Raw genomic sequence first — 69030 nt, forward strand, 5'->3', positions numbered from 1 at the left:
TTCAGCAAAGCAATGGCTTAGAGGAGGAAATAGTGATATTTTTATACAGAATAGGATACCTCAGATTAAAACTATTGGTGTCAGAGTACACAAGTTTCAGGAGACTGTTTGAAAAATGAGTGTTTTATAATTTAATTTTTTTAGTTTATTTAAATTTTAGCTATAAGTGAATTCTCCAAAGAGAACTTTAAAAGCCCCATGGAAGTTTCTCTCTAAACTCAATGGGTCTTGAACATTTGGGGTAAATGTGTCATTTTATTAGACTATGACCTTGGATGTACAAACCTGTGTTTCTTGCCTCCCATTCATTTGCACGTGTTCAGAACCACAAGGCTGTTCTGAAATAAATCCACAAGAATGACATTGGAAACTGCTCAGCCTCTGTTGTGAATCACAGTGTGAGCAAACATAGGCTGTACCACAAGCCTATCATTAATTTAAGAGGATGAAATTTAGGGCATCAGCCCCCAAGATCTTAGACTGGGATTTAGGCGACGTGCTATTTATTTACCGATACGTCCTTAGTACTGGTGCATGTATCACTAGTTGAGACCAACTGCTTTACGTAACTATTCTTATAGACTTTCTGCATGCCTATTGCTGAGGGGTGTCTGTTACCTAAAGGAACTACAGTATCATTCCCTTAAGCTACTGATCTATGTTGGGGTGCACCACTCCAGCTAGAGCTCTGGGAGGACATTATGCTTTTGGGAGGCAATACCTCTCAACTCACTGGCACACAGGAGCAGCGTAGCCACTGCTAAGTGGCTCTTCAGGTTGCAGCCAGCTGCTGTGCAAAGACAGTATCCAGGAGCAGGGTTTGCCTTCAGGGGAGCACAAAGACTGCAGTTTGTCTGCCTAGATATTCTGTAATGCTATACTAACCCACAGTTCTGCAAACAGCACTGCACAGAGAGCATGGGGGAGTAGTCTACTTGTACTTCCTCATTCTCACTCCCATCTCACATGCACATCCTGTTCAGGATCAGGGAACAAGCTGCCCCAAAGTCATTAGTATTTGACCAGCTCCTACTCACAGCTGGATAAAGGTCTTCGAAATAGCAGGAATGCTGGTTTCAGGCCAAATAAACAGTTTCTGTATAAACTTGCTCTTGAGTGACATCATACTTTTATGCCCTACTCCAGAGACAGTAAATCATCTAAAAATAATCAGAGGAATTCCAAGACAGTGGATGTATGAAGACAGCAGATATATAGGGAATAAGACTCATGTTTTGGACCATGTGAAGGCTTGCTTGTTTTTTGTTTTAAATAAACTGGCCTTATAGCAGGCACCACATTGCTCTTGAGCATCAGTACTGGTGTTAATAATATAGGGCCAGAATGTCAGCTGGCGATTTCAATGGAGCTACACCAATTTACACCACCGGAGGATGTAGCCTACAGATTGCAACCACTGCGGATTGAAATCCTGGGCTGCAGCTATCTTTGGGGTGTTGCCATCTCCTATTAATACAGTGAACTACCTTCCGCTAAATATGCTTTGTCTGCACATTTTATGCCACACAAGTTTCTTGCATAAAACCATCCCTTAGAGCAGATGTCTCCAAAACTTTTTTGATCGCGCACCCCTATCAGTAAAAATTTTTTGAGCATGCATCCCCTGCCGCGCCAAAGCAAAAAAAAAAGCGCTCCTCCTGCCACGCACCCCCAAGGATCATGCATGCACCCCACTTTGGAGACCACTGCCTTAGAGTATCATTGTAAACACGGCCAACATACAGCTGTTTGAAGAACAAAAAACATTAGAAGTTCCATTAAGAACAAATTGTCAAAAAATATTATTACACAGCCTGTGTAGGTGTATGGGCACTAAGTGTCTTTGTGTTTTTCTTATTGCAGTGGTGCTGTGTAAGCTTTCTATCCTGCAGTAATGGCATGGTGTGTTCTCTTTCCCATCATGTTTACAGACCTGGGCATCATCTCAGGAGGACTACCCCACACCACCTGCCTCGAGTTTGAGGGAGAGGTGGCCATAGGAGCAGTCCAGTGTCTCAGAATATTCATGAATGACATTTAGGCCTATTCCCTGTCCCCTTTACTTTGAGGGAAGAAGCAACTCTGAGGTGAACGTTGAGGTTTCCTGAACACTGACACTCCTGTCTCGACTCCCCGATCTCTTTCATAAATAAGTACACATGCTCATGGCTCTTTCTGCTGCATGTGTGTGTTGTAGGCAGTTAAATGCACACAGAGCAGTCCATGATCCTCTGCTTTTAAAGCTATATGTTAACTGCAATAAACTAGTCACTTCTCCCCTGAGAGGAAAGGAATCTCCCTGCTTCAGGACTCTTCCCTCCTCTGGCCATATCCTAGATTTGCCTTGCAACAGGTAAGATTTTGATTAAAATTTAATATTACAGAGCATGACTTGCTGCATAAGATAATGAGAGTTTCCAGGAAGCCAGGATATAGTGCCATTGGACTGGATCTGCACTCTAACTCAACTTTATGATACAGTGAAGATTCTGTAGTATGGAATCCCTGGAGTCCCAGCAGAGCTCTTGCCCGACAGAGCTCTGCTGGGACTCAAAAAAAAAAAAAAAAAAAACACTTTCGGCTGTAGTAGGAAGAGAGCCTGAAACATAAGACCATGTAGCAGAGGCCTGAGCTAAAGTAGTGGTCAAAACTTGCTGCCATAAAGCAAGGTTAAGTTGTGAGCAAGAGGGAGGCCGTGCTCACAGAATCTGGCAAAAACAGGGCTGATATTGCAGAAACACATTCTTAAGAGGTACTAGGCACAAAAGCATACATGTAAACACATTCCAGGACGGTGCCAGAAGACCCCAATACCAGCACATTCTTCAAAAGTAACAAACACACTGACCAATCCTAAAGATAAGGTCAGGATGACAGCATGATGGTTAGAGATGTTTTGATCGAACCAACAGGGACAAGGTAATGGGTGGTGGTTAGCCATGTCAGAGGAGTAATACGTAACTTGTTTGTATCTGTGTATAAAGATGCATCTCAGAGGCAATGTCTTTGTCTGGCCGAGTGGAGAATGGAAAGTCCCGCCATTCACTGAACCGGTCCATTGTCACGGGCATACATGCGTTTGTGTACCTGTAACCATTGAGCCGGGGCATTAGCACCGTGCCTCGTCGGCAATAAACCTGACCAGATTCCTTCGTTGAAAACCAAGTCTGTGGATTTATTGGGCGGTTCACTCGAGGTCTGCCATGCCAGCTGTCTACAGAGCTGGAACAGCACACATGGAGAACATACACACGCAGCCGAACATCTCACCACATGGGCTTCTTAAAGCTAATGAATGGATCAGTCAACAGAAGAGTTGCAGTCATAGACAATGGGCCAGGAACCTGATGTAAGTGTTATACTTCCATTAAAGTCAGAGGAGCTACAATAATTTACACCACCTGAGTCTCAGACTCAAGATGTCCTTAACTAAGGCAAAGGATAACTGCTGACAGCCTGAAAATGATTATTTCAGAACTAGTGGGATTACTAATGCTGCAGTCTGGAGCTCTGCTACATCAACAGAAAAACCTTCAAGTCATTCAGCTGATATCTTAACCATTCACAGGGCTCCGGAGAGGAGTGAATCCATTCATGCCATTTATAAGGCTAACAATATCTTCATTAACGACTTAGATATTGGCATAGAAAGTACGCTTATTAAGTTTGCGGATGATACCAAACTGGGAGGGATTGCAACTGCTTTGGAGGACAGGGTCATAATTCAAAATGATCTGGACAAATTGGAGAAATGGTCTGAGGTAAACAGGATGAAGTTTAACACAGACAAATGCAAAGTGCTCCACTTAGGAAGGAAAAATCACACATACAGAATGGGAAGAGACTGTCTAGGAAGGAGCACAGCAGAAAGGGATCTAGGGGTTATAGTGGACCACAAGCTAAATAGGAGTCAACAGTGTGATGCTGTTGCAAAAAAAGCAAACGTGATTCTGGGATGTATTAACAGGTGTGTTGTGAGCAAGACACGAGAAGTCATTCTTCCGCTCTACTCTGCTCTGGTTAGGCCTCAGCTGGAGTATTGTGTCCAGTTCTGGGCACTGCATTTCAAGAAAGATGTGGAGAAATTGGAGAGGGTCCAGAGAAGAGCAACAAGAATGATTAAAGGTCTTGAGAACATGACCTATGAAGGAAGGCTGAAAGAATTGGGTTTGTTTAGTTTGGAAAAGAGAAGACTGAGAGGGGACATGATAGCAGTTTTCAGGGATCTAAAAGGGTGTCATAAGGAGGAGGGAGAAAACTCGTTCACCTTAGCCTCTAAGGATAGAACAAGAAGCAATGGGCTTAAACTGCAGCAAGGGAGGTCTAGGTTGGACATTAGGAAAAAGTTCCTAACTGTCAGGGTGGTTAAACACTGGAATAAATTGCCTAGGGAGGTTGTGGAATCTCCATCTCTGGAGATATTTAAGAGTAGGTTAGATAAATGTCTATCAGGGATGGTCTAGACAGTATTTGGTCCTGCCATGCGGGCAGGGGACTGGACTCTATGACCTCTCGAGGTCCCTTCCAGTCCTAGAATCTATGAATCTAAAAAACAAGCAGTCTACTACTTTCATCCCAGAAAGACATAACCGAGTGCTCCACCCACTGCTTTCTCAGCATCTGGATACAGGCTGGAGCATATCAGAGATAAAGATAAAAGAATAAAATAAGTATGTTGCTCTGGCTGAAAAGAATTCATACAAACTTTACTTGCACAGATGAAAATAAATTTCCAGCTGAATGTGGTTTTGGAGGGGGTTTGGCAGAGTCCTTCCCAAACTTCTGCATCCTTTTCATTTCTTTGCCTCTTTATTTTATTTATTTCTATAAGACCTGCTTTTGATTAACATATATTCCATCTATAAAATAAAACAGGGGGGAGCTAAAAATTCACACTTGAGATGAGGTCAGCGCTTCCACATTATTGAAAACCTATCATTTCCCTTTGTGTTTAGCTCTTATTCCTGTCAACTCATGGCAGCAACAGAAGAAAATGAAGTGAGTGACAAGCCTATGCTACAATAGATTGTGGCTTTAATGAGGGCTACATATGTTTTTTGTTTTGTTACAAAAAAGTCAATTGATATACTGAGTGTTATCCAGTACTTGGTCCAAAAGTAGTGCTGGAGGGTCACAGTGGCTCCCACACCAGTGAAGTGGATGAAACATACTCAGACTTGTCATTTTGTTAAAAAGTAATTACAAATTGCCCTCTCTCCCATCACTCCTACCACTGAATCTAGAATTCATGTCTGGTTTATTAGTGAAGAACTAGGCTTGAACGTAGGCAACACCAATCAGATAATCTGCAAACGTCTCATCTACTGCAGTTAAAGAGTCCACCTTTATGTCCTTGTACTCCTAGTGTCTTATGAATACTGCCAGAGGTTAGGCTGCATTTTCTCCAAGTTACTTATCTTGTGTCTCAGTTCTGTAGTCTGGTATTAGGAGGGTCAGACATCTCTCTCAAGGTTTGCTTTACAGTATTACTGGTGAAAATTCAATTCAAATGAGCTAGTTTACTAACAATACATTAAAGCTTACTAAAACATATCTAAATTCATTGTTAAGACCAAATATTTGTGCATTTTAGATTTTAATACCCATTGGAATTTGCCTATTCTTCCAATATTTGGTCAATGCAGAGAAGTGAATGAGTGCTCTGTCTCAACATTGTAACATTCCTATGAGCCTGAAAGAGATTTAGTAACCCCTATGGTTGGTTAATAAGGTAAGGACTCTAGTAATGCGAGTCTGAACGAGGTAAATGTGTCTAGCTCATTGAAAGAGCTCACAGCTGAAAGAGTAAATGAATGAAAATCTAGAAGTTTAATAATCCAAGTCTTCAAACAAATAAGAATCAAAACAGAGTAAATCAGTGAAACAAAATCTAGAATGTAGAAGCAAAAATTATGCAGAATGATCTCCAAAAATCTCATCCCTTGTCCTGTTTTCAAGTATCTCTTTATAAAGAAAGCTTTATTACACTGACCTATGTTAAACTGACCCAGTCTGTTTTCCATGCCATCCTAACAGACCATAGGCAAACACAGAAAAAAGGTGGTTAACAAAGGCAGCTTTCATGCCGTAGAGTCCTGAAGGTTTTCTGAATTTTATCATTTGCCTAAGTGCAGTCTACACCCAGTCAAAGCAGCTTACTCAGGCAAAGGTATCTGCAAAATTGGAATTTATTCATGTCAGGAAACTCAATGTGCTGGTGCATTTCTGAAATCTGTAAGCATCTGCTTGAAATGGAGAAAAATTAAGAATATAAATATGGGAAACGACAACTCAGAAAAAAATAAACTCGTCTTAAAACCACTCAGACCGACATACAGTACTGGTAGTGAATTCTCTTCAATACAGCATCAGTCAGTATACTGGGGAAAAGGTTGCTGCTTCGATCACCACAATACTCTGCTTGCCAAAAAGGATTATTAGAACAGGCAGCAAACACACACACTGCTGCTGAAGCTCTTAAAACTTTGCCCACCTTGATAATGATTGAGACTCCAATTAATGACAGACATTATTCAATAGCAACAGGTAGCTAGCGGTGACTACTCAGAATATTTAAAAAAAATTTTTTGCCAACATAAATTTGATCATGCTCACCATGATACACAATTGTTCCTTTTAAAATTGTTAAATACACTACATTTTAAAGATAACAGTTTGGGATATATTGCCATCTTCACTAAGACAAACAATAAAAACTGTTGCATTAATTTTAAATTACCTTTTATTTTTCACAAGTTTTTAAATACGTTCATTCTGGCATCTTAGGTTCCTTGGTTTAGCGTTTGCTTCAAGTTTCTTTAAATTACAAACAGTAGATACAGTAGGAATATTTAAAACTGATTCCTTTAAAATAAATGGTAAGTCAAACCTCTTAGGTTTAAAAGAAAGGACTTCACCAATTTCATTTTCCTGATACAAAATTCAAGTAATTTTAAATAACAGAAAATTGTGTTTACAAAACATCCTGATCTTAAAATTTACCAGTGTTCTGAAAATAGGATTTAATTTCCAGTATCAACCTGGTGCAACTATACATTACAAAAATAGCTCATTTTAATTGAAGAACACTTGGTAAAGAGAAGTAACCTTAATGGGACAAGTTCTTCTTTAAAACACATACTTGTAGTTCTTGATAAAGCCTTTTTTTTTTTTTTTAAATCTAACTTATTCAATCTATTCCTCAAACTCTGCAATGCATATTTTCTTTATGAGGATATAGATGTTGATATTTAATATAAACTAAACATTTTTAAAAAGTTTTACTGGGGTGTTGCTGAAGTGCACATCAGCACACAAAATATGCTTTTGCTTAAAGCCAAAATTTGTGTGCAATTCTGCTAGGCTATGGGATTCACTTGATGCTAATTCTAGGTGTGGTTCTTCTATTGGTAGTTATAAAATATGCACAACACACAACTTTATCTGCATAATTTTACTGAATAAAAACCACAAGATTTGGAGATAATTTTGTATCTAGGAATTTTTCATAACAGAACAAAAATGATTCATTTTAAAATGCATTTCTATTTTCCCTCCCCACCCCACCCTTCAAGACAGCAGAGTACAAAAATAAGAACATTTTTACTTTGACTTAAGGCTCAGAGCAGACATTTGGAAGTGTCGAACATTTTTTAAAGTTGTTTTTTCAATCTCTTAGCTCAAAGTAAAGCTGCTGCCTAGAGGAAGTAATTTAAAGTTTCTTTTATCACCATCTTCTGGGAGGAAAACTATAAATAAGAGTTTATGTCAAAGAACCAACCACTGGTTTTGAAGAAGCAGGAAAATAAAGTTAGGGATCGATAAACGATACTGCAATGTATCTTGTTCCATTTAAAATGGGAAGTCCTTCATGTAAATGAGTGAGTCTTCCTGGATGCATGAAGCTCCATCCTTTCCTGGGTGACTCAATGGAACAGTTGTACCTAATAAATTTACATCCACCTCCCTGTTGCAAAAATCAGAAGACAGATGTCTTAGTTTGGGTTATAATTGCATTTACAAACAAGAGCTTTTCCTTACTAGTAAGGAGTACTTCTTAAGTAATGTTTCCTTTGCAGCAGTACATGTGGCAACACCACATGGTAGTAGGGATTTCAGTCCCTTTTATTTTGGTAAACACTGCAGAGCAGCTCCTTTGAACAGTCTTAGTGGTATATTTGTTTTCAACCAATCAGCCATTCAGTAACATTACTGCAGATGAAAGACTAGCTAATCATCTTTTCTAGGCTTTGATTCAGGACAGCTGCTCTCTTTAGGACAGCATGTTAGCCCATGATCAAGTGCTTTCCTTTATCGGGGTCTAGAGCCGAAGCATCATTCGGCAAGGTAGCAGTTTTGAAAATAATCTAAATAATTTAGTATAGGAATGGCGAATGCACTGCATGGTGGGCAGTGCACAGGTGGGCAAAACAGAACAAGTTGTTCTACTTGTGGATGAGTTAATATGATCCAGGCCAGATTCTACCACCATTAAGTTGATTACCACCATCCTCCACGGGTCGTTCCACTGACATCAATTAATAGGGCAGCAGCAAACGGTTTATCTCAGCAACACATTGCTATGTGTGCTGCATGTCTTTTCCTCTTACACAGGGTCCTAACCATGTCTATTTGGACCCAAGCATGGAAATGATTTAGATAAATTGAAGAGCAGCAATATTTAGTGAAATGACTATTGCGTACCTGAAAATCTTTTCCTACTTTGTTGAGAGCAATGTTGATGGTAAACGTAGAGGAGTCATGATGAGGTCTGAGGGAACGCTGTCTGTCTGTAGTGTATTTTACGACAAAATTCAGCATGGCATGTCCCTGAAATAAAGGTGTAGTAATCCAAAGGATTTCTCATCAGTGTGCGAATTTCGAAATCAAATATGTTCTTATTCACAGGAGCTGAATTTTAAAAACTACTCACTGGCAAATGTTTGTGCTTCAAGTCCGAAACAGTTACAACAACATAGGATTTATCTTACCTATCACAACTGAAGCAACACAGCTCAAGTCTGGAATACTTTCAATCAACACACAAAGCAACACATTTTTAAAAATATATAATAAATAAAACTGAGAAAAGTGTAGCCTCCTCTAAAATATGCCATGAGCAAGAAGATTCTGGGATTAATCTAATAAATCATTCCCTGCAAATTAACCACTCAGCTCAACTATTCACCAATAATAATTTTAAAAGTTTACCTTTGTATAATAGCCAGCAAAGACTTTTAGTGTTACTGGTGCAATGAACTCTCTAATGAAATGTAGCCATTCACCATCCAGCCCGATTTGCTTCATGTGAATATCATCAGTTGGGACATTTTCATAACCTCCAGATATACGACTATCCTAAAAACCAGAAGGGCCTCAAAATGTGGGTTTTTTCAGTACTTATATAATACAGGTTTTAATTTATTTGAAAACTGCAGACATACAGAATTAAAACAAAGGCAATAAAAGTATCATTTTTAACTAAGTTTTCAGTAGTTGCAGACTACGCCTTCCAGTGCACTTTCTAATGAGGCATTTATTTAAAACATTAAAGTACATGAAGGCCTGCTAGAAAACAAGTATCAGTTTTGTTTACAAGAGATGACACTTACACGATGTTTTCCTCCAGACCATTGTCCATAATGTTCCATTTCCTCTACCAGTTCATCACAGGCAGTCTCCGAAAATATGGGAAACCAATACACATCGGGGCATGGCTATAAAAGAACATAACAGTCATACTGGGTCAGACGAAAGGTCCATCCAGCCCAGTATCCTGTCTACTGACAGTGGCCAATGCCAGGTGCCCCAGAGGGAGTGAACCTAACAGGTAATGATCAAATGATCTCTCTCCTGCCATCCATCTCCACCCTCTGACAAACAGAGGCTAGGGACACCATTCCTTACCCATCCTGGCTAATATACTTCTTGTGTCTTGCTTACAACACTCCTGATTATACATCCCACAATGATGTTTGCAAAAACAAACAAACAAAAACGCAACAGTGTTACATTGTTGACTCATATTTAGCCTGTGATCCACTATAACCCCCTAGATCCTTTTCTGCAGTACTCCTTTCTAGGCAGTCATTTCCTGTTTTGTGTGTATGGAATTGATTGTTCCTTCCTAAGTGGAGCTACTTTGCATTTGCCCTTATTGAATTTCATCCTATTTACTTCACACCATTTCTCCAGTTTGTCCAAATCATTTTGAAGTTTAATCCTGTCCTCCAAAGCACTTGCAACCCCCCACCCCACCCCCCCGCTTGGTATCATATGAAAAACTTTACAAGTGTACTCTCTATGCCATTATCTAAATCACTGATAAAGATATTGAACTGAACCAGACCCAGAACTGATCCCTGCGGGACCCCACTTGATATGCCTTTCCATCTTGACTGTGCACCACGGATAACTACTCTCTGAGAATGGTTTTCCAACCAGTTATGCACCCACCTTATAACTCCATCCAGGTTGTATTTACCTAGTTTGTTTAGGAGGTCATGCGAGACCATACCAAAAGCCTTACTAAAGTCAAGATATACCACATCTACTGCTTCCCTCTACTCAGAAGGCTTGATACCCTGTCAAAGAAAGCTATTAGGTTAGTTTGACAGGATTTGTGCTTGACAAATCCATGCTGACTGTAATTTACCAGCTTATTATCTTCTGGGTGTTTGCAAATTGATTGCTTAATTATTTGCTCCATTATCTTTCCAGGTACTAAAGTTAAGCTGACTGGTGTGTAATTCCCCAGGTTGTCCTTATTTCTCTTTTATAGATTGGCACTGTATTTGCCCCTTTTCCAGTCCTCTGGAATCTCTCCCATCTTCCATGACTTTTTGAAGATAACTGCTAATGGCTCAGATCTCTTCTCAATGATATTGAGTATTCTAGGATGTATTTCATCAGGCCCTGGTGACCTGAAGCCATTTAACTTGTCTAAATAATTTTTAATTTGTTCTTTCTCTATTTCAGCCTCCGATCAGGGGAGCAGAGCAGGTGGGGGCAGGGTCACTTCACTTCCCACAGGAAGTGGCCAGCCCCCCATGCGGAGGCCTGGGGCCCCCACAGGGGGGCTGTGTAGGGCACCAAAATAGCTAGGCATGGCACTGCTAGCTCTTTACAATTTGCAAGTGTATATTGAGGGTGGACTTGTCGAAAGCACTCAGTACTAACTCCCACTGACTTCAATTAGTCTAGAGCTAGGCCAATGCTGAGCACTTTTGAAAAGCCTGCCCTATCTACCCATGCACTCATAAAAACCCTCTGACACATAGTCATTAAATAGAATTCCATGTGCCAAACATCTGCAATGCAGAAAATCAACCCAAACATTGCCCATTATCAACTTCTATGGTAAAATCCTGGCCTCACTGAAATTAATGGGAGTTTTGCTATTGACATCAATAGGGCCAAGATTTCATCTCCAGCACCAACCTAGTGATTAGTGTCAACTTCTCAGGGAATAAAAGACAAAGTGTACATCATAATCAGTTCTGCCACCATAGAAGCTACTTGGACATTTTCACTGTTGTCTGGTAAAGTAATCTTTATTTTAAAAATAATGTGTATAAGGTCACTACAAGTGCATGTGAAACAACTTGACATTTATACAGCCCTAAGAAATCTACAGGGTTTCTGTTTTGTTTTTTTAAGCAGACTAAATACAAGGATCAAACAATTCTGAGATGCAAATGCTAAGCATTTGGCACTAAAATCACTGCACAGTGGGATCTATTTGTTACAAAAAAGGGAATAAAGAATACATTTTCCAATTGAAACAACTGGGGGAATTTAAATAAAGGGGTGGAACAGAAAGTGAAATTTCATCAGAACATTGGGATTGACACTCTTCCTCTTGCAGAAAGTTCCATGGGAATCTCTCTTGATCTCAAGTGCTCTTCACATCAGTTGTAAGTCTCACTCAGAAAACAGTCCTTCCAACAGCACTTAGCATCATGTGGGTACTGACTCAGTAGCCACTCAGAGGAAGGAGTGCCTCCTACCTAATGAATTCTGACCACTTCTTGATGCACCTCAGTTTTCCTTGGACATCTCCCATCCAACTATTGAAAAGGATGAACCTTCTGAAGCTTAGCAGTAGAGAAAGTTCCACAATGCAAAATTCAGTTCTGTGGCCATTCCTCAAAATCTCTAATTTTGTGAGGTGCTCACTTCCATTTTGTTTTAGGTGCATATAAACGCGGAGATCTAACACGATCACAGCTCAATGTGATATGACAGTTGAAGCATTTATTCTATGCCAGCTCACTGAAGCAAAAACTTAGATAAACATTTGTTTGTGTCTCTCTCATTTTAATAGTATTAATACTAACCTGTTCCACTAGATTTTCAGTGAAGATCTTTGAGTAGTTGGGATTTATATAGGTTTCCTTCCAGTCCTGAAAAGAATGATTTGAACAGATTAAACAGCTCATTTGTTTCATTTTTTAAAATGTACAACAAAAAATATAGAAATTAAAAATGAATTTTACTACTCAGCAAATTCCTTTAATGTCTTTCATTCAAATCATTAGAAACAATTAAATATGTTCTGCTCTCTGTAAATTAACTCTTGATTCTATTACCTCAGGAAACATTTTGGGATTTATAGGCCCATTTTTGACTCAGGCATGCATTTCTTTTTCCAGATTATGAGCCATATTTTATATAAAATGCTGACACTGAATTTATTATGATGTGTGTGCCTCTTCGTATATTTTAATATTTTCCAATATATATTAACCATAAGTTAGAAATCATTATATGACCATATGGAAAATTATAAACCTGTTAACAGTTTCATGCATAATGTGATATATACCACAGGATTTTCAAAAATCTGCCAGAGATCATTGTTGTAGTGGGAGGTATTGTAGTTGGCAGTTGAAATAAGTCTCCCAAAGTCATGTCTGTTGGTAATGTACATAAAGACACCCTGTATCAAACAAAGAAGAAAAATTATGTTAGCAACACTGATTAACAGTAAGGATGATATTCGGCTTTTAAAATTTTATATAGCTACATATATTTCAGCTACGTGTCTGTCTGTCTGTCTTATATATATATATATATATATCCCCAAAACACAGACACGTAGCTAAAATATGGTATATATAATTTATATTTTATCTATATATTTATCTCACACACACACACATTTTAACTACCTCTGGATTTGTTTTTTAAGGAAATCTTTAAACTTTCACGGGACTGTTTCTGATCACAGCCTGTATTACTGATTCCTAAACATGTATTTTTACTATGAGCCACATTAAAAATGACACATTTGGTATCATTTGTTTTCTAATCAAATTAAGGCAACAAATGTTTTGTAATGGTGCAAACATTCAGTTGGAAAAGAAAAACAAATTTAATATTTTTTGTTTTTTTCTTCAGTAAGCCTAGAAAGACCATATATTAAAATGTTCAACCCTCTTGAAATACCTGTTTTCAAACAGAACCCTCTCATACAAATTAAACTGACAACAAAGTCTGGGGCTGGGGATTCTATCTGAAATAAATGAACCATTAGAAAAAAAGTTTAAGTACTGTCAGAACACCAAACATGTAAGTTCTGCACTGCTTCAGAACATTTACTATTAAGTAATCCTTTTGGTGAATTGACCTGAAATAAAAATATATCTGAAAATACAATGCATGTTAGAATTATGATGAGGAATAAGGAATCTCTCAGTGAGATAAAGACCAAAAATTAAATGTGCTGCTATATTGCTTCATAACTAAAAGCTAGGATATTAACAGGGCTCCCTTGATCAGAATTAGTAGCAGAAAATATTTTTGTTTAAAAGAAATTGGGTTTTCTTTTAGTTTAACTGTTTTTCAGACCCAACCCACATTTTACAAAGTTTTCCCCATTTGAGATTTGCACAACACAGAGCCATTCCCACTTGTTTGCTTGTATCTGGACCTCAGTTTTAGGTCTGAAAAAGTGTTAAATTGCCAGCATGGTTAAACGTGCTAAACATGTGCTCAGTTCTTGGCTCTTATCAACACACTAAATAGCTGCAGCAGGGAAAATAAGGAGGGTCTGGCAAAAGTGGCTAACCAATGCTTATCACAACACTTTCCTACAATATACCCTGGGCCTGATTCACCATGTTGTTGCTCCAGTTTTATTCGGTGTAACTCTAATTTCAATAGACTTACATCAGCATAAATATGGAGAAACACAAATGTCAATCAAGCCCTTTGAGTGAGGGGGTAAACACGTTTATTCTGGCTTTAGAATGATTCTGTATTTTTGAAATGAGGAAATACTGCTAGTATCTCTAGAACCAGAAGGAACTTTTTAAGTGCGTCCACCACCCATGTGATTGTAACACACTATTGTAACATGTGCTTGCTTCCTTTTCCTGAAACATGACCTTGATGTAATGGACACGTTGAGACCAGTTCTGCAGCCCTTCTCACATGTGGGGCTAGCAATAGAACTATTCATGGGAGTAAGCACTGCAGCATTTTGCCCAATGACCGCACAAACACAAGCTATAGCAAAACTGAACGAAGACTTTACAAATAAGACAGGCTAGACAGGCCAGAGAAACTTTGCACTTTATCTTTTTTTGTGATTTTGAGTAGTATTCAGAGAGATTTTGAATTGTTTAACCAATTTTATTGCACTAATAATGCCAATAATTAACCTGTAATGGCCTAAATCCTCAAAAAATGACTAGTGATATTGGTTGTCTTGATTTTTGGGTGCCCAAATTCAGACATCTTAAAAGGAACCTGATTTTCAGAGCATTAAGAGCCCTCACTGTGAAAAATCAAGGCTCCTTAAGATGTCTTGATTGGGCACCCAACATTAGCAGTTGCTTTTGAAAATGTAACTTAAGACTAAAGAGAAAGGTATAGCAACATTTTACAAGGTAAGTGGAGAAAGGGGAAGGATTTTCCTGTGATAGAATGATACTGCATAATAGTAACAACTAATGAATAAAAAAAAAGCAACACCTTTGGGGGTCTGAGCATATGGAATGTTTCCGAAGAAGGGGAGCCTTTTTCCCTTTGTAAACTCTAAAATGAAGGAGAAGCATCACATCAGTTGACCGATACATGGTCTCTCTCTCTCTGTCAGAGATGTATTAGGTTTTAGGTTTCCACAGTTACATTAGGTAAATAACAGCCTTCAGTCAAAAGCTGATATTCCAAAATAGCTTTTACGGGCAGCATGCATCTCCAAGCAAAGCTCCTACGTACATGTTATAGCTGTATCCACCAGCCCCTTCTTATCTGCTGCAATACAAAAACAAGCACGTACCAGACGGTCTCATAGCACAGGTTGAGAAAGAGAAAGAGAGAAGGCAATTCTCTGATGAGCCACAGAGTCAGATTAGTTTAACACGAGCACATGGTAAGCACAGATTGCAATAACTGCTGCTTAGAAGGTTGAAAACAAGAGTATGTTGATTGGGCTGTTCTGTAGAATGAGTACAAACAAATGAAATCATGCCTTGTTATGGAGGGAATAAAAAAAATTATACTTGCCAACTTTTCTTGTTCAATTCAGCAAGTTTTTTTTCAATGCTATACTGTCTGGAAATAGCTGTAGTTTACCTCTTATTTGTTTCTGTTCTGAAACTAGTGTAAATATCAGTACAAATATGGTTTTGCATATTTATACTCCTAATATAAATCAGTCTTCATATTACCGACAGCATAATACAAATAGCACTAAATAGTATAACACCCTTTAATAAGAGTATCACCATTCTGAAAACGGCTTAAAATAAGATTTGTATATTGACAGCTTCAATCATCAACTTTAAGTATTCTCATTTAAATACAAAACAAAGTGTTCCACCTAACTTGTTATAAGTTCCAAATTGTGTAGATTAATTAAAGACATTTCAAGACAAATGGAGATATTCAATGATAGCGGATATATTAACAAGGCGGCCACTGAGTCCTCCTTCATGTTAAACAATTGTGGCAACAAGCAAGGTAATTTGCAGTACCTATGAATTTTAACTGTATTTAAATAGAAAGCAATGTGCTGTCAGTGCACCAGTCCACTGGTCTTGAGCAAAGCCGAATGCTTCCACTGTATTCTTTTCAATTATTATAAAAAAAAAAAAAAAAAAAAAAAATGCCAGTGTCCCACAAAAAATTGGCTAGTACTTTTAATTAGAAAGAAGTGAACACAATTCAATCTTACATACATACATATGTAGCAGGCATGTTAAAAAAAACCCTGCATGTGCTATTTAAAAGCAAGCCATCCATCCATCCACCTTACCATTTCCCTGGCATTCCTGCAGAGTGCCATATCAGGATCCAACTTATCACGAACAAAATAGTTTCTCTCTCTCATCTCTGATCTGAGAGTCTGTCCTTTAATTAAGTATATATTAGCCATATAAGGGATATTCCAGACTCCTCTGTAAAAGAAGTCCAGGGGGAAAGATTTAAGACTATGAAAACTGGAATGTGTTGCATATTTTACAATTTGAACATCATGAGTTTATTATTTACTGAAAAGACCAGGCAAAGTTCAAGGCAATGATGTAAGGTTCCCAAGATAGCTGAAAAACTACAGCTGGACTTGAAGGGAGTATAAGCAGTAATACAAATTTTATGAGCTTTTATCATGAAGAATGTAATTCCACCAAATTCTCTAAAGTGGGTTTTAAATATATAAACACATCCTTTTTCAGACTAGGTCAAGGCTATCAACGAAATTCCTTTATATTATAGCATTAAGCTACTCAGTGAGATAGTTTAAACATAAAATCTGTTTAATAGTTTTCTCCAACACCCAACCGTAGCTTCTCATAGACCAACTGACCTATTTACACTGATACCAGTGAACGCAACAGGCCACAAGTTTAATTCAGTTGAGCCAATATCAACAAATAGGCCTCTCCATAGGACAATGCACTACTCTCTAAGTTTTCTGTTTCCCAGAGGCAGATCTATAAAATCAGTACATAAGCCTAAAGGAGTATCAGGCCAATAAGACCTTTTTGAATTGTCTGGGCCAAGTAAAGGGGCATTGGCACACATGAGACTCAGGCCTCAAGTAGTTTAAAGTACATTCATTTGGGGGAAAAGTTACTGTATGTGAAATGAAAGTATTTCTCATCTGCTTGGACTTCAGTCTAACATTTTTGGGCTGTTCTAAGGATGGAAAGCAGACAGCATATAATGGAACAAATATTGCTGTAACAAAAATGGTTATTAATCTTAATTTCAGCTGCTGATTAAATACTATGCTTGTCCAGAAGAGATGGGAAAATACTTTACTTGTTACACATTTGATGAAGTGTCACTAGATTATTTTTTGGCATAAATTCACAGTGGCAGATTAACAGTATAACTCCTTCAGTTTTTGCAATTAATTACAGTTCATTTTCATAGCATAATCATAGTCAGTACGGATGAACATCACTTATTAAATGTGTGTGCTGGGATAGTACCTAGGACCTCATTGTGCTGGGCACTGTGCCTTTCTATTCCAGGTTGCAGAAACAGAAAGTAATCCCAGATTATTGAAGAAATTCATCAACGTAACCGACATTAACTGTTCAGAAATTCTCTCTCTTTTCATGGAAAATATAGGTATTTGCTGGGCAAGGAAAGAATATGTCACTAACTACTGTACAATGACATCTGTTGTTCGTGATTATCTTAAGGTAACTTACACTCTGTTCCCTTGGACAATATCCACATAATCTTCTGAGCGAGCATAATAGCCATCAGGGCTCAAAGCACCCCAAAAGTTGGACCATAGCTTCCCATGGCGAGTTACAAGTGGGGCAATTATCTTTCTGTAAAAACAAAATATTCAGTAAGAAAATAAACATGAACTTTGATTCTGCTAGCATTAAAACAGTTGTAAGGCTGCATGTGAACGTCTGCTGGGTATCGATGGCGCCTCTCACTTCTGCACTTTGACAGAGCATCAGAATTGAAGGACCATCAAATCATCAAATCTAGAAGCAGCCGTTCTACACTTGAGCTGACGGGAAATATTTTCCATTAACTGCCAGTTTCCAAACCTCCACCCACCCAAAGGTGAGAGCAACAGACAGGAATTCAGCTGCCATGCCCAGGATCCCTATAAATCATGGAGTTTTCAGGCAAAGGAAAATACTCTTGTCCTCTTTCTGCAGGCAGAAGTAGCACAAATGGTAATCTTTTAACTAAACTTAGCTAAGGATTTGTAGCAGAGGCAACAACAACAATACAAAAGTCGAGGACTTTGATTATGGAAATTATTCCAAATGGAAAAATAACTCAGCAGACATTGAAAACAGAGGTGAGAAGGGAAATATGAGGTGGCTAGAAATGGTAGCAAAATAAATGGAACTTCTTTTATAAGTGCTGTCCCAGGTAGGCCTGTTTTGTGAAACTTGTGCTACTTCTGTCTGCAGTATACTGGGTCCTAAACTTCTCTTTTACAAAAACAAGCGATTTCAGCAAAGAAATAATATAATCAAAATGACATGCCAGCTAGGCCTTTATCTACAACTCAGTCCTTGTCATTAGGTAAATACAAGTTTCCAACATATGCTGATGAAATTAATACTCTGCCTCTTTGTCTGACCCACCTGAAAAGCCTGGCATTACCACTCAGAGCCAAATCCTGCCTACTTTACTCACATGGGAATTCATGGATTTTCATGAGTAAAGCAAGAGAAGTAGGAAAAAAACCAATATGAGCCGCGAATAGTAGTCAATATTGGATCTTTTCTGGAAATTGTGAAAAGCTAACAAGTTTTATTTCTATAAGTATCAGATGTCAAAGTTTAGTTTGTCTTGTATCTTGAGAAATTATTTAACAATGAGAAACAGCTCATGAGAGCAAAAACAATGATGTTCCATCATCTCCAAGAATAAATCTCTTTTTTAAAACTCCAAATACTAAGACTGAAACAAGTGGGCTTTTTTTAATGCTTGAATCATACAATTTCTGATCAATCAGTCTTGGAAATCCTGCTTCCTGTAACAGAAAGCAATGACACCACACAGCTGTCTTCAGAATGATTTAGATTCTTGGATGTTCAGATTGGGAATTGCTGTTTGTGCATATTCTTCTATGCAAAACATTTTGCGAATGATTAGCTGCCATGCTTAGTATAAAGAGTGATAATCAGTATATCTTCCTGGTCGACATGGGCTAGATTCACAACAGGACTTTCCTAAAATTCCTAAAATTTCAGAATCAGGCCCCACTGGGATTCAGAAAACCCCCATCTAGTTGCTGCTGAACCTTGTAGGTGCCAAAACTTGCTTGACACCTACATTTTTTGTAGTAAAAGTTGCCTAGGTGCCCATGTTTCTGCCTCTGTACATGCACATTGCATCCTCACTCTGGGCATGCAGACCCCTAAGCCCCAGAGTGATTCCTCCACCTAATTGGCCTGCAGGGCCCAATCCAGCGAGCATGCTCAGTTCATCTACCTTTTTCACTTCAACATTTTCAAGTGAGAAAGCATTTCCATTAACCAAATAATTAGGTCTGATTATTTCCCTCCCAGAACTCAGCATTTCTTTAAAGCGGGTTTTTTACAAACAAGCAGCCAAGATTAATTACAGAGTTAAAAATGTTTGCCATTGGAATGGCTTAGTGGTCTATTGGCAGCACAGTTTGCAGTAACATGATCACCTGATGCTTCCTCAAGTAGAGTAGAATGCTGATAAGCTCCAGATGGAACTGTGCCAAACTTCTCTTACAATAATGCAATGCCATAGAAGGGACAAGTAAAAGGGGATCCTGGAGAGTACTTCCAGACTAGGAAAAATGAAGATCCTCAGTCTGTAAGACAAAGATATACTGAACCTGTTTTGCTCTATCAGAAGTCTTAAAGTCTTCGGGTTTGTCAGCACAACATCCGCATCTATGCTGAAGTAATAGTCACATGCTTTATTCTGGCGACAAAGGTCCCTGCAAAGAGAGGAAGCAGCTCTTAGCACAATCAGTACATCCTTGTGTGATGTTAAAAATAAGTTTATGTGAAAAACTCAAGCACATTTAATAAATACTTGATAAAACTTTTCCAACTTAGGTGCCTAAAATCATGTACTTAAATCCACATTTGGATTCTTAAATAAAAGGGGGCTAATTTTTTAAGGTGCTGAGCAATCTCCAGCTTCTGTTGTCTTCAGTGGGAATTGCAAGCGCGCAACATCTCTGAAAATCTCCAGATTTCATTTAGGTGACTAAATATGGATTTAGGTACTGAAGTTTGGGCAGCCAAGTTTGCAAGTGTTGGGTTCTGTATTAACAATCGTTTAACTGGGTGTCTAATATATTCTCAACCCATGAGCTTTGCTTGAACAAAGGAGCTACAGATGTGATCTGCTGATTTGAATGGTGATAGAACTCCCTTCCAGAAAGCTGTTAACTGAAACCATTAGCAACATGGGGAGGGGAGGGGGAAAATCAACTGAACTTTTTATACCCAGTTGATTAAGCAAAACTTTTTATCTAAAAGAATAAGAATGTAATTGGTGTATATAGTATTTTAACAAAATCCCAACTGAGGTGACCACTGATCAGTGTAAAAAAGGGAACTCATGTCTACACTGCTGTGCAGTTTGGACTACAGGGTACGAACTGCAGTGAGTACAAAAGGGATGCGCTGTAACGCCCCTGAATAGATGTTTCAGGTGCAAACTTAAAAGTCGCTAGTTCACACTAAGGTAGTCCTGTCTGAGAGTTTACATTCATGTCTGCAGCTTCCACACAGGGGAGTTACAGTGCAGCACTTTGGTGCATGCTGCAATTCAGACCCCTGTAGTCCAAACTGCAGGGCAGCATAGACGTGCCCATAGATTGCTTCATAGATTACATCCTATCACCTATGTTTCTGATACCAGAAAAGGAGGAAATAGTAATTTCTGAATGTCCCTGTTTTCAAGAGAAGTTTCACTGAAAGGAGGAGGTATAGTGTATTATCCTTTAATATAAATGTGACAAATTATAAGTGCAGAAGAATTTTCTTTTTGTAGCCTGAACTCAAGGCCAAGTTCAGGTATCAGTGAACACAGCTCTATTGAAATCAGTGGAACTGCAACAATTTACATCACCAATGAATTTGGCCCTAATGTCTCTATGGGAATATGTTATTTTAAACGATGGAATATCACTCTGAGGCAATATCTTCCCTATATACCTTACATTTATTGTGCTGGCTTGTACGGTCTCACTACAGATTCCATTTTACCTGCATACATTTTATTTCACCTATTCTATATTCTGTAAAAATTCTAATAAATGCTACTTTTGTTTAATCTAAATTGAATTGAGTTTTGATTGGTATCTGGGGAAATTAATGGTGGTTTTTCATAAAGCCAACAGATCTCACAAGAAGAGTCACTGAAAAGTGACTACAAACAAGTCAAAGTATGGAGGTCTTTTTTTCAGTGCAGAACCACAAGACTATATCCTGTTCGGTTTACCACGGAATTCAGCCTGCAGTATTTCTCCTGCAAGCGTTCTTTATCAAGGACTGTAACTCTTGATTATCAGGTCCTCGTGCTCAAACTGGTACCTCAAGATCCTTTTGTGGAACTTGCACTGGAAGGTAAAGGACATCCTTCTCCATTCCATTGACTTAAAATCAAGCTATTCACTCAGTCACAGATGCAATAATCATTTGAGCTGAATTCCTAAAATAATACTGAGTTAACAGGAAGGATAGTCAATACAATGAAGAATTCATTGAAGAAGAGGTTTTTATGCATGGGTTCATGGTTAACAGTCTCGGGTGAAAGTACAGGCTATTACTTAACCAACACGTCCTTCATAGCCAATTTTCATACATGTTTGGATCAGATTGTGAACTATGATTCCTGAATTTCCAGTAATTCTTTACACTCAATACTTCCATTTGACACTGGCAGAGTTTATTTCAGTCTATTAATTTTCTCTGTCCAAAGCTTTGTAACTCTGCCATAAAATTCATTTGGCTTTATTATTAGAAAATAAAGCCTCAGCTAAATAGCATAGGGATTTTTTCTTTTAACCAATATTTGAAAATAATGCATATAGATTGTTTTTAATTATATGCTACATAAAATAAAACCAAAAGTAGCAGCTTTAGATTCATTTTTGAGCAGACATAATTGGAAAAATTAATTAAGTCTCGTCACATAAAATTTTGCAGGCAATTTGTGGGACTTCAAATTTTTTATTTTTACAAAATAAATTGCCAAAGTATTCTGTTAAAACTGGCTCTGTGTGTCTAGATTTAAGAATCCTTCTTACTGTATTCAAATATATTCATCTAAATGACAAGCTATTAGACGTTTGAAAAGCTTCCAAGTTAAAAAGTTGAAAAGCTTCCATATACCCAAGGTACTAGTGATCTATTTGGAAGCCTTCAGAAATATTATATTACCTTAAATATAAGGGAATTCATTTGTAATAAACAAAGTTATAGGAATATTTTTAACCAACAAAAAACCCCACAAGAATTTTCAAAATTAAGGCAGCAGTTTGGATTTCCTGACCTTAGTCTGAATCCTTTCATTTTTTAATTCCTTCCTTTCATTCTCACTATAATACAACAGGCTGGATCGTTAGGGTAGAGCTTCTCTTTTAATTAAGAGTTTCCTGCATTTCTGGATTTTTTTGTAGGAAACATGGTTCTTACCTATGCTCTTGCAAACACCACTAACAAAACTTCTAGGGAATTTTATAGCTTTGGATTATACATAACATGGAGTTATAAAAATTTCTCAATACTAATAAAGGAAACCTGCTCATAATAATGAAATTCAGATTTACTTTTCTGGTACTTTCATCGCAGCCTAGTAGCTTTCCCTAGGAAATACAAATAATCTTTGATAGTCTTTCTGCTTCAGAATATTACATTTTGATAATAGCTTAGTCTTTAAGGACACAGATATGCTACGATAACACATGACCTTACTCCAAGTAGGAGATCGGGATAGCAGTGACAAATGTGCCACTTGCTTTTCAGAGGTGCTTAATACCTCTAAAATCAAGTCATATGCTTTTTAGCTTAAACTCCTCAGGGAGAACTTTATTTCCCTGGCCTCAGTACATTTGCTCAGATTTATCTTAGTAGTATAAACGTGAAAGTTGAAAAGATTTTTTTTTTGTACACAAGTTCAAGCAGCTGTTTTAAAGCAGCGATAAGAAGTGGTCATTAGGAGAAGACAAAGATTCTAAGAGAGGATTAAACTACTGTTTAACTCTGCTTGTGAAGCACTGGCTTATCTTAGAAAAAGGAAAAATGTCACTGTTCTTTTATGAACAAAACCTTCCACTGAGACCATGTGATCTTGAAATATGCTAGTCCTAACCCACAGTAACTTGTTGGGAAGAGACAATCTGTTCAATTTCCTCTAGCAAACAGCCATTTAAAATGTCTAGAAACATGATTTGTATTTGAAATTGAGGCAGTCTATCATTTTCTGTCCTTCATAGTTTGAAAAGAGAATTGCAATCCTGGAACAGAGGACAGAACACCTTAGGACATATTCAGACTTCTCTTTATGAATACTGCAGTTTGAGAAACACCTTAAAAATGGTGCCTAGTGATATAATAAGATGACAACATTCACCTCTCCGTGTGACTTATGAAGGACAAAAACTAACCATCAGTACTACTGGCCACTTGGTGAATGTGAGTTAACCAATGCATTATATAATTTAGTAATTCCTGCTCAGTTGGAGCTGAATTGAATACATGGGGTGACTTTTCGATAAGATATGAATAGCATATAGTTCCGACCATGCCATAGTTGTGTCACCTAGAACTACACTTGGCAATTTCTGAATATCCTTAGTGAAATCTTTTGACTCCTTCAGAATAGTATATACACACACACCACACTTCTGTCCCAGTAGAGGTAAACATATCTAACCACACAATGGATAAAGGGCTAACTTTTATTTACGAAATTAAGCCTGAGGAGCTGAACTACTATAGTAGCTCTACTACATCCTGAAAAGCTACTAATGCCTGTAAAAATACCCTGAAATGGAGAGGGGGGAAAGTGGGGGATCATCCAATAACAAGATTCTAGGGACTGATAATCCTATAAGGAACTGAAAAAAATTACTTCTTACATTTGTTATAGCCTGAACATATTCATCGTAATCTCTAGAGTTTTCTGTTATACCAAAATCTACAACAACTGGTTAAATCTGGTCTCCAAATTGCACGGGTGGCTACATCCAAGTTCACAGTTGAACTGGAAAGCGGAAAAAAATGACAGTAAAATATCACATGTTCCTTGAAGACAAGGTTTTTTAAAAAACGAAGAACAGAAATTCCAAGAGATGTGCATACATAGGCAGAGTGCTCAGATGACTTTACATCTTCCTTCCTTCCGCTCTCATTTTGCTTCTACAACTGGTGCAAAGAATGTCATTGTGTGTTCCCGATACAGATTACATTCTGGAATTATATCAAAAACCACTGCCATCAATGCACCGACCATACACAGCTTTAGGTCTTTTCAAGGACAGCCAACACTGCTATCCAGTTGTCACAATATCCGAGAGGTAAGTATACAGATGGAAAGCAACTCAAACTTATCCCAAATAAGACATAAGAAGTAATGGGGGCATGGGGGGCCGGGGGGAACAATCCTTTTAGGGATCTAACTAGGAAATTAACCTCAACAACTGTTGAGGCGATCTGGCCTCCAGCCTTCATGGTTCTGACCTCCAATCTCCATGGTTTTGGGAGTCCTACTAGACTCATTATTGATCCAGAACATTCAGATTGCAACATCTTCCACCTTTTCTGGCTAAGTAACTGTGTTCCATGATTATAATCAACTCCATGTTAAATTTCTGCAATTGACTGTACCTAGTGATGAAAATGGAAGCCAAATGGACACTACAGATAGTCTATCACATGGTGGATTGCCCCTTAAATGTCATTAAAGAAAATCTAAGAACTCATGACAGTGATGTCCGGGCTCTGGCTCCTCATATGAAACTAGATGAAACTGTAACTCTTGGTTCTGATAACGGTCACAATGGAAAGCAGTGGGGGAAGGGAGAGGAATGTAAACCAAATGAGTGAGGTTGGTTAAACTAAGGAGAAGAAGAGAGTAATGTTCCTGGAGGAACTGTTATGTAATTCTTAATTTTGTACAGGGGTCAAATAATGGGCACACTAGAAGGACATGGATAGAAAAATGAAAAATCTACCCCATTTAATGAATGTGCTGTGCCAAAAGTAAAAACAGGAAAGTCACAGGACTCTGCCATAAGTTTTATATCTTAGAATGGCTGGTAGGACTCATGCATACCCTTTCTCAGGATATTCTTCGTAGTGATAAAAGACAAGTAGACGGTAATATGCTACATAATGGATTTGATATAGCCCATGAGTCTATCGATAAAGTTAAGGACATTGGGTCTATTTCTCAAAAAGCTTGGATATAGAAGTAAGAGTAGTCCATTTGTATGGAACTCTGGCATGTGCACACAACCAATGTTTACTGAGCTATACAATCAAAACTTGTAAAAAGTCAGATCTCTGAAGAGTCGCTCTTTTCAATGCATTCACATTGGAATACTAAAGGGAATGGAATAAAATTATTCTGAATTCCAGATGAAGAGAAGAAAGGGCTGAGAGCAAGCAGCAGATATAACCCACAGGGAATGTGTGTCACAAATCTAACCCAAAAGTTTAGTTAGATTTATCAGAGAAAAGCAAACATACATTTTTCAGATGTCCCAGGGAATCAGATTAATTTCAGAAGGGAGTGGAAACAGACCTTGAGGATAGAAGAATATATAGTTGAACCTGAAATCGACTTAGAATTGATTTTAGGTTGAATTAAGATGCTCTGTCAATTTATATTTGAATTACTCACTTTAAAATTCCTACTTTTAATAGCTATCATTTGAGCACAATGCGGTTTTCTGTGCTGGATTATATATGATTATTTACACTTTCCCTTTATGTTACACATCCCCTGCAGGACAGAGACTGTTAGCAAGGGGCATTTTAGAGGAGAAACAACATGGGCCATATTATATTTGTACTGTGGTGGAAATAAGTATCCAGTGTGATGTATCACAGCGTGATTATACTCTAATCTTACAAAGGGGAGTTTGATAGAATGCTATGCAAGCCTGACAAACAGGTAGTTTTGTGGGGCTCTTTACGGTTTTTAATATTCTGGTGAATGGCTAGTTTATAACCACCACTCCTACCATCCATTTAAATTATTTATAATCTGCTGGATCGCAAAGAGTCTTAGGGGCTTTTGTATGTAGTTCTGCTTTCTGTTACATTATGCTACTGTAAGCTTCATGAGAGGAGGCAGAGATCTCTAAGCTCTGCAACTGAGATCTGGAGCTTAGTGTTATAATAGGATACAAGCTTATTACTGAAGACAGCACTTCCCTTTCACACTTGTACAATAATATAAATGGGGGAGGGTGGAAGATCCTCTAGAGCTGCACATACAATAAACCAGTTTACAAGTTTTCAAGTGCAGTATGTAATTGTGGAGAAAAAGCAGACTCTGATTTATTTCTTTTTTCAAACTTGCAAATCTCAAAAGAGCAGCACAGAGTAGACTTCATGATCCTCTCTCTACCTCAGAAGGGTAGGGTCAACCCTAAAGATGGATGAAGGAATAAATCTACTGGAAATCAAAACTAAGGTTCCAGGGATTACAGGTATTTCCTAAGTGATATTTAGGCCATTAATTCAAAAGAACTTAAATGGGGATAGAGGAAGATAGTTAATGTAGAGCATCATTGATCTAACAATAGCTTGGAGCCCTGTATGATGCAGTACACATTTTTACATGACCATATATTACACACACAAATTTAACCTCTTACATCGGGATACATATGTTTAGAGGTAAGGGGGTGGCAATGAAATATTTTTGAAACATCTCTTGGTATAACTACCTAGGCATGCAGAGAAAAGGCAAGGAATATACAGTGGCTGTCAGAAAAAGATGCAGGACAAATATGTAAATACACAAAGGCCAAAGTCAGCTCTGACATTGGGCATGCAACTCCTCTTCATGCCTAACCAAGCAGCACTGGGGATGCATTTGGCCTATAGATACAATAAAAGACACTACTGGTATGTTCAGTTATATCTAACAGGCTCTAATAAGCCGAAGAGGGGAATGTGGTCCATTAGCCATCACCACTAGTGAGGGGGGGTTGCCAGCAGACAGGAAGTGTTTATATATTAACAATTTAGGGGTTGATTCTTACTTCCAAACTCTGATTGTTTAACCTGTGGTTTAGCTGTGCTTATGGAGTTGTGTTATTCTATTCTGAAACTTTTATTTGGTTTTATACTGAGGGTCCTTTTCTTAATTATTACTGTGCCTCCAAGGTAATAAAAGACCCCAAGGAATACGCAGCAGCAGGTAAGATTGCCAGAAACACATCGGTAATATGGAAGTGCCCTTTTGGGGACGGAAAATACCTATAACCCCTTAAGTGATGTTTAGACCATTAAGTCAAAAGAACTTAAACATGGATAAAGATAACATCCACTGGAAGTTTTAAATCAACAATTCTCAATATGAAACAACAGGTAGGAGCCCCGTATGATTCAGTTCCTCTCCCCTAAGCATTGTTTTGCAATGTCCTGAGAATAATCACGATTGCATTTTCTCATCAGAAGTACCTTGAAATACAGTTTTAGAGGCCATTAAAGACATGGAAGCAGACAAAGTTGGAAGTAGTTGCATATACATTTAGAACAAAACATGGGAAAAGGCGAAGAAATCTGTTAACCGTTAGCATCTGATGTAATTCTACACAACCCAGAAAAATAATAGCACTAAGGCCCTCCCTAATACAAATAAATAAATAATTTAAAATAATGAAAGAAAATGTATTTTACAGCATAAAATGAAAGTAATTGTAAACCCACTGAGTAAGAATGTATATATTTGGTATTAGGGAAATAAAATGGATTATTGAGCAGTTTGATCTGGCATTTAACATGGTCTCTGTAGAGACTCTCACTGTTACCTAGAGAGAATAGACCAAAACCATAAAATACAGATCAAAGCTCAGGTTCCAAACTACACCCACATATAAAGCTTGGGGGATGTTCAGAATGGATCTGAACTAATGAAATACAAATTAATGAAATGGGAGACAGATGCAAAATCTGGGTCTGGGTTCAATTTCTGAACCCCACCTTACTCCATACATGCAGAAAGAGAAAATGATGGTGTGTTCATATCCAGATCTCCTTCTAATTCTACACTAAGTTTAATTTAATTTTACTATAACAAACAAGATCAAAGATGTCGAGTACAAGAATGCATAGAGTTGATGCATCTTTGAATGCAAGCTGTATTTTTTTCCTTGACACATCATTCTATACTAACTTTGTTTTAGGTCTTGAGCATATGTGCATCCCTGAAAATAGTAGCCGAAATGTTAATTTCTGAAAAAAGTATTTTATCTATTTAAACTTGAAATAACATCCACGCATCTTGTAGTGTAATGTAGTATAAAGATTAACTAGTATTTTATGTTGTATCATTTACTTTGTTTGCATAGCATGCTTCTTTTTAAAAACACATTTATATTTGGACAGATTTCATTGCTCATCATATATGCTGAGAAATATGTTCATGTTCCTGCCAGATATACTTCATGAATAATCCACAACATCTGTTCCACTCCTACATAATCTATTATTCCCTATATTCTTAAAGCCTTCATCTGAAGTCCAAATGATAGATCATTTAAACAAAGTTAAATCCAAGCCAACAAGAAATGCCTACACAGATGAACAACAGCTTTTTATATTGAAAACAAATAATGGTATACATAATGAGGACACATCATAAAACATTCAATATTACAGTGTGTGTGTCTAACTAGAGTTTGTTATTCCATGAAAATCTTTGCTTAAGTGTCTATTTATCCTCTATTGAAAATGTATAATCTAACTTAACGTTAGTATACAATTAAAAAAAAAAAAAAAGACTTAGAAAATCCGAATTTACATTCCCATGTTCCTGGCTTCTGCTTGACTCAGGTTCTCCTCAGGTCCAACAATTTTTATACTTCTGATAGCCTTCTTGGCTTTCTCCCAAAATTTCTTGATGTGCTTTTCATGATAAACCTCCTGTAATCATGTTAACATAATTCAGAGTTAATGTAAAATACCAATTGCTGTGCTGTAAGACACAAATAATAAAACATTTAGTATCCAAGTGCAAATTGTACTATCACAGGAAGAAAGAAGAGGTGATTACAATTTTTGCAGATATCTTCAGAATATTTTCAAGTACTAAAACAAGCTCTTTTGTTGAAGAACTTAGAAAAACCACTGTGGTGCAACAATGGAATTCATATTTCTATTATGGTTCTAGTATTGGGGGAGTCGCAAACGGTTTATATGATAATTTTGCTGGATGCATATTTTGCAATCTATGGCTCCAAACCCACACTAAAATCTGCACAGATGAACCCTTATGCTCACGCAAACTCCTATGGACTTCAATGGGCTCTGTAGAGATGTAAGGGTCTGCCCACACATACCCAGTTGCAGGATGTGGGCTTAGAGCTTTATAAAATGCATGTAGGGATCAGTGTTTGGATCTTGGGTTCAGTCACTCACTTTTAGGTTAAGAATACTATAGAGATAGTGCCTCTCACTGCTCTCCAACAATCCTGGTTGGCCAGTAGGAGGAGAGTCACAAAACTTACTCTGGCTAGAACCACCATCCATCCTTCTGTGAAATTAAGCAGTTTGTTATGACATGAGGCCTTTTAAATGGACGGAGGTGGGGGAACTGTTTGGACACACTGACTGAAAGAACGGAGTGTTTGTGGGGAGGAAGCAAGGTGGAAGTTGTGCAGAGTATTTTCACCCAAGTTGGTAAAACCAACATTTCTGTGTATATTCATAGAAGTGCTGAATATTTAATAATTCTCTCAGAAATTACTTTCTAATTATTATTTCTCTTGATTGCTAATTTCCTTAGCCTTACAGTTCTCTACAGCATGCAATAGTTCTAAGTCAACTCTCAGATAACATGGCTGGCTTTAGAATAATTAAAAAACAAAACAAAAAACAAAAAAACCCAAATCCTCACCAATTTCCCCCCTCTTTATATTAAAAAGGATAGCCAACTTCTTTTGATCATTCCAGAGGCTATTTAACTTCTGATTGGCACAATGAGGCCCTTGTTTTGCACAATGATAAAAGCCCATAGTTATTACTGGTATATAATCTGCATATCTTTTTACTATCCCCCCCACAAAAATATTCATAAAGCTTGAGGGCACGCTATGCCACTGATGTCAATGGACTACATGCCAGTGTAAAGAGAGAAAAATACAGGGACCAATACTGCTATCACATCCTGCAAAGACTTGTGCACATCAGTAACTACTCCTATGATTAATGCTACTGAAGTCAATAGGGCCTAAATCTTGCAGGACTGAGCCCCTAGATAAGTGGTTCTCAACCTATTTACTGTGTTATGTGGGCTGCATCCAATACTACCTGTATGGCCCTGAAGATGTCACATGGGCCGCAGCTCTGTGCTGACTGGGCTGCAAGCGGACCGTGGCCACAGGTTGAAAACCACTGCCTTAGATGATTAGCAAGGAGCACTCAAAGTAAAAGTCAGCCCAACTGTTCTCTCCTGTGTATGTTTTGGAGACTCATATCTTTCACTTTAAGGCTGGGAGTCTCATGTAATACAAATGTTATGACAAATAGCAGGAACCCGAATTGTAACAAAATAACATTGATGTCTTGGCCACAGAAAGCAGAAAAAAAAAGCTAATATAATTGAATTAAAGGCTCCAGAAAGTACCTCTTGAATTTAATCAAATAAACTCTGAGAAAAATGCTACTGCTGCTATTTACCAACATTATATTACCACATATTTTCCATTGCTGCTTACCATATTACGAAAAATCTCAATTACATTTTAGCAATTGCACCTGAATAAAAGTAAAACTGCTCCAGATAGTTCCCCAATACTTACATTATTATGAATGAAGATACTAAGTTGTTCCTTTGGGTAATCCAGAGTCAACAGTCTGTCTAAAAATTTAGGTAGGAAAGGAGTTGGTTGTTCAATGAAAACACCAATTGTAACCCTTGGATGTTCCTAAAAGAAATAATTTGTTGACACAAAATACAACCAGGAACATTTCCCTCCTCTCTAAGACTACAACAGCATGAGCTCAGTCTTGTTTTTAGTACAGTTGATCTAAACTACATATCTAAAATTCATGCTTCTGTGTGCATTCACTATCTGATTTTACAAGAGGCTAACATAGATGTCCAGTAAACCAAAAGGATTTAGTTTTATTAGGATCTGGGAAACTTTTGGGAAATGAGGAGCCTATATAGGAAGGATTGGCTCCACCTAAACCAAAATGGAACCAGATTACTGGCATGTAAAATTAAAAAGGTCATACAGGAGTCTTTAAACTGAGGGCTGTGGGAAAGTCAGAAGGTGTGGAGTTCTGACAGACACATTCCTTTTGGGAAGGATTTATGAATAGGGATAGAAGTTAATAAAAGTACAGATAAGATCTGAAGAGCAACAGGCAAACGAAAAAGAGTCCCATTTAATTATATCACATGAAGGCAGACAAATAAATATTGACACATTTTATAAGTGCTTGTATACAAATGCAAGAAGTCTAAATACTTTCAGATGAGAGAACTTGAGTGCCTGATATGAAAATGAGGCTATTGATATAATAGGCATCACAGAAACTTGGTGGAATGAAAATAATCAATGGGGCATGGCAATACCAGGGTAGAAAATATATAGAAACGACAGAATGGGTTGCACTGGTGGAGGCGGGGAGGGATAGCACTATGTGTGAAAGAAAGCGGAGTCAAATTTAGTAAAAATCTTAAATGAATCAAATAGTTCCATAGAATCTCTATAGATAGAAATGCCATGCTTGAATAATAAGCATATAACAATAGGAATACACTACTGACCACCTGACCAGGATGGTGACGGTGACTGTGAAATGCTCAGGCAGATTAGAAAGGCTACAAAAACAGAAAACCCAATAAAAGAATGGGGGATTTCAACGATCCCGTATTGACTGGGAACATGTCACCTGAGGTTGGGATGCAAAAATAAAATTTCTAGATACCATTAATGTCTTGGAACAGCTAGTCATGGAACCCACAAGAGGAGAGGAAATTCTTGATTTAGTCCTAAACTGCTCAATAATAACAACCATAATATAACTAAATTTAACATCCTTGGAGGGAGGAAAATACCAAAGCCACGACAGGAGCATTGAACTTCAAAAAGGGGAACTACACAAAAATGAGGCTAAATAAATGAAAATTAAAGGGAACAATCACAAGAGTTAAATGCCTGCAAGCTGCATGGAAGCAGTTTTAAAACACCATTATAAAGGGTCAAACCACACCCCCACACACCCACACCCACACACACCAAATATATAAAAAATAAGAGGACCCCTCCACCCCAATGCCATAATGGCTAAATGGAGTAAAAGAGGCTGTTAGAGATTTAAAACAGTATCTGTTAAAAATGGGAAGTCATATCCTACTCAGGAAAATAGAAAGGAGAATAAACTCTGGCAAGTCAAGAGTCAAAGTATAATTAGGCAGGCCAAAAATGAATTTGAGGAACAACTAGCAAAAAGACAAACACTAACTGTATTTTTTTTTTTTTTAAAGTACATAAGAAGCAGGACACATCACAATCAATCAGCGGGGTCACTGGACCATCGAGATGCTAAAGGAGCACTTAAGGAAGACAAGGCAGTTATGAAGAAGCTAAATGAATTCTCTGCAACAGTCTTCACTGCAGAAGATGTGAGGGAGATTCCCACACCCCGAGCCATTCTTTTTAGGTGACATATCTGAGGAACTCAGATAGAGGCAACAGCAGAGGTTGTTTTGGAACAAACTGATCAATGAAACAGCAATAAGTCACCAGGACCATATGGTATTCAGCCAAGAATTCTGAAGAAACTCAAATATGAAATTGCAGAACTGCTACTAGATGGACCATTGGTCTGACCAAATATAGCCATTCTTATGTACTTAACTAAATTCTCTACAAGTTATTTTCATTCTCAGTGTAGCTACTAAATATTGCAAGTCAAGGTTTTAAATTACTGGCCTATGAAAGAAATGCATATAAACATTAGAAAAACAATATTTCACAAAATAATTTTAAAATAGTATGCAAAAATCTATAAAGTTAACGTTTTAGCTAGAGAAAATACATTTTGTTGTCTAAAGGAAAACAGACTGATTTTAAAAATAAATTACAAAACTGAATTTATGCCACAAAATATTTTACTAATCCATATTATAAGAGTTCATTAATGCATGGAAAGCAGCCAAAGACAGGCAAGGCATAACCTTATAAACAAGCCATGCTCTACTTCCCTATTAAAGAACTATTGATGGGTCAGCTATAGGAGATATACATTGTAGATACATTTTACTGTAGATTAAAATAAAAATTTTGTAATCATGCAAATAGATTACCATAACTTGCTCGTTAGCATTAAGCAAAATTTATTTTTCTATTTGCAATTTATGGTAACAAGAATAATGAAATAATTCATTAAAAATAGAAGAGAAGTGTTGCAAAGCCAGGCAAAGGCTTTTAAACCATTTAGATGCTAAAATTATTTTGGACTTTCGGTTTAGAACAGTAATATTAAATTACAGGAATGTTATATAAAAAGATCATCTGAAAACAAAACTAGGTAACTTTTTATCTAGAACAGGTTTGTAAGTTATTTGAGATAGACATCTAAACTTTTAGTAATGTACTCCTACACACAAAAATTTATCATTACAAATATTTTTCTACCTCTAAACCAGACAATTAATATAAACATTTTTAAAACTCTCTGCAATGGACTTCAGACAGAAACCAAATATGGGTATAAAAATCTTCAAGTTAGTTCTCTTTAAGCAAGTCTACATTCACTTACACTGTGTCTGCATAAGATATCAGGATGTGTTGAAATTTCAATGTCATTGTCCATATGTGAGAGACAAGGTGGGTGAGGTAATGTCTTTTATTGGACCAACTTCAGTTTGGTGAGAAAGACAAGCTTTCAAGCTACACAGAGCTCTTCTTCAGGTCTGGGAAAGGTACTCTAAGTGTCACAGCTAAATACACAAATAGTGTAGCATAAGTAGCGCATATTCTAAGGAACCATTTAAGGTGAAGTAGCCTGCAGTCATGAGGACAAAAAGGGGGATTAGCAAGTTCAAATGGTTGTAATAAGCCATAAATCCAGTCTTTATCATCATAACTTTGCTAGACACTAAAAATCATGATCTTAATAAAAAGAAAGCTGGTCTCTCTCACCAAACAGAAGTTGGCCCAATAAAAGATACTACCTCACCCACCTTGTCTCTCTAATAACCTGGGACGGACATGGCTACAACAACACTGCATATAGCACTGTCCATATGTGAAATCCAGAAACATGTCGGCATGTTTTCCTGAAAGCAAACATGATGTTTGTTCCTCATACCCAGGTTTATATGGACTGCATAGCATTCATAGGGAAAACCAGCTGGACTTACAAATATAATTGTTTCTGTTTCATTTTCAACTTGTATTCCAATTTGCATCATTTCAAACAAGCGGTGATTAAGTGGTACACAGGCAGTCTTTAAAAAATAATTGAAATTTCCAATCTACTGTCATTCTGGCAGGAACTGCTCTACTGAGACAAGTGTCATGGTAACTTATATTGTTGAATACAAGCAAATGTTAACCACTCTATGAAGATTTATCAGTAAAGTGGCATATGCTGTACTAAAATGCATCACTAAGCAGGGCATATATAATTGCTACCAATAATAGAAAGCACACACAAGCAAGACAAGTAATACAATGGATTTTGCATATTTTTCAAATTCCGTGGGATTATTCTGGGGGTGTGGCACTTCAAGATAGCCCCCACATTCTCCAGGAAGAAATTCAGAAGCAGCAGCCACACCATCAGCACCAGGTAGCTGAGTCTCTCCACCCCCAATGCAAATGGAAGAGTGGTCCCTTAAGCCCTTTTAAGGAAGCAGCACCTTTACAGCCTCATTATTTCTTATCATGGTCCATCCACCCTCCCTACACCTTACTCAATTCTTGCATCTTGCCTTTAATTAAACTGTAAGCCCTTCAAGGACAAGGATCTCCTCTCTTATGTGTTTGCACAGCCACACACACACACACACACACACACACACACACACACACACTCCAGTCACCACTGCATCCTTTGCTCGCTATACAAAGGAAAACAAAGAACTAAGGGGAAGGAAATCTCCATGAGGATTTCTTTCACAGAGATTCCCCATCACTATACTGCTTTTTGGTGGGTGAGAGGGACTTGCACCCCCACCCCACAGAGAGACCTGAAGGGCTCATCGTCAAATTGATGCCCAAGAGACAAGGGCAAGCCACACAGAGTTCTTGGGCCTCTGCACTGGTGGTGACCTCCTGGGCCCTCCTCTGCTCATTGGCTATAGCGTTCCAGCAGAGCCCTGCTACCAGACACTCCCCCTGGGAATCTTGGGGCAGCCAAGATAGGTGGTGAAGGAAACACCTATGAAAAGAGTACATCACCGGGCGTGGTGGGGAGAATGTATGTTAACAACCCCTATTCCTGGCCTACACAATCCTTCCCTTTGATCTCTCCCATTCTCTACCCTCTCCCACAGCATGGGCTCAAAACCACTCCCTTCACAGGGGTCCAGAAGGCAGGACGGGGTGGGGGTGGGGGGAGGGAACAGAGACACAGAACTGATGCGAGTCCCCCTTCCACACACAGAGAGTCCCTCCCATCTTTGCACAGACTTGTAGCTGGTTGAGGGGGACAATCTGCAATCACATACACTTATGCAAGTAGGGTTGCCAACTTTCTAATCGCACAAAACTAAACATCCCGGCCCATCCCCCTCTCTGAGGCTCTGCCCCCGCTTGTTCCATCCCCCCTCCGTTCATCGCTCACTCTCCCACACCCACACTCACTTTCACCAGGCTGGGGCAAGGGGTTGGAGTGCAGAGGGGGTGAGGGCTCTGGGGCGGGGCTGGGGATGAGGGGGGAAATGGTCTCTGGGCTGGGGGTGGTGCCAAATTATAACCAATATGAAAATATTGACATTTGCCACTTAAAATAGTACTGATAAGTTTGTAACTCATTAATCTGTTTCCATTATTATTTTGCATAATATCTAACATATGAAAACAGCCTCAAGTGTGCTTGAAATGTAACATTATGTACTGTAGCTTTTTTGTCTCAGAAAAATCACTATAAGGGCACTGAAATTCACGTATCAAAGTGTTCAGTTATACATGAGATATACTTACTGTAACCGTTGATAGGTCTAGTACATCTAAATCACAAACACCACATCCAGTTTCACGTGTCCAAGCATTAGGGATATAATTTCCAAAGTAACTGAGGTAAATCTAGTAAGCAAAAGAACAATTCACATTTACTATATGTAAATGCAACCCATCTCCATATCTTAACACAAAGATTAACACATCAGTGTTAATCCTCAAAATAGATTTAATTTCTGTATAGCTATGCTTTTCTTCCTAAAAAAAAAGGGGGGGGGCCAGAATTTGTGGTCACAGCTTCAAGAAGCTGAACAATTGTGGTGGGCATAATAAAACACATACTGCATTTCACCTGTCTTTGAAAAATGCCATGCCAAAAAATATTATTAGAACCAAGTTAGTACCCTTCCTGTAACTGATGGTCACTGGTATTTATGGGAAAATAGAGATGGGCAAAGGGCAACACTTCCGGGGAAGGAATTATATAATATTTAGAAGATACGGGTGCACAGATGTCATATGAATTGGACTGAAGCTTTTTCCCTTTTAGGGCAGCTATTCCAGGACCCAGAAAACAAACAGTGAAACATATTTAACTGATGCACCTGGCTCTCTGACAGGGGTTCTCTGGCAGTTGTATTGTCAACTTTGGAATTGGCTCCAAATCAGTTATATAATTATTCTAAGGTTAGGCTATCCTGGGTGCCAAATGTTCCTGGATGCCATATTTTATCCACAGCCACATTAGCAAATAAGGTCCCTTCCAAATTCATATTACCATTCTCACGGGTTAAAGGACTTCTTCCATACCATCATAAACCTGTTTTAGAATTTGCCTACTCATTTGCCCTACAACCACTCCTATTATACTTAATGAATAGGCAGCACATAATTTCCCATGTGAAAACTGCTCCATGAAACTCAAATTGTTACAGTTTGCTTGTACTTGCCCTGATATGTTTATTTCCCTTTTCTTTATCATATGTAGTAAGTGGAAAATATTTATCGAAGTCAGACAAAAAATAAAGCGTTACTGGACTTTCAGATACCTAAAAATAAATATGTAAGAGTGCTTAGCCAAATAAAATATGACACCAATACAAAGATAACTACACTAAGGAAAAGTGTAAAGAACACTTTACATTATTGCTATAATTTTGCTCTACCTTTTAGATAAAAAGTAATCCACTAAATCCTAATGAGTTCAACAGAACATGTATAAAATAGAAGTTTTTTGCAAATACTAAGTCTTAGTTTAGGAGATTATTTCAATTCATGGCCATTCCCCAGCTCGTGAACGTTTAAATGTTTTTCTAACCTGTTCATCACATTTATGTATCTCTGCTTAAGCTCTATTGCCACAGAAGGGCACAATCAGACTATGACAAAATGGTTCAGAGAAACTCATAGTAGGATTTTTTTTCCTGCTTCAGTAGGTTTTTAGACTAAAATCCTTAAAATGCTTTTGCACCATGACAGAAGTGGGTTAAGCTGCTGTGTGACTATAAACAGGAAAGAAGTTTTGTTTAATATTTTGGGAATTAGGCTTCACCCGATCCACTTGTCACACATATGAGAATACAATTGTATCTGAGTTTTGACGGCTAAGTAGAGGTACTAATTAGTGCCAAATAGAATCAAGCAAATATTAGGCCAAGTAAGGAAAATGTATCTACTAAAACCATTCCCAGAACCCACAAAAAAGTGTTAGCAAATGAGGCCTCAAATATGTTCTAGAGGACATTGCAGCCTATAACACCTACAGCTGAACTTTTCAAATGTTTTCAATTACTAGCTTTTATATGGTCTGTAGGTTAAAATTCATGAAAAAAATTAGTAGTACAGTTTACATGTAATGCATATGACTGGAAGGACACATGCAAACATTAATCCTTGTAAATGGAAGCCATATGGAAGAAATATCAGCCATCTAGTATGTATTTTAGAATTATAAGTCAACCATAGTTTACAGCATCTAATATAGGAGATATTAATTTTAAAAGATGAAATGCTAGGGGGAAAAAAACTAACAGTCAGTAGTGGCTGGGATTTTAAAATGAGTAGTGTTGGCAGGACGGCAGTTGGAGCCTTGAGGCGTTATACTCCACTTCTGTGCCCTGCCTGGGACTTCTCTTCCCCCCAAAGCCTCTACATACTTCATTTGCAAAAAGCCCCACTATGCATAAATCACCTACTATGATTATGAATAAAATCAAAGTTCTCCACTTGCTGTTCAGCAATGATAGCTCAATGAAAGCATCAGCTTCTGAAATCCAGAGCTGCAATCAAGTTTGCTAAGCAAAGAGTGAGCAGTTGCTATAACTTGTTATCAATATAGTGGCAATGGAATAACAGGCTGAGGAGTAAGTGATCAGCACAATATATGAAACTTTAGCCATGTGACTCTTATTAACTTTAATCGGGAAGTGAGCACCTCATTTCCTGGTGCTATGCTGAAAGTTTATTTCAGTTTCTTTTGTTATCTTATTAAAACTGGTCCTTGATAAAAGCTGAAAAAGTGACTGTCACTTACTTTAGTGGGGCCATTTCCATGCAGAGTGATGGGCAGCGTCTCATACACTGAATTCCTAGCTCTTACTCTTCCTTCTTCAAATTTCAGAAGAACTTCATCTGCACATTAACCAGCATGTTAACAATACGAATGAAAATAGTTAATTGGAGGATGCTCAAGCGATTGGTGCTGTGTCACAATTAACAGACTTTAAATTTATTCTGGTATTGTAAGTAGTCTGGCCCTAGTCCCGGGCCCTATGTTCAATTCTTGGCTCTGCCACTATTTTGCAGGGTGAGTGAGGGCAAGTGCCTTTCTGCCTTATGCCTCAGTTTCCCATCTGTAAAACAGAGATATGATACAGACCTCCTTGGTAAATGCTTTGAGGTCTATGGATGAAAAATGGCATATAAGAGCTAAGTATTAATTTATTTACACTACTTATCTTATGGGCTCTCTTATTATCTTAGTCTTTAAGCACTGCACAGGTAAATTAGATGTGGAGGATAAGGTCCATAGGGAACTTCAGAGGTTTTTATGCTCTACATCCTTCACATGTTTTAAAAAGCTTTGCCTAGAGCTTATAAAACTAGCATAACTTTAACTTTCCATTTACGAAGGAATTCAATTGAGATGTTCCACAGTTGAAGGTCAAAGGTGGAGGTAAGGAAGGAAGTTCGTGCATACATAAAAAAAGGATTTCCAACTAAAATTATGACAATCCAGTCAATGTAAGGAAATTCAAAATTAAAGCTAGCCTATTCCATTATATGCCTTGCTACTAGAGTGATCTCAAATGAATATGTGATTTTACATACCATATGTACTTTGCAAGCCCTAATTAAATTTAGTTATAGAAGGATGGAAAGGTCAGTCAACTTCACTGTCACTGTTAGACAAACCTAGTTCTAGACATATCAAAACTATCTAAAATTAATATTTTTGCTAGTGATACAGAAAAATCAATTGATATTGTACATATCAGATCTGAGAGACAGGATAATCTTACTAACGTGTTCATCATGGAGTAATCTCTTGCATACATGTATAATTTATTTATTTAAAATAAGGGAGAACTATTTTCACTTTAAAAAGCAAACAAAAAAAGAATGTTAATGTCAGACATATGCAGTACAGGCCAATCAATATACGTGCTAATACACATACCAACAGCTCCATTCAGGGTCTGGAAAATTCTGCACTTGTGGTCCAAAGTAATGTTAATACGTGCCTAAAAATTAAAAACAGCAAAGACACTGAGGTGTTATAAAAGTTAGCACAGCACATGTTTAAATGTATTGACAGATGTTAGTTAACCAGTTAAAAGTTACAGTTTTATGTTTCATCTGTTTTGGGGAATCTAATTGCAAGTTTTTAAATCTTTCAATACTCTTCTTTTTCTAAGTCTCATTTAGCTTTACAGCTGACAGTTACTTGCACACGTATTCCCTCCAGAACATCCGATTCATCAGAAAATTGTTTAAATTGATCTAGTACATAAGTAGGGCCCTACCAAATTCACAGTCCATTTTGGTCAATTTCACAGTCATAGGATTTAAAAATAGTAAATTTCATGATTTCAGATATTTAAATTTGAAGTTTCATGGTTTTGTAATTGTAGGGGTCCTGACCCAAAAAGGAATTGTGGGGGTGAGAAGGAATCGCAAAGTTATTGTAGGGGGGGGTTGTGGTACTGCTACCCTTACTTCTGTGCTGAAGCTTATGGGAGTGCTGCCTTCAGAGCTGGGCAGCTGGAGAGCAGCGGCTGCTGCCCAGGAGCCCAGCTCTGAAGGCAGAACTGCTGTCAGCAGAAGTAAGGATGGCATGGTATGGTATTACCACCCTTAATTCTGTGCTGCTACCTGCAGAGCTGGGCCCTCGGTCAGCAGCCGCCACTCTCTGGCTGCCCAGCTCTGAAAAGCAGCAGCACAGAAGTAAAGGGTGGCATAGTATGGTATTGCCACCCTTACTTCTGCGCTGCTGCCGGTGGGACGTTGCCTTCAGAGCTGGGTGCCTGGCCAACAGCTGCTTCTCTCTGGCCGCCCAGCTCTGAAGGCAGTGCAGAAGTAAGGGTGGCAATACCGCAACCTCCCTAAAATAGCCTTCCAACCCCCTGCAATTCCCTTTGGACCCCCAGTTTGAGAAATGCTGGTCTCCCCCATGAAATCTGTATAGTATAGGGTAAAAGACCAGATTTCACTGGGGGAGGCTAGATTTCACAGTCCAGGACGCATTTATCATGGCTGTGAATTTGGTAGGGCACTATACATAAGCAATGAGTTTGCTTTAAATTATGTAAACTCAGCAAATGGAGGTCATGACTTTCCAAAGGAATCAGTTTGTCAGTATAAGCTAGAGAGAAGTCTCCCCCTGTGTCCTCTCTCTAAAAAAAAGACTAAAAAAGTCATAGCCAAAAAGGATTAACATTTTTAAAAACACACAACATAAAGCATATTTCTTCAAATATAAAAGTTAAAACTATGCTTCTTGATATAATACAGTATCAGTGGCTCTAATATACACAGCTCTACTAGAACTGAAGTTTCTACCCTGCCTCTAGAAAATAATTAGGGCTTGTTTGTATATTCATTGAACACCCCAAACTCTCTTTAGCTTCAGTGGAGTTTAGGGTGCATAAAGAATTCCGTATCAGGCCTAAAAGGTGACCTGCAAATATTTTTGAAGTATTTCATTGCAATGAAAACATCTTTTAGCAAGGATCAAATAGGAATTCTGTGTTGCAGCTCTGATTAACTATACCTCTGAAACTCAGGGTATGAGTTATATTTCTAATTACAGATTTAGGTGCCTGGCAGTAGGAACCCAAAACTAAAAATGTTGATCCAGGCATATAAACTTCAAACAGAAAAGGTTTATATTCAGCTTTGAATTACAGTACTTCCTTCAGGCTCTCCAGATTTCCTTACATATTTTGTGACTTGGTTTCACAAACTACTGTTTGATTTTATATACATTTCAAAGGACTTCACCTCTCAGTGAGCCATTCCCTTTATCCCATGTTATACACTCAAAATTACTTCTGAAGCATGACCTTCTGAAACTTCGGCATGTCATTCTGGTTCCCAGACTCTTCCACGCTGGGACCCCTTTTGCCATACCAGGACCACCCTGTGATCTCATCATTTGCTGGGACTTAATTGGAACTCCCATTTAGCAATATGGGATGGATGGGGGATTGTGCCCCCCACATTGAGAATCCAGGCTGTAATCCAGTTAATTCCCCCTTTGGGTGGAAAGTTAGAGAGCAAGAGGTACCTGCAGAGTCCACAGGGCCTTTATTGAGATTAATGGGGCTGATCACATCTCTCAGAGTTATTATTTTAGGCACTACAGTGATGCCTGCCAGGATCTGCAGACAGCCTGAAACAATACTCTGAATCATGATCCTCCTGAAGTCTATTCATGACCCTCTAGGCTGACAGCCCCTGCAGTACAGCAACCATCTTTACACTATGGCATTCACAGCTAATCACAGGAAACTTTTTTTTCATTCTTAGCAAGTTTGTAGCAGCCTTCTGACACTATAATTGAGGCAGCAAGTTATTTCAAGTGGCAAGAACTACTATTGAGGAGAAAACGAGTCACTACATACCCTCTGCAGTGGGTCAATATAGATTTTGGTATAAAACAGCTGGTCATCATCATTATCCTGCAGGTTCCATTGCTGTACTATTTGGTTTATATAAGGAGCATAACCAATAAATCCTGCAATATTACACAAGAGAATTTATTTCTACTTGAAAACGATCTTTCTGATCATTCCATTGCATGTCAGACGGCAGTGTAACCGTTCTCTGCCAGCAGGGGGAGACAAAAGAAATTCATCAATTTCCAGCCAAAATTCATCTCCAAAGATCTGTCTTCATGACACACATTTTGAATAGCTTTCACCTGTTTAGTTAGTTTTCCTTATAATGGCATTTTAAGAAACATGGAGGATTCTGCGATCTGTTTTAGATAGCTAGAAGAAAAGCTCAGACAGTTCCAAGGTGTGGGTCTGAGGCTATGACTGTTGCTAAGAAAGAAGTGATCCAGCTGTGGAAAACGGCATGAAGCTAAGCCTTAGTGTAGTCAGTCTCTCCTTGCTGGCAGGAAAGTATAAATCAACAGTACAGGAAATTCAGCTGAAGCTTGTTACACATCACATTTATTTCAAAGACAAAAAAAAAGAAAAAGCAGGGGCTAGGTTGTGTGGGGGGAAATGGCATTAACTCTCAAAAGCTGTGCCCACGAAGCTCCACCCCCTCATGCGTCCAAGAGGAGCCCAAGATGAGATGCCGTGCACAACAGATTGTGCAGATTTTCATAGTGAACATATTCCCTTCTTGACTGCTTATATTACGGTTAACCATGTGGATATTTAAGTGACAATAGTTAGGCTTCAGCGTTAACACTTCACTGACATCAATAGCAGTAGGTCACAATTCTCTCAGAGCTATTGCTTTAGGCTGCCTGCAGACTCAGAAGGACATTACCTTCTAAGGGTGTGTCTACAGCACAGCTGCTGCAGAAGGAAAGCTACGGTGCTGCAGCTGTGACGCTGTTGAGCTATAAGGTATATGCTTCCTACATTGAGGGAAAGGTTCTTTCCCTTGATGTAGTTAATACACTTCTCTGAGAGGTGGTAGGGAGGGCAACACCAGGGTTTAGGCTGATTTAACTACAGGGCTCGGGGTGACAATTTTTCACAGCCCAAAGCGACATAGCGACATTAGTCGATCTAATTTTAAAGTGTAGACCAGGCCTCAGTTACACTTGGTTTACATTTTGTAGGTCATCTTTGCAAAAACAAGTCTAACGACTTGATTGCGGGGAGGTGGGGTGTTTGTTTGGTTGTTTGTTTGTTTTTTAAATAAATCATAGAATCTCTAGCACAAACATGGCAGCCATCCGGGAAAAGTCACCAAGAAGAAACCCTATTCTGGCAGCTCCAGACCCTGAGTTTATGCAAGCAATGTTTTTGCTAAATAAATATTTTAGCTCTCTCAATCCACTAACCCTCCTTCCCACCTCACAAATTAGCACACATCTTCATACACATTCCTTCAGAAGAAAACAGAGAATACTATTACAAAAAGTGTTGTGACCCAAGAACCTCTCAATGCCAACTGACAAAGGGTTATAGAAATCTAATGAGTCTGGTGTGTGCATCCTAGTTCTCAATAGGATGTCATGTGAGATCTTAAATGAAAGCCAGTGTCACACTGATCATTGATACCACTGTGAAAAATGCATACCGATACTATGTAAGGAGTTACTTATCCATACACTGAAACGTCATAGATTAATTGATTCATAGATTCCAAGGCCAAATTGTGATCATCTAGTCTGACCTCCTGTATAACAGGCCAGAGAACACCCCCCCAAAATAATTCCTAGAGCACAGATTTAAAAATTGTGAGTGATGGAAAATCCACCACAATGCTTGGTAAATTTTTCCAATGGACAATTACCCTGACTGTCAAAAAATTACACCTTATTTCCAGACTGAATTTGTCTAGCTTCAGCTTCCAACCATTGGATTGTGTTATACTTGTCCTGGGTATACCAGTCCTCGGTTGCTATCCAGTGTACTTCACTGCCTGGCCAGTTCCTGCATCTTATAACTGAGACCATAGCAGGTTGTTGCCCTTTCACCATGTATTTATTCTTGCCTTACAACGTATAACTGTACTGCAGGCTTACAGCAAGAGACAGCTTCCACATAGCCTTCTCTGCTCAACCCCAGCTCACTCTCTAAGCTTTCCCCCTGCTTCCTGTTCCTCCCACTTAGATCCTCCCAATTACTGAGCCAATTGCCCCATTAGCCCAGAAATTGCCACCCAAGTGTTAGTAACCCTCAACAAAAATTGATTAATTGGCTTCAATTAAGCCCGCACTCTTCCCAGTGCTGTAGCAACCTCAGAGACCAGGGTGCTACTAATAGTGCCCTGTCACAATACCTCTCTGCTAGTTTGAAGATCCTATTATTTAATATTTGCTCTCCATGCAGATACTTATAGACTGGAATCAAATTACCTCTTAGCCTTCTCTTTGTTACGTTAGTTTCAAAGAGCTCAATCTATTTATAACTATAAGGCAGGTTTTCTAATCTTTTAATCATTCTCGTGGCTCTTCTCTGCATCCTCTCCAATTTATCAACACCCTTCTTGAATTATGAATTCCACCAGAACTGGACATGGTATTCCAGCAGTCCAAATAAAGAGGTAACAAAACTTCTCTACACCTGCTTAAGAGTCCTCTGTTTATGCATCCCAGGATTACAATAGCTCTTTTGGCCACAGCATCACATTGGGAGCTCATGTTCAGCTTATTATCCACCAGAACACCCAAATCCTTTTCAGAGTCACTGCTTCCCAAGACAAAGTTCCCCACCCTGCAAGTATGCCCTATATTCTTTGTTCCTAGATGTATACATGTACATTTAGCTATGTTAAAATGCATATTGTTTGCTTGCACCCAGTTTACCAAATGATCCAGATCACTCTGAATCAGTGACTTGTCCCCTTCATTATTTCCCCAAGTTTTGTGTCATCTGAAAACTTTATCAGTGATGATTTTATGTTTTCTTCCAGGTCATTGATAAAAATGTTAAAATAACTTAGGGTCAAGAACCGATCCCTTTGGGACACCACTGTAAACATTCCCACTGAATGATGATGCCCTGTTTACAGTTACATTTTGAGACCTATCAGTCAACCAGTTTTTAATTCATTTAATGTGTGCCATGTTAATTTTATATCATTCTAGTTTTGTAATCAAAACGTTGAGCGTACCAAGTGAAATGCCTTACAGAAATCTAAGTATATTAAATCAACCCCCATGTTGGCCACAACACTTTGAGTTAGGAAATGGTCATCTATAATGTTTAGAAATTCAGTATTGGCAGCACAAGACCTCCACATGTATTTTAAAGTCTGTATCAAGGTATTAGTTACCAGCAAAGATGAAAAACAGGTTTTCCTCCAGCCAGGAGGTAAGAAATGTATATCCCTCTTTCAGTATGTAAATTAAGAAGTATAAGCTAACACAATGGATGCTCACTTATATACAAAGTCAAAGTCAACATAGAAGCAGCATGCAAGGAAAAAGAAAAAGAAAAAAAAAGAAGCAAGCCTCAGGTGGTTACCCGGTCTATGAGCAAAGACAATGAACGTTGAGGGTATAACAAGAAAGCAATGACAACACCCACCTCCCCCGCCCATCCTACACTCAGGAAGTAAATGGACAGTGTTTACATTCATGAAAATGGGATCTCAGCGAGCCTCGGTTGAAAACACTGCAAAGGACTTTGGGTGAGAAAAACTTATTTAGACAAGTGGTTAACCTGTTAGTTAAGTTTAGACTCTAGAAAGCATGTTATGATTGTGTTTTATATGTAACCATTTGTTTCCAAAGTTTTACTCTCTATCACTTGAATCTTTGATAATATATTTATAGTGAAAACAAGAATAAAGTTTATTCAAGTGCTGTGATGTTAAGCAAAGTGCTGATCCTGAGCTGAATCTTACAAGCTGATGAGTTCTGTTTCTTTGGGAACAGCGGACCTGATAATTCTGTGAGTAGCCCATATGAGGGGACAACTTCAAAAGGGACTTGGGGATTGGACTGCACCTGTTGTTAAACTGCAAGGTAAAGTGAGAGCTGGCATAGCCCAGAGGAGAGTTCTTGAGTTGCTACAGGCTGGTGGTGTTAGGAGGCTGACACCCAGCTAAGTATAAAGAAAGACTCCTTTATGCTGGAAGCAGAGAGGAACAAGGTGATTCTCAGTCACAAGGGTTAACAAAAAAAAATTTCCTCTAATGGTGATTTAGGTGCCCAAACATGAATTTAGGAAACTAGCACTTCAGGTGAGTTGCCCAGCACGCACGCACACCCCCCCTATGAGAACAACAGAACAGCTAGCCTTAATTAACCTTTAATATGTACAACAGTCATACCTACCTCCTGAATTAAGGAATCGTTTTCCACTCCGGACAACGGGATACTTGTCTGCTAATCTTTTATCGGGCCATATTAGTCCATCTGCAGCAAATACTACTTTATGGTTAGCTTGCTGGAACTTCTTTAGCATCTCTTCAGGGCCACCCGCAAAGATAACATCATAGCTAAAAGTAATAGAAAGATACCTGTTAGCACTAATTTTAAAGAAGAAAATTCAAACCAGAAAAGTTTTGGCTTATTCAGACTTAAAACCATGCAGAGTTAAATAAACCAAAGAGTGGTCTCTTAACTTTGATGCAACTGTTTCATTCAGAAACATGGCATATTATGCCAGACTTTAAGTTAACACCTACAGATCCTACTTCTTACCAAGATATGACCAATCAGTATCTTAACCACTCTACATATATGTATCCCTTCCCTGTTCACTTACACACAAAATTTTCTGAATATTTTACTTTTTTGGCTGAAAATTTTAAGGCTTTGCCTCTAACTTGGAGGGGGGGGTTGTTTGGTTGTTGTTTTTTTAGTTTAAGGAGTTCTAATTAAGAGAAGAATAAGAAAATACTTTTTCCATTGTAAAACAACTTAAAAAAATTATTGCGTAGGGGCTCAACAACTGAAATAGATTGGAGTTGAAATCTGGCATAAAATGGCCCTTGCTGTAAAGCAGTGAGTGGTCTTGTTCCAGAACGCAACCGGTTTTGATTTGATGGGGTGACTATCTTTAAAAAGTCACATACTAAGCATGTGCAGTAGCCCTACAGTTTGAAACGTAGAGAAACCCATGAATGCATACACCCTAACTTAGCTATGCACTTTTCAAAGGTTTCAGGAAAATAGAGGATCCGATAAATGGGATCCTCTTCTTGTTGAATTCCCCACCAATACAGCCCCTTATCTTAGATGATAACAGACAAAGCTTGGAGTCCAGATGTCCTGAGTTCTAGTCGCACCTCTTCTACCCACTGGCCTTCACAGTTCTCTAATTTCACATCCTTATTCATCAAAGCCTTGCAGTATAAACCTCCCAGAGCGAGAGTTAAATATAACTCATACACCGCTACCTTGATATAACACGACCCGATATAACACGAATTCGGATACAACGCGGTAAAGCAGTGCTTCGGGGGGGCGGGGCTGCGCACTCTGGTGGATCAAAGCAAGTTCAATATAACGCAGTTTCACCTATAACGCGGTAAGATTTTTTGGCTCCCAAGGACAGCGTTATATCGAGGTAGAGGTATTTCAGGTGGGAACAACAGACAAAAAGGTTGAGGGCCTAGATTTCAAGAGACGTTAAGTTCTTAAACTAAGCTGCTGATGCTCCATAACTCTAGGAAAGCATAAAAAACAGGGAGACAGAATTAAAATGACCAGGCCAAAAAGTCACAGAGGAAGTTTGCAGCACAGCTGGAAACAGAATCTAGTTTGTCCAGCATTACAGATCCTGTCTACTAGAGATCAAACAGCTGCTCAAAAAAAGTGTTTCAAATAAAAGTCGTTGGTTAAACTATAAAACAGGGTTGCATGTTTGCCCACCTTGCAATTTGAGCTCTACAGATGAAAAAACATTATGTATGTGCAAAAACTATTATTAGGTCTTTTTCACAGAGAGCAGAACCATGACACAGAAGTGCTGATGATTTGATTGGGCTGCACTTCACGATAGCCAGTTAGACCTCTGCCTGAAACCCTAAAGACCTGGATTTAGTTTTTACAGCTGACACCTACCTCTTTGTACATATTTGGTAGCCTTGTAGCCTCCTCACCAGAAAATGGAGATATTCGTTCTTACAGCATCTTTCTATACCTCGCTGGGGGACTGTGAGAATTAATTGGGCATTATCAGTTCTTGGGGGGGGGAGGGCAGCAGGGGGCGAGACACTGAGCTATAAGAATGCAGAATAGAACAATCCCCCTGCCTGCTCTTCACTGTGGAAATCTATACATCCTTCACACTTCCAGGAATAAGATGGAGAATAAATCATTGTGATTACTTATATCAGGTAACATTACAACAGGAATGCAGCAAATGAAACATACCTTTGTCAAGTATTTGTGGGCCCTAATCCATTTAATCCTAATCCACCTTCACTCTAATATAAATGTAGACAGTATTTCATTAATGACTAGTTCCCTTGTTTATGCATACTTTAGGTGTTATTCCAGTCAGTAAGTGGGAGGCTAGGAAGCCTGCCTTCCTTAGTGACAATTATAGAGGTTTGAATTTAAAGCAATTACATATGGAATTCATATCATGAATATGTTACATAGCACAGTTATATGCCCTGTGGTCTATGAGTCTTGATCTATGAGTTTTTTTACTATGCAATCTAGTTGCTTACTTCAAAAAAAGAAACCAAATTAATAGGAGCATAGGAAATAAAAACTGCCGGTTGGATTAAATCAGTAGTCCATCTTTTCCAGCAGCCTGTCTCCTAGTATGGCCACACTAGATGTTTGAGGAAGGGGAAAGAAACCCTTCAACAGGCCAGTTTGAACTACTTGCCCATAGAAGTTTCTTCCTAAATTCTGTCAGTTACTGGATGACTATGAAAGAGAAAAAAAGTCTTATTCTTTGTAATCCCCCTCTCCCACTGCCACTGTCTAACCTTACTGTGGATGTTCTCTTTACCCATGAGAACATCCAGTCCTTGAATCCTGCTAACCTCTTGGTCTCAGGTGATATCTTGTAGCAGTGAGCGTCACAAGTTTATTGTACATTGGAGGGCCGAGCGGGGAGAGGGGAAACAAACTTCTCAGTTTGAATATTGTTGCCTTTCAATTTCATTATGTTCTTGTACTACAAAAACTAGTAAAGAGAAGCTCTGCGTTTAACTTCTCTATCTCATTCATCATTTGGTATTATGCAAACATATGCCTTCTTCTCCATCACCTCTAAACTAAACAGCTCCAATGTTTCATTCCATCCTCATAATGAAATCTTTCTACTTCTAGTAATATTAGTCTCTCAACTCTGAGCACCATTTTCCTGCTATAACTTTTTGGAGGTTGGCTGAGCAGAACTAAACTGTATTCCAGGTGAAAAAAGACGTACCATTGAGAGCATTATAATATTTTCTATCCCATTCTTTATACATCTTAATATTTTGTTTTGACTGCTATTGCTTATTGAGCAGAAGTTTTCACTGAGCTGACGACAATGATGCCCAGGTCTCTTTCCTAAAAGGTTACAGTTAATTTTACAATAAGCAATGTTTATGTGTAGTTCAAATTATTCCTGCCAACGTGCATTTCTAAATTACATATCCCTGTCACCTGACAAGGCTCTAATTCCTCTGAGGCCTCCTCTAATCAGGTATAGCAGTCAGTGACCATGGTGTATCTGTACCATTACCAATACCCAGCATAGCCAGCAAAACAAAAATAAGATACTCTTTGAAGTGGTGCAGCTTATTTTGCTTGGAAGTGGGGCTAATTGCACTTCTTTGCCTTCCCCTTTTACACTAGGGATTTGTACCAATGAAGCTACACCAGTGGCTGAAGTCCCCAAGACCTGACTCAGTGCTGTTGTTACACCTGCCCCCAACCCATACCACACAATGCAGTTAGCTTCCCCACCTAACTTTGACTTTCCTGTGGACCTTGGCATTAAAGGGCATGATATCTGCCCACATCCCTGTTTTCCCCAGATTAAATCTTAGCGTGCATGCACCCTGAAAATTAGTGGCATTTACCTGATTTAATCTAGAGGAAAATACTGTTTAAGTAATAAAACAGGTGTTGAAAGAGGCATTTATGAGAAATGGGTTTTCAAAGCATCCTCTATAAAAGAAGAACAAACCACTGGCAAAAGCTACTTGTTATGAACCGTAACAGAAGCAGCAGAGTCAGAGTTTAGTCCCTTGGCCAAAAAGATGCCTTATTCCAAAACTGAGAGACTTGGCATAGCTGCATCCTTTCCATCTTATTTCCTATGGGGGAAGGGGGGAATGAAGAGACTTCAAAAACAATCTCAATCTATCTGCCAGGATGAGGACACAGTAATAGCAAGAATACCATTTTTTGGAGTCAAGGGGAAAAAATCCTTGCCTCATAAATTACTCTGAAGACAAATGAGTAATTTGGAAGGAAACTCATTTTTCTGAAAGTGGTATCTTTGGCGTCCCTTTCTCTTCAAGCAGGTGCAATTTCTTGCTGCACTCAACTCCAAAAGGCATAAGCATACACATTAGGGGAGCAGGCATGCCAGAGCACACTGCACAACAGCTATTCTTTGCTTCCCAGCACCCATGGGACGCAGAGTGTCAGAGCAGCCAGGAAGTCATTCTAATTTACATGGGTTGGGGCAGGCAGCAGAGGCTGAGTAGGCCCCTGCAAAAGGTATCAATGACTCAGACGAACACCAGAAGGGACCATCAGGATCATCTAGTCTAACTTCCTGCACAAAGCAGGCCACAGAACCTCACCCACCCACTCCTGTAATAGACTTCTAACCTCTGGCTGCGTTACTGAATTCCTCAAATCATAATTTAAAGCCTTCATGTTACAGAGAATCCACCATTTACTCTAGTTCAAACCAGCAAGTGATCCATGCCCCACACTGTAAAAGGAGGTGACCACCCCCTTCTCCCCCCCCCCGGTCTCTGCCTGAAAGCTTCTTCCCTCCCTCAAATGCAGGAACAAACTAAAGGAGAATCCATCCACTGAGTACTACTCTAAGAGTAGTCCTTTGAAGTGAAGGGGACCTACTTACAGAGTAAGGTACTGCTCAAAAGGAATAAGGGTGCTGCTTTACAGACTTTTCTAAAATGATTTAAATTTATGATGCTAAAATAAAGTGCTTCGCATCCAAGTATCTTTACATTTCATAGAACTTCTTAACACTCATTCCAGTTTTCCAATTGTCTAAAAAGCCTTTAAAAAAAAAAAGTAATCATCTCCATTTGGCTTGGCAGACCTGACCAACCCAGCCACCACTAGTTTGGAAGCAGAAAGAGGAGGAGGGCTTTGCAGCACAAAGCAGAGTAACTGGTAAATAGGCACCCCAAGGAAAGGAAGTGTGTTACATACCATATATAAAAGTAAGTAGTTTTATGAAAACTGGTTTGCCCTCCTGTAGGTTTGACACAAGGTTTAATTAAAAGAAATAAGTATCCTTGGAGTCTCCCCAGCCTTACAGACATTATCTGCCTTTGTCCAGACACATCCTTCCCTCCTCTTCCCATTCAAATTGGTGAAGCCTGACTCAGAGCTAGGATACAGCAAGACAGAGGGGATAGGCTGATGGGGAGAAGAAAAATGGGGGTTGGTCAAAGGCTTTAGCCCAGTCGTTTTATGGCAGGCTGCACTTTTCCACTTTCCAAATGGATCTACTGCAGCATCTTCCAGCTGAGGACAGGAACCAGATGCATCTCCAGAGCACTGCTTCCTAAGCAAATTTACTTCTGCAGTAACAGGTTTATCAAAGGTGGCTCCATTCCTCCCTCATCCCCAGAAGATTAGTGTAATGCCCTGCACTAACTATTTGTGAAATGGATACGCTGGCCAGGACCCGGCAAGTGAAAGAATAACCCACACAGGTGTTTAGGGCTTTAAAAAACAAGCTGAAGCTTTATTAGTCAGTGTGATTGAACTTTATTAACAGTGAGCTTTAATTTAAACACCACCACCACAGCTGTTACTCAGCAACACCAATCCATTGTGGAGCTCCAATTTCCACTAACTGAGATGGCTCTCTTATCCTACAAGGCAGCTTCACTTCTGATCCAAACAAATGCCAGCATTAGGGATTAACCATCCTTCTAATGCTCCTCTTTCATGGAGAGAAGTGCAAAAAATACGGATAACTGACGAGTGAACATGTGCACAATTTAGATGCCCAATACCCCGTCTGAGTCCTCAGTGGCTCCAGGCCCATTGCTCAGGGTTGGAGTAAGCAAAAACTACCCTACTTTCCTGCAACATTTGGACATTAATGTAACTAAATCTTGTCATTGACTGTATCATTCATTACATGCCAGGCCTGCCTGTTACTTCAAAGATAGCAAAAAAGAACAAGCATCTTGCAGCATGGGAAAAATTCCTTCCCAATTCTACACAGGTGGTGAGCCATAGCTTAGATGAACACCACAGCCTATTTCTATGCTAGAAAAATGAACTTGCTCCTATGTGAAATGATGTGACTGCACCAGTAGTTCAGTGTATCTAACTGACCTTGCATGAGCAACAGTGGGATTTGAACCTGGGACTCAGAGAATTAGCAGTATGAGACTTTACTACTCAAATTATAGGACTAAGACCTTGTGACTTTTACACCCACTTAGGGAGAGGGCAAAAGCAAAAGGACAGACTTTAACTCAAGAAATATAAAATGGGGGGGGGGGGGGGGCGGGAGATCCCTCTACAATCAGTTTAAAAATTTGAAAGAGATTTCACACACAAGTCCTAAGTAAAGATATCTTCAAAATTAAAAAATTTAAAATAAGTTTCACTAGTACTTGGCCAATAGGGCAGACTAAATTACTCATTTTATCAAACCCAAATAGTTAACTCCTTTTAAAGAATTAAACAAACAACTGCTCTCACAATGCATTCCATTTATCAAAATGCAGTAAATTGGTAATAAGATTAAATATGAAAGAAAGTGTCTGTAAGTAGCAATTTAATATCTGAATGGGTAGCTTATCCTACCAATCGTACATCACTCTAAATGCAAATTAAATGTAGGAGAGTGAAAATATTTAGTCCCCCTAGGTCATTTCTATTACAAATGTTATTCATAAAGTGGGTAAACGGATTTGTGCTTTCCATTTCTAACTACTACTTGCATATCACAAAGAAAAAATGAGAGAATGTAAGTCAAGTCATAAAACATGACTGTAAGGTTGAGAATCCAGTTGAACAGCTGTCCTAACGCATAAGGTAGATAGAAAAGCATGGGAAATTTTGAATAAATAAGATAATGCAGGGAGATCACTCTCTCACATATGAACTTTGCTAACCTAGCCCCTCCATATCTGTTTAACTTGCAAAAACACTCCTAAACTTTGAAGGAAATCCAAAATTGCACAGAAGTTATACTAAATCAAAAGAGAAATTAACCTGGTGTAAGCCCAAGAGGCCATTGCATTGTGGTCTTGTTTAGAATGACAGTATGTGTCAATGACAGATTGTGTGGTTTTAAAGATGAAAAGAAAAAGAAAAGAGAAATAAAAAGAATTGTAGTATGTCTGCCAAAAATTTTATTCCAAACTGACAAAAGTCTGCATCAGCTGCTAGGACATCACTGTCAATAATAAAAGCAGCAGATGTTACTCAGCTCACACAACTTCTCAGGGTGCGCAAACTGACGCATTTCTGCAAGTCCCTACTTTGTGATTCACTCTCCTGGCATCCACCAAGGCAACTGCTTTAAAGGTTTGACCTGGCTCTGATTGAAGTTGACAGGGAAGCTTCTGTAGCCTTCCATGGACCAGATTCTCAGTGACACCAATCCTGTCCTTAGGGAAGGAACAGGAGAGATGGGGGCGGGGGAGAGAGCGGAAGGGAGGTAGAAGGAAAGATGGCTTCAAGTCACCTTTGTGCTCCTTATATTCTGGTCTGAGAGGGACCTACCTGGCCCTCAGGGAGGCTGCTCTAACTTATAATTTGCTATGGACCCTGGGAAGCAGAAAACAGCTGTAGTTAAATGTGCTGCAGCATGCTACATCCCTGCTCTGGGGCTGTCCTCTCCTCATAGGCAGTAGAATCATGGCTGGTGAGGGAGCCCTTACTGCAGCTCTACAGCAGGTGGGGAGACCCTCACACAGGAGATATTTTCAGGGAGCACTTCCAGCCTATTTAAGACCCCTTTAACTGCCAGACCAACATAAAGGGGCTTTAGTGTTTCTGAGAATTACGCCCCAGCGGTCTACTGGCCACCACTTCAGTTTGAAGCTGCTTTTACCACTTCCTCACACACCATTTCCATCTCACAATCACTTTGTTATAACAGCAACAAGACAGTTGCTTTTTCATGGGAAAAGGTAAACTAATAACCAAATGTCTAGTGAGTCAATGCGTTTCACAGCTTGTTCGTGCAATAACATTGTTCATAGTACAGCAGAGCCATGGCTCCGAAACAATTTTTACATCTGTAAATCTGACAAAAAAAACCAACATCCGATCCAATTGCATAATATTTTTATGAATGGAAAACTAGAAGCTAACTTTCTCAGATAAAAACTAAAGCAGGAGAAAATATCAGCATGCCACAAGAGCTTTTATTAGCATCCTATAAAGAGTAGGGCATGAAAGCAACAAGCAGAATTTGCTTACCATTCAACAAACATTACAACCAAGTCCTCTTGATCAGCATAGCTTTCTATTCCTTCTTTCAGCAATCGCACTTTCTGTCCTCCTCCAATAGAGTTAATTAACTTTCCACCTTTCCACTCTTCACCTTTACCAAGAACCTGGAAACAGGGAGAAAGTACATTTTTTCGCTTGTACCCAGAGGGTAATTTTTAATATAACCTCGTTAAAAAACGGATGTCAAAGAAAAGGCAAGCAAGCAAACACTTTAACTAGTGGATATTATAGCATTGTAAAGTGCAGTGAGTCAGCATTTCAAGCATTCTAAGTTTTCCATGTCAAGTAGAACTGAGCACAATGACATCATTTCAGAAATAGGAGAGACATTTCCTACCCAAACAAGAACCGAAAGATTACGTTCCACTACATCTCATATCTAGGGTGACCAGATGGAAAATGTGAAAAATCGGGACTGGGGGTGGGGGGGGGTAATCGGTGCCTATATAAGAAAAAGCCCCAAATATCGGGACTGTCCCTATAAAATCGGGACATCTGGTCACCCTACTCATATCTGTCTCACTTAGGAAGAGAAGATATGTGGATGGTAATATTCCTCTAAATTGTGTATTAAAACAATCGTTCACTACATGACCTTTAAACATTGCTACAGTATTTGGAGGGAAAGAGGGGTGAAAGAGCATAGAAGAGACATGACAATGGAAACTATAAACATTTAGTTTTTAATGCCTCAGGCCACTTTCTCACACTAGAAGTTTAGGATGGATTCCTCAATGTATGATAGGCAGTTAAATCAACTAAACAGAATTCCATCCTTACCAAGTATTGTAGGGAATCATATCAGCAATAAACACCTACATCTTTTGTAAGCCTTGAAAGTTTAACACAAGATTATTATTTTTCTTGAACTACTAAATATCAGAGGGATTACAGCAATATAGGTGCTATAGAACAATCAGCAAAATTACAAGCAAACTCTCCAAAGGTCAATTTCCTAGGATTTTTAATATATTATTTTTCAGTTAGGAAAGATGATCTTTCCTCCTGTACTTTTTCAGGACTTGATGGTTGAAGTAAACAGACTGCAGCATTTCAACTTATTTCTAAAAGAGAAACCAATGGGCCAACAGTCATTAATTGGTCTCTTTTGATTTACAGTTTCAATAGTGTGATAAGCATGGATAATGTTTTACCACAGATTCATTTCAATCCCTTGGTTTTGTCTTGAGGGACTGATTTATGGAGAAAAGTTTAAAAAATGGGGGGGGGGCGTGCTCCTGTGAGATTTGCATGCAGGAGACAGCTTCAGGATACAGATTCCTTCGTTCTGCATTGAAATAGTAGGACAGAGTAGGCCAGCAAGAGGATTGGGCGATCAAAAGTGGTGAAAGAGTGATAAGGGAGGATTGAGAAGATTTGTATTGTCCTCTCACCAGCTCTACAGAGATTCCCTGGGAAATGTAACACAGCTAAGGGATTAGGTTTCCATGCCTCCCCACCCCCAATAGTAGGACCCATTTAAGAGGTATGGGGCCCTGAAGGCATCTTCAGCTGCATGAGTTCTGTCAGCACAGCTCCCATGGGTTTTGCTGCAGGAGGGATGATGAGGTAGTCAAATAAATATAGCTTTGCTAAGCAAAGACCAAGGTGTGACATGATAATCTACAAACACTTGAAGGGTGCGAATACTGAGGGAGGAGTGGCATGCTTAGAACAAAAAGGTGCAACAGCAAAATAGCTAGGAATAATAACAAATGTGGTAGTAACGGAATGAAATTAAGAAAGAAAAAACAGACTTTCAGAAAGGTCTTCCCAACTGTGAAATCTATGAATCTGTGGAATAATTTCTCAAGGTCAGTGGAAGAAACCCCATTTCCTGGCACATTTAGAAACAGACTAGACAAAACACTAGCAAATGTGTCATGGGAAACCTATCCTGCAAGGATACGGAACAGATGACCTAATGGGTTGTCTCCATTGCTAGGTTCCATAACTGTTTTACCTTACTGCAGCATAATCATGACACATTGTTTCGGTGTTAAGACTATTTCATTTCTGAGTTGAGGCTATAAAACTATGTCCAATATTCAGAATGAGTGACAGAGCATACAGTACCTTCACTGTATAGTTGAAGTGCTTTGCAGTTTGCATGAAGCGGTGAAAGCCATCTGTTTCTTTAGTTGCTACAGTTAGAACTAATAGTTTATCTGGTGGGGGCAAAAAAGAGATAAGATCAACAACTTTATATCATAAAGCCACAGTTTATGACAAAGAGGCGGACCATCAGATTTGAATGCATATTAGCTTTCATAGTCCACACTGAGCAACATTGTGGAGTTACTAAAGTACTTGTGCCCCTGTGTGTGTCTGATTTAGAAAAAAAAAAAAATGGAGAGGATGTCACATTACAGGATTATAACTTAAAATGAGGAACCAATTACTTCAGATGAACAAATACCCTGTGTTCTTCCATATGCCACAATGAAAAAAGCAGAATATATCTAAGATGCAAACAAATGGAATCTAAACAAAAACAAGCTAATATAATTATGACACAGGAAGGGCTCTTTAAAGAAAAACGATGCAATACATTTCTAGTCTGAATTGAACTAATCCTAGGTCTGATTACCACACAGCAGCAATGCACTACAGAATTTTGTACCAGATCCAGCTTACCAAATTCTTTAAATGCAGTTGGCAGGCACAGGGGCTTGGAGACTCCGTTTATAGGTTAACATTTTTACAGTTCTAGAAATGCACTGCTGGGAGTAGAGTCCCCTGGAAGCCTGCACTCCTGTGACGGATTAAATTTTTTTGCCTTTAAAACATGGTGTCAAAGAGAAAAGCTGTTCATTCTTATTCCAAGTCTGAGGTTTGTATGCCACCTTGTTGCCTACTCTGTACTTTCAGTGGCATGCCAGCAAATGACAGTAAACAAACTTTCTTGTCATCGCCTTTGCTTTTGACTGAAGTTGCTATCTTGAAGGGTTCAGATGAAACTGTGAAGCTCCAGAAGAGCTTGGCATTGCCCTGACTCAACTGTTGAGCAGTGCTCTGTACCATGGCCTCAGTACCATGGCTATGCAATAAAGGTCCACACTCAGTTATGGGTACCTAATCATGCAGGAACCCTATCCAACTTTAACCTTCTAGCCAGACTGGTCGGTGCGCCAGTGAGTATTTCAGTTCTCTAGTTTGGTTCAAGCCACAGCTGTTTTCTAAACAGAGCTTGTGAGCCCACTGCCACTCAGGGGTTCCATCCACCAGCTCCTGCCAGCCGGGATCCTGGCTGCCGGATCCGCTCAGCCCGCTGCCGATCTGGGGTCCCAGCCCTGCCCATATACAGTGGGTACCTACCTTCTCCCTGGTTCTGGCCCATTCTCTTCCTCTCTCTGCATTGAGCTGAGGGTGGGAGTGCACTGAGCACAGGGCTGGGGGGTGAAGGGTCTGGCCAGGAGCTAGAATGAGGGAGGGGGCTCAGGGTTGGGGCAGAGGATTAGGGTGCGGGGGGATGCGGGCTGGGGATGAGGGGTTCATGATGCAGGAGGGGGCTCAGGGCTGGGGCAGAGGATTAGGGTGCGGGGGATGAGGGCTCTGGCTGGGGAGGATGAGGGGTTCATGATGCAGGAGGGGGCTCAGGGCTAGGGCAGAGGATTAGGGTGCAGGGGGATGAAGGTTGGGGATGAGGGGTTGGGGGCGTTGGAGAGGCTCAGGGCTAGGGCGGAAGGGCAGGGTAAGGGCAGCCTGCCCTGGCCATAGCGGATGGGGGGCACTAGGACCCTGGGGCAGCAGACAGCAGTTGTTGCCGGGAGCCACTCCGCGTAGGAATGTGCTACACCGGCAGAACAAGCAGGCACGGGAGAGGCGCGCGCCACTTTCTTCCAGGCAGGGACGCGGCGGGGCAGGGGGGAGACCCGCAGGCGGGGGCCGGGGTCCACTCCAGGCAGGGCCAGGGGAGAGATCCAGCTCCAAATATTGGAGGAGCAGAGCCCCCAGCCCTGAATATTCCTGGAGCATGGCTCCAGGGGAGGGGGGAAGGCGGGGGAGGGGCCGGCAGCTTGCCGCGCCGGGAGAGTGGAGCCATTTGCCCACCCCTGCATTAGGGTGTGCCTGGGCACACCCAGCACACCCCGTGTGCACACCTATGTCCCTGCCCCCGTGGGGGGGGGGGGGGGAAGAGAAGAGCGGGCCGGGCCGGGCAGGATTTTTAATGGCACCCTGCTGCCTGCCAGGACTCCGGCAGGCAACAGCGTGCCATTAAAAATCGGCTCGCGTGCCGTCTTTGGCACGCATGCCATAGGTTGCCGACCCCTGCCCTAAACACACAGGTCTTCAACGTTTGTGAATTTTATTGGTCACCTTCCAGTTGGCATTTTGTTTTGTTTGCAAACAGAATAAATAAACCATGATGTAGTAAACATACTGCTTATCCGTTTCCGTCACTTGCCTTGTGGGATGCATATCACTAGTTACTGTTCCCTGGGATCAGTGAGCTTCAGCAAACCAACTGAGCTATCACTATTTCATTGCTCCTTCACCTACTCCTTTGATTACTGGGTGAGAGCTAGCAAAAATAGCAAAAGGAGAACTAGGAACAGAACAACAGGGCCCAAGAAAATAACATGATTCTCTAACCACATCGAAGGAAAAGTGGAGTTTTAACCTAGAGTAAAGGTTTTTACCCACAAAAGCTTATGCCCAAATAAATCTGTTAGTCTTTAAGGTGCCACCAGACTCCTTGTTGTTTTTGTAGATACAGACTAACACGGCTACCCACTGATACTTAACCTAGAGTGTTCATGAAGGAAAGTGTTTCCTTTTAATTCAACCCCACCAGACTACAGAGATTGGCTTCAAGATCCATAGAAATAGGGAATCAAAATTACACCTCTGCCTCCCGTTGTGCAGTGCCTAGCTGCTGCCTTCCCTCCCTCGTGTGGCTTTATTTCAGTGATGGAGTGGTGTCAATAGTTTTAATTTGAAGTATTTGGAAATTCTTTTGGATCAAAGAGCCTACAGAAATGTGCATGCTATTCTAAGCAAACAGTTGCAGTTAACAGAGATTGGTGAAGTTGTACAGATAAACTAAGAACTGAGTGGACAAAAACTTCTGGAGGTTAGAAAAAGATAATTATTTCCTACTCCTCTGGTCCTTGAACATTTTCATTTCCTGGATCAAAAGTACCAAAATCGTGCAGGACAGGTGGCTCTGATATCCCCAGCCAAAGCGGAAACTGGAAATACTTGAAGTGTGACAAGAAAAAAAAAATCTATTTGAGATTTACAGCCCAAGTTTGAATACTAGATAAACATCCAAGCTTTAGGGTGCTTATCCAAATATTTTTAAATTTCTCAAGCGTTTCGACTTAAAAATATTTCAGCAGCCTTTTGTAAAAATACAGTCCCCATGTTTTAAAATGTATGGGTTAATCTCACAATAGGACTTCAATGCAAAGTGTCCACGGAGGTACTGACCTACAACCAGACACAAAATGTGAAATAATACTTCTATATGACTAAAAAATGTTTGTTTTAAAGGACATCCAATCTAAAGTGGTTATACAGGAGTCAATATAGAATGAATAAAAGTAAATCCTGGACCACGACTAAACCAAAACTGAAGAGAAAAGGGTAGGGTTTTTTCCCTGTGAAATGAGAATAAATTATATATTAATTTAAAAATATAGCACTTAAAAGAAATAAAATGCACTAGAAAATGTGATCTTACTAGACTGTGTTACAAGGCCAAGTTAATCCTACATGACCCCTAAAGAATTGGCTACAGATTTACAAGACTTGGCAGAATTTCATATGCGGCAGACATATTTTACATCTACCCTTTCCTGCGGAATGTTAACGTCAAGGATTTCAATATCTGTACTAGACAAGATGATGTAAGTGCCAAGTCTTGGCTTGATCAGATTTTTTTAATATACAATTCAACTTAATGACAGAGAAAAAAATTCAAACCAACATATGTTCTGACAAGCACAAGTTATCTAGCATAGCTAATTAGGGGGGGTTGTTTTTTGGTATAATGGAAGTTTGTATAAAGCCATCAGCATTTTGTGCAAAGACATTTGGGGCATGCAGTCCAATCTGCACTGTGTTCATTTAGCCCAACATTCATTATAAAACACCATAATGGTCCAGTACATTTTTCTAGACTTATTCAAGATGGGGGAAATGAGCAAGCATGCTGGTGTGTAAATAATCACAACCTGGGACTGTATAAAATGGGGAAATGTAGGCAGCCAAATTGAGGAACAGTTTACACTGATTTTCAAAAGGACCTACAAGATGGTTCGTATTAATTGAAACCACAAACTGATTACATTATTTAGTGTCTCAAACTGTGTCATACCAAACTCAGGCTACAAGTAATATCTGCAATAAGAATATTTTGTCTTTTGGTATATTTGTCCTGGTTTGAACATGCATTTTTAATATTACAGCTAATAAGTTGTTACATACTCTCATTCAGCAGCTCTAATCCATTGACCACACGAGGGTACATGTTGTTAGGTGTATGTGATTCTTAAAGCGTTCTTTTGCAAACACAGTAGCAACTGCAGCAACTGTGCTTTGACTTGGACTCTGTTTACACAATAGTTATCCTTTGAGGTTTTGGGTTTTTTTAAAATTGGGATCTGTCTGAAGAAAGCAGACAGAATGTGCCGTCATCCTGTCTATTGTGTCCGGAGAGGCACTGCAAAAATTTAATCAGATTACGGTTATATGGGCACACAACTGAAAAAGCAGCTCCCTTTTCTTTCAAACCAACAAGTTACTGAAAAAAATACTCATGTAATTCATATAACTTCACAGGCCTTATTCTGATCTCATGAACTGGCATAGCTCCACTGATTTCCTTGGAGCTGCTGCTCACTTATTCCTATATAAGCGAGGGCAGGTCTAAACTACAGCCTAAGTGAATATACCTTACTTCGCCCAAGAGTGTGAAAAAGCCCCCCCGAGCGATGCAAGTTTCGGGCTGTCCACACCAGCACTATGTCGGCAGGAGACACTCTCCCGTCGACATAGTTTCTGCTTCGCGCCAAGATGGAGTAATTATGCCGACAGGAGAGCGCTCTCCCCTCAGCATGAGGGGTCTTTGCCAGACGTGTTGCAGCTGCACTGATGTGACGCTGTAGTGTAGACTTGCCCTGAGAGAAGAATCAGGTCTCTCTGTAAAAGAAAAAGACTTAAAAAAATTATATATTCACACCTCGCATTAAATTCCTTATCAACTCATCTTTAATGTCAAGGTCTTCGACAATTCTACTTCTCATTAGTTATATTTCTGAGCAATTTTAAAAAGAAACAAAGCCTGGTGGCTTTAACACATTAGTCCTGCAAAACAGCTACCTTCTAATGTTAATTCCAATTAAAAATTCCTTGAAATCTGCTATGAAAATATAAGAGGTAAAATTAGTCTTATTTAAAAGGGACCTGAATTCACTAATTTAGTCATTCAGATACAGCAAGTCCTTAAAGGCAATGGGCCATATTCTGATCTTATACTGGAATAAACCCGAGGTAACTCTACTGAAATCATGTTGAAGTCATAAAACTAGTGTATGTGATAAACAGAAACAGGACAGGTAAGTTTAATCAAGGTGTCTTTTGATTCCAAGATGTGATGCCTCTGAAACCTCAAATTAACAAATAAAAGACCACATAATGCAATAGCATCAGTACATTTCCTAGCAGATTTCTATATATCACAAAATCTGTCATATCTCATGCCCTGATGGAAGACTAAGCCATAGATCAAGGATTGAATGCTGCACTTAGCATCTGGCTCCCGAAGGTGAGCCCTCTAAATAAGGGCATTGATGAAGCAATGTTGGGAAGATTCCTCCATCACTGTACTTGATATAAATTTTCCTGGGCCAATACCTAGCCTCCTTACTCACATGAGTAGTCTCCTTTACTCCAAGAGGGCTACTCACGGACACCAAGCAGGACTTGGCCCTGTGGATAAAAGCAGGACTTATTATATTAAAGTCTGTCAATTCAGTACCTTTAACAAACTATCATTTCACTTAAGCAGGAGAGGGAAGGGAAAATGAAGAAACAGTGCTAAAAAATGCTCATGTTAAAACTTAGCATTTCATCTCCATAAGACTACATAATGCGCTTGTAACTCAGGGTCACCCAGCGTGGCTCTATCCTGCTCTAATAGCTGAATGCTAGAGTTCGTACAGCCTTTGTGCTAACAGAGTGGGATCTTTTAGCTTAGCAGTAGAGACTTATGCTTTTAGATCTAGAGGGCCTGGGTTTGAACACTGCTACTGACAGGACACCCATGGCATAGTGTTACAAATTGGTGAAATTAAAATGGATCTTATCTTGTTTCTGGAAACTTCCAATACCATACACAATTTACATGCACAATAATATTTCTGACAAACAAACATGACTGTGTCCATACATGTAGGAAACCAAGGTAGCTACAGGAGACCAGTGATATCTATGCAGGGGGCAAAGGGACTCCCCAGGAACATTGCTTATCCACCTACTCTTTGGCAGTATGCCTCCATTGACATACAAGGTGTCATTTGCACCTTGTCTGTCACCAGAGGGGAGTATCAGGCCCAGTGTTTCTTTATACAACAGACTTAAGCAGCATTTGAACATATGTAAACAGGAAGAATGCGATCCTATAGCCCAATGCAATACCAAAGTATAAAAGGAAGTATGAAGACCGGAACTTCAATCCAGCTGAGTGTGCTAAACTTAGCAGAGTGTTACTATAGAGGACATTCTGACAATTACATAAATAAAACAGACCTGCTTTCCAGAGACAACCGCTGAGACACACAGCATTTGGCTGACACAGTATCTCCAGAGGCAAACGTGCTCATTTTTAAATGCAAACTATAACTTTACCAATAAGGAAACACTTTGCTAGTCATGTCAAGAAAGCCAAGGTTGCATACAAAGGTCTTTGTAACCTATTAGGAGTCCTAATGAACGTTTTACATCAGCATCTAATTTCCCTTGCATAACTGACTTTTGGGCTGCTACAATCAAGGATCTGACAACACTCCCATCATAAATATTTGTTTTCAGGAGTCAGAACTATAATTCAGAATGTTTGCTTTGGGCTGAAGTTTAGCCAACAAGGTCTAAGCCAGGAACAGTTCTGCCAAGTTTAAGTAACAATGTCCTCCGCCCAAGCCCCCTGCCAAACAATGTGTGACTAGCCAGACTTTTGCCAATCTTTGACCCACATGGTTTTTACTGAATGAAGACTCACAGATTACTAGTTAATTTGCACCAGTGCTTGTGGACACTTTCAGAATTGTTTTAGGAGCAGCCAAGACTCGGAATACTGTTTGCTACCATATGATGACTGAGGTTTAGTTCTTAGATCCAGACCTTGTAGACCTATTGACACAGAGGTGCTTGTACTCTACCCAAGTAGAAAAGGGATAATGTATCTCTGAGCCACATACTGCATAGAGCAGGGGTCGGCAACGTTTGGCACGCGGCTCGCCAGGGTAAGCACCATGGCGGGCCGGGCCAGTTTATTTACCTGCTGACGCGGCAGGTTCGGCCGATCGCAGCCCCCACTGGCCGCGGTTCGCCATCCTGGGCCAATGGGGGCGGTGAGAAGCCGTGGCCAGCACATTGCTCGCCCGCGCCACTTCCCGCCGCCCCCATTGGCCCGGGACGACGAACCCTTTGTCCCTCTGGGTTTCCACCCCCCCCCCCCTCACTGGAAAAGCACCAGGTTAAAGATGGATTCCAGTTCAGGTGACATGATCACACACATATACAGGAAGACTCACAGGTAAACAGTCATCTGCAGACAATGGTCCTTGTTAATGGGAGTCATCAAGATTCCAAACCATCATTAATGGCCCACACTTTACATAATTACAATAGGCCCTCAGAGTTATGTTTTATATTTCTAGTTTTAGATACAAGAGTGGTACATTTCTACAAATAGGATGATCACACTCAGTAGATTATGAGCTTTGTAATGATACCTTACAAGAGACCTTTTGCACAAAGCATACCCCAGTTGCATTATATTTACTTATTGTCAAATTTTTCTAAAACTATCCCAGTTACATTATATTGACTTATTATCAAGTTTTTATAAAACCATATAGACTGCACAACGTCACAGTATGATTTGATTTTATCCTGTCAGCCAATCTTTTTGAATAGCAGAAAGGAATGACAGACCAGAACAATCCTTATGACTGATTATGGTCACCCTTTTGTTTTAGTATAAGTTATAATGTCTACTATGGTTTCCTATATGTATTACAAATTAGGCACTCTAGTTAAATATACATTTCTTTGTTTTAAGGTTTTAGTAAGTAAGAGACAGGATCTTGTATTGTATCTATGTTAAGGAGATTAGAGGAATGTCGAGGGCCTGAAACCCCAATGTGAATGGTTTTAGTTATAAGATTTAGCAAGGCTTGATTTACAATGTATTCTGCTGAATATAAAATACTGCTGTCTGTATACCTTTGAAGGTTTCTGTGAATGAGGAATGCATGCATCAGGAAAAGATAAGGTGTGAAGGCCATTGTTATAGCCAAATGGTCAAGAAAGAAGGAGTGAAGAGACTTAACTTGACACCATCAATGCGCATCCATAATGAAGAGAGGGCAGATTGACGACCCTGAGGTGAAGGCTGGTACCCCTAAGGACAATTGATTAAATCTAAACCAGGACAGGATGACCCTCTCAAGAGGTGTATTGGAATGTTAACATCAAAAGATACACCAATTAAGAAGTAACCCAGTCACAAACTGACACAGCAAAATCCATAGACTTCAACAGAGAAAAAAAGACTATAAGAACAGGGTGGTCTGCCATGGGGCTTTGAGTTTGTCTTGCTACACTCCAGGAGCATCGGATCGTGACCGACAAGAGCCAAGAGCCCAGCTCCTCACTCGTGCTCAATCTAACTGGCCATTAGATTGACTCGAGCTACAACAGACTGGTAACTATAAACATCAACTGGCAGGGCAGGGCAGGGCAGGGCAGGGCAGGGCAGGGCAGGTGTGTGTGTGTGTGTGTGTGTGTGTGTGTGTGTGTGTGTGTGTGTGTGTGTGTGTGTGTGTGTGTGTGTGTGTGTGTGTGAGAGAGAGAGAGAGAGAGAGAGAGAGAAACTGAAAAGCATATGCTAACTGTTGTATTTTCACTAAATGTGGTGTATTTGCCTTTTCCTCTATAAAAGATCTCATGTGCTTTGTATATCATAACAGCGGGGTCTGGGAGGGAGTTAAAGTGTGTTGGGGAGTTTGGGGTGTGGACTCCAGCCAAGCGGCGCTTACCTTAGTCAGCTCCCAGAATCGGATGGCATGTCCAGCTCTTAGGCAGAGGGGCCGGGGAGCCCTGCTCGCTGCCAATGCCCGCAACCGCCGTCCTCGCAGCTCCCAGCCCATGGGAGCTGTGGAGACGGTGCTCAGGGCAGCCACGGGGGCTCCACTCACTACCCAAGCCTAGGAGCTGGACATGCTGTCTGTTTCTGGGAGCCAGGTGGATCCACCAGGCAGGAAGCCTGCCTTAGCCCCGCTGCACCTCCAACTGGATTTATTCAAGTGTGTCAGGGGAGACAGGCTGAGGCCTGGGCAGGTGGGCTTGACTGCATGGCACCAAACAGAAGATGGAAACCATGCAAGTTGGACGGAGGGACCAGCCATCTATATAGATGCCCTGACCCACTACAGTGTTCCCTGAGTAATAAGACTGTAGGATGAGTCAAAAAGGATGTAAGTGAAGACTCAGATCCCTGAAATGGGAAAGTAAGATTTAGCTACCCCTGCATATAAAGTATTACAGCAGAACCTCAGAATTATGAACACCAGAGCTGCAAACTGACTGGTCAACCACACACCTCATTTGGAACCAGAAGTATGGAATCAGGCAGCAGCAGAGACCAAAAAAAAAAGCAAATACAGTACAGTACTGTATTAAATGTAAACTACTAAAAAAATAAAGGGATAATTTAAAGCAGGATTTGACAAGGTAAGGAAACTTTCTGTGCTTGTTTCATTTAAATTAAGATGGTTAAAAGCAGCATTTTTCTTCTCCATAGTAAAGTTTCAAAGCTGTATTAAGTCAACGTTCAATTGTAAACTTTTGAAAGAACAACCATAACATTTGTTCAGAGTTACGAACATTTCAGAGTTATGAACAACCTCCATTCCCAAAGTGTTCATAACTCAGAGGTTCTACTGCAGTTGCTAGCTCATCTTCTCCCTCACTGGATGATTACAGACAAATAGATAAGTTCCCCTCCCCCTTCTTTTAAATATTGTAAATTACTATTTTGAAACCTGGTACGGAGTACTCTAAAGTCACAACCAATAGCTTAAAGTGGCTAAGAGTTCCTGCAGCTGCCTTTCTGATCCAATTTCCATAGAAAATGAAAACAGAGGGATTAAAAAAAAAAAAAGTTTCTCTAAACCCTTGTTCGGTCCCTAGTTGGATGCTCATTTCCATGGATATGGAAGCAGGAAACAGCTGAAATTATTCAGAGTCCTGACTCTGTTATTCTACTTTTGTTCCTTCCAACTTTTGCATCCACCAGAGTTGGAACAGAAAGGCAGCCAATAACCCGTAAAAAAGGAACCCCGGCCACTTTTAGATGTTGGCCATCCTCATCAAGTGGCAGTCTAAAAGTAAAATAAATGAATAAAAATTGCCTTCAGAATTCAGGTGCCTGCACTCCCAGAATTTTTAGTACTTTGAATTTAGAAAAAGCTGCTGGTGAACTTTCCCTACCTCTCACCATCTCCTGGGCCTTGAACAGAGGTTTGTTTGTTTGTTTGTTTGTTTTTAATTTGGAATGGATAATTGGTTAGTAAGTCCATAACTGTGCTTATAACCAAGATATCTGCACAGCCAGCACCTTCTCCTGACAGATTCCTTCAAGCATGACACAGTAGACCAGGGGTTCTCAAACTGGGGGTCAGGACCCTTCAGGGGGTCGTGAGGTTATTACCTGGGGGGTTGCAAGCTGTCAGCCTCCACCCCCAAACCTCTTTGCCTCCAGCATTTATAATGGTGTTAAATATATAAAAAAGTGTTTTTAATTTATGGGGGGGGGGTCACACTCAGGCTTGCTGTGTGAAAGGGGTCACCAGTACAAGAGTTTGAGAAGCACTGCAGTAGACAGTTTTATTTTTGTTGCGCTCATAAATGTGCTGTCTCAAACACAACAGTAAATATAAAGGGTAATGGAAACTACTGAATGAACTATTAAATCCAAACCAATTTGGCAAAGAGAAGTGATTCTTGGGTTTTGGAACTACTGAGTAGAATTCAAAACTCAAAATTACCCAGAACTTTATGATGAGACTAGTAAAGGTTGATAAGGAAAACTCTTAATAGCTTCTTTGTGATACAATCTGTGTATATGAGAGTTACATTTTGTAATCTGTGTTACAAATCAAGTATTTTTTCTGGAGCATATCCTGGAAAATGTAAGGAACTCTACGACATTTGCTGTATAAGGCAAGGTAATTAACTTGCTAGCATAGGGCTGATTTAAAACATATTGGATAGTACCTTATTTTCAGCCTAATTTTTTTCCTCCTTTGAAACCACGCACAAAGTACTCCTTGCCCATTTGGATAAGTATAACTCAGTTAACTCAGAACTCACATGTGTACTTTTAAAGGAGCAGCTAGTAGGCAATTTAATTTTATTACAGTACAAAGGAATCCAAGAAAAGACAAGCCTTCCTAGACACACAGCAACATTGTATGTTGTCAGTGTTTTAAGAAAAGGAGAGCCCTTCATGAGAAAAGGTCTAACCCTGAATTTGTTTACTCCGGCTAGGCCTAAAACAATTCTATTTTTCTTCCACCAGAGCTCTACATGACTATAAAGGTCCTGTAGCGATGAGACTGGCTCCCCTACCCTTTCCTTCCTGATACTGATCACAATACCACAAATTGCTACCTGGATGGGAAGTGAAAGA

At 39.4% G+C, this 69030-nt stretch overlaps 1 protein-coding gene across 1 annotated transcript; it reads right to left on the bottom strand.

The window, feature by feature from the left end:
* Window positions 1-7810: 7810 nt before the first annotated feature.
* PLOD2 (procollagen-lysine,2-oxoglutarate 5-dioxygenase 2) lies at window positions 7811-57233 on the bottom strand. The gene is made up of 19 exons (XM_065410540.1): window positions 57183-57233; window positions 55074-55210; window positions 46791-46954; window positions 42439-42551; window positions 39993-40056; window positions 38847-38944; window positions 36338-36439; window positions 30974-31099; window positions 28975-29096; window positions 19811-19915; window positions 17670-17795; window positions 16265-16406; window positions 14980-15042; window positions 12827-12940; window positions 12339-12404; window positions 9612-9716; window positions 9211-9357; window positions 8704-8829; window positions 7811-7966 (listed from the first exon to the last, which is right to left on the bottom strand). Exons 1-19 carry the CDS (start codon window positions 57216-57218, stop codon window positions 7811-7813), a joined length of 2112 nt encoding a protein of 703 aa, XP_065266612.1. The 5' UTR covers window positions 57219-57233.
* Window positions 57234-69030: the final 11797 nt, after the last annotated feature.

The sequence above is a fragment of the Emys orbicularis genome, chromosome 9 (assembly GCF_028017835.1).
Source record: "Emys orbicularis isolate rEmyOrb1 chromosome 9, rEmyOrb1.hap1, whole genome shotgun sequence".
Taxonomy (NCBI): Eukaryota; Metazoa; Chordata; order Testudines; family Emydidae; genus Emys; species Emys orbicularis.

What these genes read in the sequence shown, in the direction of transcription:
- PLOD2 (XM_065410540.1), bottom strand. Translation starts at nt 57,218, where the DNA reads ATGCAAACTGCAAAGCACTTCAACTATACAGTGAAG. An exon ending in ACTTCAACTATACAGTGAAG is followed by an intron (nt 55,211 to 57,182) that starts GTACTGTATGCT and finishes CCCTGTTTCCAG; the next exon opens with GTTCTTGGTAAAGGTGAAGA. An exon ending in GCAGGAATGCCAGGGAAATG is followed by an intron (nt 15,043 to 16,264) that starts GTAAGGTGGATG and finishes CCTTCATTTTAG; the next exon opens with AGTTTACAAAGGGAAAAAGG.